General features: G+C 43.8%; 3 protein-coding genes across 3 annotated transcripts; 2 read left to right on the forward strand and 1 right to left on the reverse strand.

The window, feature by feature from the left end:
- Nucleotides 1-9945: 9945 nt before the first annotated feature.
- Nucleotides 9946-13406, forward strand: LOC115164473 (IGF-like family receptor 1). The gene is made up of 7 exons (XM_029717002.1): nt 9946-10695; nt 10809-11001; nt 11124-11163; nt 11434-11563; nt 11735-11830; nt 12036-12146; nt 12829-13406. Exons 1-7 carry the CDS (start codon nt 10587-10589, stop codon nt 13149-13151), a joined length of 1002 nt encoding a protein of 333 aa, XP_029572862.1. The 5' UTR covers nt 9946-10586; the 3' UTR covers nt 13152-13406.
- A 5252-nt stretch (nt 13407-18658) lies between these two features.
- LOC115165724 (histone-lysine N-methyltransferase 2B-like) lies at nt 18659-19929 on the reverse strand. The gene is made up of 3 exons (XM_029719039.1): nt 19893-19929; nt 19263-19413; nt 18659-19164 (listed from the first exon to the last, which is right to left on the reverse strand). The coding sequence occupies exons 1-3, from the start codon at nt 19927-19929 to the stop codon at nt 18936-18938; spliced, it is 417 nt and encodes a 138-aa protein (XP_029574899.1). The 3' UTR covers nt 18659-18935.
- Nucleotides 19930-37660: 17731 nt separating this feature from the next.
- LOC115165730 (IGF-like family receptor 1) lies at nt 37661-59918 on the forward strand. Its single transcript, XM_029719051.1, has 3 exons — nt 37661-37824; nt 39883-39959; nt 59525-59918. The coding sequence occupies exons 1-3, from the start codon at nt 37661-37663 to the stop codon at nt 59869-59871; spliced, it is 588 nt and encodes a 195-aa protein (XP_029574911.1). The 3' UTR covers nt 59872-59918.
- The last annotated feature ends 1030 nt before the right edge of the window (nt 59919-60948 follow it).

Consider the following 60948-nt stretch of genomic DNA (forward strand, 5'->3'; position numbering starts at 1 on the left):
CCTAATGTATGACAACATTAGAGAGACATATGTCCCTCAGAGTACACAGACCAACAAAGAATTCAAAAACAAATCCAATTTTGATAAACTCCCATATCTATTGGGTGAAATAACACAGTGTGCCATCACAGCAGCAAGATGTGTGACCTGTTGCCACAAGAAAGGGGAGAACAAGAACAAACACCATTGTAAATACAACCCATATTTATGTTGATTTATTTTCCCCTTTTCTACTTTAACTATTTTGCACATTGTTCTAACACTGTACATAGCCATAAGACATTTGAAATGTGTATATTCCTTTGAAACTTGTGAGTGTAATGTCAACTGTTCATTTTTGATTGATTATTTAACTTTTGTTTATTATCTATTTCACTTGCTTTGGCAATGTAAACATTAATTTCCCATGTCAATAAAGCCCTTTGAGTTGAGACACACAGAGAGCGAGAGAGCAAAGTTTGTCCTGAGAGGAACTCTAGCTTCTGGGAAAAGCACTAAGAACCACTGATTTAGATTCATAAACCACTTTCCCTAGATCCTGGCCAATTTTTTTTTTTTCTTGCTCACATTAAGTTTCCCTTTTTGTGCCTCATGCTGCTCTGCTGAACTTACATTTTAAAACTTTCCATGCCTTCTTCTCAGGAGATGCCTTTTTCATCTGGAAAACTGCACTATAGGCAATATAGAAAATGTTAAAAAAAGAACATCCCTGTTATCTCTTCTGTTTTCCTTTTTGAGCAAACAAATCTAACCATTGGCATTATTTTTTTCAGTGCTGCCCATTAAGAACAAACATAGTTATAAGAACATTATTCAATATTTAATAAATATCCACGTAAACATTTGATTCCTTCACGTTGATGAGGTGAGTCTGATAGTGAACGGTCTCCCCTGGAGCTCTGGTCTGGACCATCAAGGTAGCTTTGGGTTGGTTGGTGATGGATGTCTGCCGGCCCTGTGGACCCTCCTGTATGGTCCCTGTGGATCCTGTGGAACCCCTGGCCTCAGCACTAGGGGCCCCTGTGGCCCCTGTCAACATACTATAGCTGGTGAGGCTTCAGCTATGGGAACAATGTTCATGGCAGGGGAGTGTATCCCAGTCATTCAAGACCTAAAGAAACATAAGAGTATGTCAACAAACAGAACACAGAAACAGATGAGTACTTGGTCTTGAAATAACTAGCAGGTGATGAGATCCCAGGAATCCTTTTCATCTCCAGAGCAGCTGGTTATAGGTCACTGGGCACTGCCATTAATTCAACGTTCCATGTTGGTTTAACGTAATTTCATTAAAACAACATTGATTCAACCAGTATGCCCAGTGGGTGGTCATTTACCCAGGCAGTCTGAGCTCATTAAAAGCTGTTTACAGATGACTGGTTCACCCATGATGACCAGAGAGAGGAGATACAGTACACTTCCATAACTGTTTTGTGACTCAAGCAAACAAAACCTTGTTGGGAGAGTCAGGGGCATGGTCATAGGTATGGTTGACCAGCTCCCATTTCAGAACCCCAGACAGCTCAGGTGCCTCGTTTATAGCCATTGCGTACATGACACACTAAATATATTTATGCGGCATTTTTTTAAAGACTGGACCCGTACAAACTATTGTGATGTAACTTAGCGCACGCCATACATATGCATGTTTCCCGTTATAAATCAGACCTGTCCTGAAACTATGCGCGCGTGAACTAGCATTAAAACTCCACCTGAAAAACACCCATCATTCATCTTTTATGGTGACAATAATGCCCTTATTTGCTATATACTTTGGAAGTATTGGAATTAAGCCAAGAGTATCTAAAGGAAATAGCAATGGTGAACTTGATCAATGTCTTTGTAGGTGTTGGCAGAACGTTTCCTTTTGCAGTATCTGACCATTTCTGAAATATAAAAACAATTGCAAATAGTTGTGGACCTGTAAACAGATCGTTTGAATTCAATAATGTTGTGCATTTAATTTTCCCGAACCTAAATATGCAGCACTGCCCGCGAATTGTGAAAGATTGTCTAGCCTGATTATTTTTTGAACTACATTAGGCCTACTTGCAGTGGTAGCCAATACACTTCAATGCAAAATATCTACTGTTCACCTGTATGTTATAAACCGCGGTCCCCTTCTGATGCATAGAGCAAAAGCTGGAAATTATAATAGCCCATCTAATAGGCCAAATTAAATGAGATGCGCATGGTAATTTGTTGTATGGCTACTCCTGGAATATTAACTCATCATGGCCATTCCTCTCTGGGATAGGTGTCCCGCTAGCGCCCCCCATGACAACATCAGGTGAAATTGCAGAGCTCCAAATTCAAAATACAAACAAATCATAATATTAAACATTCATGAAAATACAAGTGCCATACATCATTTAAAAGCTTAACTTTTTGTTAATCCAGCCGCTTTGTCAGATTTCAAAAAGGCTTTATGGCGAAAGCATAGCATGCGATTATCTGAGGACAGTGCCCCGCATACACCAGCATAAAAAACATTTTCCAAACCAGCAGAGGCGTCACAAAAGTCAGAAATAGCGATAAAATAAATCACTTACCTTTGAAGATCTTCCTCTGTTTGCAGTCCTAAGGGTCCCAGCTACACAACAAATGGTTGTTTTGTTCAATAAAGTCCGAACATTTGATTCAGTAATCCACCCGTTCAATGTGCATACAAAGGAATCCCAAAAGTTACCAATAAACTTCGTCAAACAATGTTTCTAATCAATCCTCAGGTACCCTAATATGTAAATAAATGATCAAATTTAAGACGGAATGTAGTATGTTCAATACCGGAGATAAATAACGAAGTGCGCGCCCTCCTCCACACGCGCCACAAGACTACAGTCCAAAATGAGAGCCACCTTGAAAAACTACAATTACTAACTCATTTTTCAAAAAACAAGCCTGAAACCCTTTCGAAAGATTGTTGACATCTAGTGGAAGCCATGGGAACTGCAATCTGGGAGGTATTCCTTTGAATATCCCATAAACAAGCATTTGAATGGGCTGTGACCTGCCATATTAGTTCTGTTATACTCATAGACATTATTTTAAACGTTTTAGAAACTTCAGAGTGTTTTCTATCCAATGCTACCAATTATATGCATATCTTAGCTTCTGGGCCTGAGTAACAGGAAGTTTACTTTGGGCACGTCAGTCATCCGAACTTCCGAATACTGCCCCCTAGCCTTAAGAAATTTTAAAAGGTGAGGAATTTATTATGCAATGGTTATCATAACAATTGCAGAATAAATAATACACAATACATATCATAATATGATAAATGTATTGTTTAGAAATTAAATATTGTCTACTCGAGAAAAGGTGAACCTCTGCTCTACTGTTAAACTGTGCTTCGGGAATGGATCGCATAGAGCAAAATACTTCAACTAGCTTATCTATTTATTACTGTGATGAAATGAGAGATGGGACGAAAAGAAGTGTCACGTCCTGACCCTTGTAAGAGGTCATTTTCCATAGTAGAGTGGTCAGGGCGTGATAGGTAGGTATTTTGGGTGGTTTTGGTTTTCTGTTTCTATGTGGGGTTTTCTAGATTTCTATTTCTATGTTTTTGTTTTCTATGTTTTGGCCAGGTATGGTTTCCAATCAGAGGCAGCTGTCTATCGTTGTCTCTGATTGGAAGCCATACTTAGGCAGCCTGTTTTTCATGTGTGGGTGTGGGTAGTTGTTTTCCGTTTTGTCAAAGTGTACCTTACGGAACTGTTGTCGGTCGTTTTGTTGTTTTGTTCAAGTGTCTTCATTAAAAGTCAAATATGAGCACTATACACGCTGCGCCTTGGTCTCCTTTAGACGACCCATGTTACAAGAAGCCTATCCTTACTTGTTGTAGGCTTATAGGCTATTTCAGGAGTATTAAATAATAGGAAATAGATCCCAATTTCTAATTTTAGAATGCAAATATAGAATAAATAGATTTTCGCTGTTCTCACGAATGGCAGATGATTTCATATTGTTATTATAGCGTATTTAGCTACCTGTTTTTTAGGAATAAGAGTGTCATCATATTTTCCCCATTTCACAAGGCTAGGCTACTTTGCCTTCTTGCAATGCAATACTTCAAACACTAGAAACTGTGCTTACGCTGCATCTAAAGTTTGCAGGAAGATAAGCAAATTCTCAATCAAGTTCAGGTTTCATAAATGTCAACTTTTGTGTGAAAACTGGCGCGGGCATATTTTGTGCATATGCAATGTTTATAAATGAGGCCCCTGGTCACTACAACACTGTGTTAAGGACAACACTGCTTACTCCACACATCAGCCACAGTTTAATTATGGCATGTTTTGCCATATCTTAAAAGGGCAAGACACGCCATATCTCTGTTGCCTGCAGTTATGCCAAATGTCTCCATTTTATTTAGAGGTTGCATTGGGCATTTTCTGATCCAGAGACTATCTTTGGAAGGCTTCAGCCTAAAATAAAACCTGCCTGAATAATTTACAAATCTTGTTAGCTTGTTTAGCCACTTCTACATGTCAGGGACATCACATAAAGTACTTTCCTACAACCATGTTCCTAGCCACTCCCTAGTCTAACTGGCAGCAACCCACCAATCAAGAACCCTATGAAACCATGTGCAACAGAACCACTCCATTAGCATTTCCTCTACACACTGCTGAGATCAGATATACAGTCTGGAGTTGTCCTGGGAACAGTGTTTACAGCAATAGGGGGATTTAGTAGACAGATAAAGACAGAGGAGGGTGGGGGAGCGATTTAGGGTCTAAAGCTGTTGGCTCAAACAGGGCCTGTTCCTCTAAGCCCCTTCATTCTCAGTCTCAGCATCATTTTGATGGTATCCCAGCCTAGCACCACACTGGCCGGGACAATAATATTCTAAATATTTTTATCCAGAGAGCAACTTACAGTTTACACACACATGAGGTGAATGCAGGATTTGAACCCACAGCCATGCTGTCGTTGCTGCACCTTTGTGTATATGCTCCAGCTTATCTTCTCTAACCATTGCACAGAAAAACACATGGGAAAATAATTGAGGCCACCTGGAAAGCATCTTGTTTTCATGGGCTGGGAGGGGGGGGGGTAATAAGGTTGATCATTCAAGAAGAATTTAACTCCTTCAGCACAAGGAAACACAAACAACATTTGGGAACTAGTTTAACTATTAGTCTTTCAGAAAATATACTACAATATTAGAAAAAATATTTGTAAAATGTAGTCTTGAAAAATACATATTATATATGACTTGCCTAGGAAAATGTTAATATGCCGAACTCAAGGTAGCCAGGTGGGCCTACACTCCATCCCTACAGTCCAGGTGTTGACCATCGGTCAGTGAGTCTCTGTCGAGGCAGACATGCTTGCTTATATCATCCTTTAGTCTGGTTGGTCACATTATGAGCAGAACATCACACCTGAGATCCATGCAAACCCAATACACACATTTGCCTTTATATAACTTTTAAACAGTGGCGGTCGGTGCCGTGAAAACAATATGTTTTTTTTTTATGAACATGGCCTTTATATCTATTACAGCATCTCGGATGATGGTAATTCATATTCCATTCACCCAGTTCAATGTAACAGCAATAGGTTTAGCCTAGTGCATTATACTGAAATGTTCTCTATACCCATAATGAGGTTGCTACAACCTAGCCTATGAATGAAAGTTTACAATGTACAGTAGGTGCACAGGTCGACAGAAATGTGAGTAATCAAGGTTGACAGACATTGAACATGTAATACCGCTTTGCACACTATTGTCTGCATCTAGCTGGTCTAGGGTATAATCATTAGTCCAACAGTTGCAAACAAGAGTTTCTGTTGGACAAATTCAGGTATGTTTATCCCCATTTTGTTCTGTTTGCTTCCCTTTAAGAAACGTTTTTCAACAGAATCGGCAAAAGGAATAGACCCCTGATCACATGCAAATACAGTTCCCTTTCATAACAACCACATACAAACAGCATGATCCCTTTGATTGTTGTATAATTCCTTCTCATGTCAACGGCACTCCTCCTCTCACCTTTTCCCTTCGCTTGTGGACTTCAGTGCACAACACATCAGCGTTCTGTGACCATGGGAAAAAACCTTTCCAAGCCAAACCTTCATATCATAACCGCTACACACAGACTACATCATTGTCACCATATCAGTAAACATAGCTACTAGAACTAATGTGTTAGTAAACACGCTACAATCATGCAGTACAGTGTACAGTAAGCAGCAAGCAGTTTAGCAGTTACACCGGCAGGCCCCTGTGGCAATAAATTAATAAAACCAAAAGCTTACCTTGACTTGGAAGAGTTCCAGTGTTGGATAGCCATAGCCAGCTAGCTAACATAGCATCCCTCTGTATGAGCAGGCTAAACTAGCTAGCTGCATTTGCTAGCTAAGTCAAGGCGAACGTTAGAATTGGGCTGCCTGTGTAAATGCAGTCTAAGTTATTTGTTCATATTATTCATTAGTTAAAAGCAGTGGAGAGCAACATAGTTATGTTTCACAGTTTTTATTTTTATGAAATTCACTGAAAAGGATCGTCCTCTCCTTCCTCAGAGGATCCTCCACTGCTTTTAACTAATGAATAAGATGAATAAATAACTTAGACTGCATTTTCACAGGCAGCCCAATTCTGAACATTTTCATTAATTGGTCTTTTGACCAAATGGGCTCAGCTCTTTTGCCAATAATTGGGCAAGAGAACAGAATTGGGCTGTTTGTGTAAACGCAGGCCATGTGTCTCATATCCAATAAATAAACTGAGGCCATATGTAGCCGATCTACTGCCATGTAGCCACATCCCACAATCTGACCACATACCCTTTTCCAGGGCGGGCAGCAGAACGAATCAGTTGGACAGGCCTTTGATTTCCATAGGGGGGCACGTTTTCTCATGGGACCTCCTTGTTCAAAGGGGTTAACAGTAAAGACCATAGGCAGCTCGTGAGTTTCAAGTTTGGTGAAGCTTACAATTGATCATACCAGTTCTACCGATCTGTGTGCCAGTTAAGATTATTTTTATATGCGCATTTTCATGGAACAGTTTCATTTCAATAATAACGTTTTAATTTCTCTAAGTCATTGTCACGTTAATCATCATCTTCTAAGTACAATATATAGGCCTAAAGCCGACAAAACAGTAGGAAATATCCTGATGAAAATTCCATTTTTTTTCAATCACATTAATCTCTCTACTCCGTCTGTCTGCCTCCCTTAATATTTGTCTTTTACTTGAGCTATCGCCGGAAGCTGTCACTAGTGAACTTGCAACATTGTGTCAACTAGCATATTCCGGCCCTCAGCGTTTACTGCGCCAGAGAGCTCCGGACAGACAGCTGTTTTTTTATGATGTTTCCACTGGATATATGTATATATGGGATCATCAGATAATTCTATTTTGCTATTTTGCTCTTTCACACCGAGGCTTGTTGAATATCGAGGTGTTGGAAAGATTTTTTAAACAATGAAGAACTATTATTCGCAATGGATGTTAATTAAACAGACTTCATTGACTTGTGTGAAGAAAAAATGACTGAGATGCTCAGTTTACAGTGCATTTGGAAAGTGTTCAGACCCTTTGACTTTTTCCACATTTTGTTACATTACAGTCTTATTCTAAAATGGATTAAATACATTAAAAAGTATCACCAATCTACACACAAGACCTCATAATGACAAAGTGAAAACGGTTTAGAATTTTTTTGCAAATGTATTACAAATAAAAAACAAATACCTTATTTACGTAAGTATTCAGACCATTTTCTATGAGACTTGAAATTGAACTCAAGTGCATCCTGTTTCCATTGATAATCCTTGAGATGTTTCTACAACTTGATTGGAGTCCACCTGTGGTAAATTCAATTGATTGGCCATGATTTGGAAAGGCACACACCTGTCTATATAAGGTCCCACAGTTGATAGTGCATGTCAGAGCAAAAACCAAGCCATAAGGTCGAAGGAATTGTCGGTAGAGCTCTGAGACAGGATTGTGTCAAGGCACAGACCTGGGAAAGACAGTGGCCTCCATCCTTAAATGGAAGAAGTTTGGAACGACAAAAACTCTTCCTAGACATGGCTGCAAGGCCAAATTGAGCAATCTGGGGAGAAGGGCCTTGGTCAGGGAGGTGACCAAGAACCCAATGGTCACCCTGACAGAGCTCCAGAGTTCCTCTTTGGAGATAGGAGAACCTTCCAGAAGGACAACCGTTTCTGCAACACTCCACCAATCAGGCCTTTATGGTAGAGTGGCCAGATGGAAGCCATTCCTCAGTAAAAGGCACATGACAGCCCGCTTGGAGTTTGCCAAAAGGCACCTAAAGGACTCTCAGATCATGAGAAACAAGATTCTCTTGTCTGATGAAGCAATGATTGAACTCTTTGGCCTGAATGCCAAGCGTCACGCCTGGAGGAAACCTGGTGCCATCCCTACGGTGAAGCATGGTGGTGGCTGCATCATGCTGTGGGGATGTTTTTCAGCGGCAGGCAGTGGGAGACTAGTCAGGATTGAAGGAAAGATGAACGGAGCAAAGTACAGAGAGATCCTTGATGAAAACCTGCTCCAGAGCGCTCGGGACCTCAGACTGGGGTGAAGGTTCACCTTCCAACAGGACAACAACCCTAAGCACACAGCCAAGACAATGCAGGAGTGGCTTCGGGACTAGTCTCTGAATGTCCTTGAGTGGCCCAGCCAGAGCCCAGACTTGAACCCAATTGAACATCTCTGGAGAGACCTGAAAATAGCTGTGCCATCCAACCTGAGAGCTTGAGAGGATCTGCAGAGAAGAATGGGAGAAACTCTCCAAATACAGGTGTGCCCAAGAAGACTCAAGGCTGTAATTGCTGCCAAAGGTGCTACAACAAAGTACTGAGTACAGGGTCTGAATACTTATGTAAATGTTCTATTTCATTTTTAATACATTTGCTAAAATTTCTAAATCTGTTTTTGCTTTTTCATTATGGGCTATTGTGTGTAGGTTATTGAGGGGGGGGAAACTATTCAATCGATTTTAGAATAAGGCTGTAACGTAACAAATGTGGAAAAAGTCAAGGGGTCTGAATACTTTCCAAATCCACTGTATTAGTGGTGTACCTGTTGAGTTAAGACAATCAGAAATAACACATTGCCAAATGGGCACTTTCCTACATATGCGTGCATCCTGGAGAGACCACCAGGACCATATCTTCGCCACATACCCCTCCCCTTCTTCTTGATGCAACATTTTAAATTATACTCATTACACATTATGTTCACACGTTTTAGACGCTTTTCACTGACAGCTGTAACTCAATCAGCTAGACCTACTGCCACATGCACTACCCAAATCGGGGCTTCCTAAACACATTTCTGTTTTGAAACAATCCACAGCAACAAAAAAGAAGCTAATGATCCTCTGTGGCTATGTCATGCTCTCCGGTGAAGTATTTTAAATGATTTTATTTAGATAGTGTTGATGAACAGTTACTTGAGAAGGAGACCAAGTCAAGACGCTGGACCGGGTGGATTCAATTATCGTAAGGCAGCTTTATTAAGAGACAAATATATTTGGCAAAACGTGCACGGGCTCGTTCTTTCAGTTCTTAGGGAACTAGCGGAAGCAAGCCCCGTAAACATATTGTGCATCTGTTTTATACAACATGATTGTAATGTAATGACGTATGTTGAGTCTTGTAGATTCGTCCTCCTGACTGGTCGATGAGTGGAGTGACGATCTGGTCTCGGGTCGGGATCGACTCCCCATTGGTCCATGAGTGTGTTCTTTGTTCCGCTGACCCAGCCCTCTGGGATGGGTTTGTGTGTGTGTGTGTACTTTGTGCTGAGTCCTTGTCTGTGTATCTCTGTAGTCACAAGATATTATTGCGAGACTGGACGTTGACCCCTGTGATCAGGTCATTTCCTATTTTATCAGTGCTGTGTAAGGTCTAATTCGGCCAATCTGTTTCTAGGTGTGCGTGTATAGCTAGTATCAGTACAACACAGAATGTGTCTTTTGTATCAGCAGATAAGTGTTGCGCAATAGACCAGCTTATCAAATATATTTATAACAATAGGAGTAATTATATCATTTTGACGTAACATCAATTTACTTTAGGGCAATCCAGCATCATGTCAGTGCACTGTGCACCCACCAACTTTCATTTCCAATTTGCAAGAGGCTGAAACCAGAGTTCAGTATATAACGACGAGATGCTCATGTTTCCACCCTAACGTTGGGTGTCTTTGTTCCAAAGGCGGGAAGGCAGGCAACAAGCTTATGTCTGTATATTATTTGAATTGGGTTTATTCAAGACAGATTTTGGCGACAGTGAGCCCTCTCGCCTCTCCGCGCTGAAACTATACCACCGGAGAAAACAGCCGATCGAGCGAAGCACCTCCTATATAGGTAGCCCTATCTGATCCTGTCTGGCCAGAAATAGTATGACATTTCGTCCAGACAGTCTACAAATACTGAAACAAACAAACCAATTGTGCGCCGCCTTATGGGACTCCAATCACCGCCGATTGTGAACTAGGGTGTCTGTACGGACGCCTCCAGCACTGAGACGCAGTGCCTTAGACCGCTGCGACACTCGGGAGCCACAGGTTATTCTATACGTCTTCTCTTAACAAAATGAACCACTATTCTGATAATTGCTCTGGTGACTTGGATACATTTTGGGATGAGTTGAGAAATAAATGTGTGCCATGTCATCAACATCCACAGCATCCGATCCGACCAGGTGAGCTCGAAATGCTGCAAAGATCATCTTTATTTGATGTTGCTACGTTTTGATGTTTGTCTGTACACAGCGCACACTTGTAGTCTACAAACAAATATACCTTTTTTGACCAGGGTACGAGTTTAGTCCAAACTGTGGCAGGCATGATGATGGCGGGAAGTCGGAAGGACCGTATCGGCTATGTGCCGCCCAGACCTTCAATAATGGGAGATTCGTGAACTGCCAACCCTGTTCGAGCTGCCCCCCAAATCATCAAAAGCTGTCCGAATGCAACGCAACGACCGACACGCAATGCTGCGGATCGAGGTGAGCGCATATTCTGTCTGGGATAGCTTCAAATCTTGACAGGAAAAAAAAGGATGCCCATTTGTTTTTCATCTGGTTCTGGATGGTTGAGTAACATGTTTAACTGTAAACCCTATATCTAGGGACCAGACAGGCTGTTGGAAAGAAGACCTGGGTACTACGGTGAGTTTCATCTATGATGATGAAGCTGATGATTCTATTTAGTTAAGAGCTTTTGTGTGGTAGACTTTGAAGTCCACTCTCAAACTTATCATGGCAGCTATTCTTCTGTAGACTCAAACTACATCAACGGACAGTGACCCAGGGAGGCCATTTATTCACAAATGTTTTCAATTTCGGTCAAGGACTTCCCAATAGGGCAAAGAGAAAACAAAACAAACTTATTAAATTAGGAATGACATAGTTAATATGTTGACTTCACATCAATTTTAGACTCAACAGGTGCAACGGTCAACAACGTTAAGGGTCCAAATGTCAACGTCAAGTCCCACCACAGTCAAACACATTGATAAGACACTCCATGCGGATTCTGCAACTTCACATGTCAACCATCAGACTGCATGTAAGTTACAACCCAACCCCCAAATATGAGCCATTTTAGAAGTAATATTAGAAGTTACTGAGTTGGATAATACCAGTCCTTCACCATTCAAAAAGATGACTAAACTGCTTTGTTAGGATACTGCTGAACATGTCTAACTGCTCATTGCCACGGTCCTCTGTGTTCTTTCAGGGATAGTGCTTACTGTCATCTTGGTTCTCTCTGTACTTGCATTTCTCTTATTCATCTATATTAAGAAGAGAAGATCAAGAGCCTTTTGTTTCAGAGGTGAGCAGAATGAGGAGCATTAGGCGGAATTAAAAAATGTAAAACTGTCAATGGGTAACACAGACCAACTGGTTTCTAATGTTTGCTTAAAACCGCTTTAACTCTTCCACTTACCTTACTCTGTGTAAACCTGTCCTGGTTTTGAATGGGGGTGGTTTGACACAGATAAGGAGAATAAGCCATGCGTTTAACTGCCTCCCATCAGACAATATCCTGTATACCAACCAACAGTCACGGAGCAGTAGGAGAACAGCAGCTGTCAATGAAGAGGTTGCTCTGCTACAGTCAGAGACCAGGAGCCTAGAGGACATTTTGAGTGAGTTATCAAGTGCTATTACTGATGGTTCTATTACTAATAGAGCTACTACCAGTCTGTTATTCATTGGTAATACTAGTACCTCTACATCACTACTCTTCCATAAGTTGCCAAAAGGCTCTTGAGGTTTTAACACGTCACTCAAATTTCTGCATAAATCTCCCATGACATTTCGGTGGTTCCATGAAATTGGTCCCTTTTATGTTTCTTTAATATTTTAAGTAGAAATTGTGCACCAATATTTAATTTGAAATGCCTGCTATATTAAATGAAGTGCCCTTTAATATAGACAAAACCTGTTACCCAACAATTTACATTGTGAAGCTTGCATTCAATTGCCCCTCCCTGTTACACACAAACTTCCATTTCCCCTGTCAAAAGGGAATTTATGGCTGATTTAAGATGAAATCGTCAAACCTGTTACTTTATATGGCACTTAATATAGTCATTATTTTATTGAACCTCTTGAGATGGGAAATCATGTTTTTTATTAAGGTGACTGTGTGCTCATGACAGAATGTTAAAATGAGGTGAAATCAGGTTTTTCTACACTACCCAAAAGGGACTCATTTCGTGGAACGACCCATTAATTAATGATTTACACATTTGGCTCTGGATTGACACAAGTCAGCATTACAGACGCGTCACTCACCCTTAGTGATATTTCCCCTTGTCTCGCCAGGTCCTGACCTCCAGTCGGCGCCGCTGCAGACGGTTCTGGACAACCTGGATGTTCTAGAGGAGCTTGTGATCCTGCTGGACCCGGAGAGCCCTGGGGTGAAAAACACCAGCCACCTAGCATCTCGCTGCTCATTCCCCGCCACCTGGATTACCTACACCTACTCCCTGAGGGACAGCAAGAGCCCCCTGAGGGCCGTACTGGAGGGGGTCACCACCAAGCACCCAGACTGGACTGTAGGACAATTGGCCAGGCTGCTGAGAGAGATGGACCGGAACGACGCAGTGGTGGTGCTCACCAAGCTCACCTTGCTTAAGGTTGTCTAGTCTGGGTGTGTTCTGTGTTGGGTGCGGAGAAGATGGCTCCATCCAGATACAACCACGAGTCTCTACCACCTGCCAAGGCACTGAGATATAACAGGAGGGCCAGTAGGAGGCATGCTTTCCTTGGGGACCCCAAAGTCCCAAGGCAGTGAATGGAAACACTGCTCTTTTGCATTAGGGTTCAAATAAGATATTTAACTGTGATAACATGGCACTTATTACTTAAAGCAGGGATGTTAACCCCGGTGTCCTGAAAAAGGAGAGCCACACACTCCAGGAGCTCAGATGCAACAATGTAATAACCTAATATCCAACGTTTCGACAAACAAGGTGTCTTCATCAGGGTATAACGACAAACACTGCAGGTCACTAGTTTATATAGTGTCAAAGGCCACACACAGGTGTCTGTAATCATGACCGTGTGTGGCTTGATATCATTGGTTAATTTTCAGATATACACTGCTCAAAAAAATAAAGGGAACACTAAAATAACACATCCTAGATCTGAATGAATGAAATAATCTTATTAAATACTTTTTTCTTTACATAGTTGAATGTGCTGACAACAAAATCACACAAAAATAATCAATGGAAATCCAATTTATCAACCCATGGAGGTCTGGATTTGGAGTCACACTCAAAATTAAAGTGGAAAACCACACTACAGGCTGATCCAACTTTGATGTAATGTCCTTAAAACAAGTCAAAGTGAGGCTCAGTAGTGTGTGTGGCCTCCACGTGCCTGTATGACCTCCCTACAACGCCTGGGCATGCTCCTGATGAGGTGGCGGATGGTCTCCTGAGGGATCTCCTCCCAGACCTGGACTAAAGCATCCGCCAACTCCTGGACAGTCTGTGGTGCAACGTGGCGTTGGTGGATGGAGCGAGACATGATGTCCCAGATATGCTCAATTGGATTCAGGTCTGGGGAACGGGCGGGCCAATCCATAGCATCAATGCCTTCCTCTTGCAGGAACTGCTGACACACTCCAGCCACATGAGGTCTAGCATTGTCTTGCATTAGGAGGAACCCAGGGCCAACCGCACCAGCATATGGTCTCACAAGGGGTCTGAGGATCTCATCTCGGTACCTAATGGCAGTCAGGCTACCTCTGGCGAGCACATGGAGGGCTGTGCGGCCCCCCAAAGAAATGCCACCCCACACCATGACTGACCCACCGCCAAACCGGTCATGCTGGGGGATGTTGCAGGCAGCAGAACGTTCTCCACGGCGTCTCCAGACTCTGTCACGTCTGTCACATGTGCTCAGTGTGAACCTGCTTTCATCTGTGAAGAGCACAGGGCGCCAGTGGCGAATTTGCCAATCTTGGTGTTCTCTGGCAAATGCAAAACGTCCTGCACGGTGTTGGGCTGTAAGCACAACCCCCACCTGTGGACGTCGGGCCCTCATACCACCCTCATGGAGTCTGTTTCTGACCGTTTGAGCAGACACATGCACATTTGTGGCCTGCTGGAGGTCATTTTGCAGGGCTCTGGCAGTGCTCCTCCTGCTCCTCCTTGCACAAAGGCGGAGGTAGCGGTCCTGCTGCTGGGTTGTTGCCCTACTACGGCCTCCTCCACGTCTCCTGATGTACTGGCCTGTCTCCTGGTAGCGCCTCCATGCTCTGGACACTACGCTGACAGACACAGCAAACCTTCTTGCCACAGCTTGCATTGATGTGCCATCCTGGATGAGCTGCACTACCTGAGCCACTTGTGTGGGTTGTAGACTCCGTCTCATGCTACCACTAGAGTGAAAGCACCGTCAGCATTCAAAAGTGACCAAAACATCAGCCAGGAAGCATAGGAACTGAGAAGTGGTCTGTGGTCCCCACCTGTAGAACCACTCCTTTATTGGGGGTGTCTTGCTAATTGCCTATAATTTCCACCTGTTGTCTATTCCATTTGCACAACAGCATGTGAAATGTATTGTCAATCAGTGTTGCTTCCTAAGTGGACAGTTTGATTTCACAGAAGTGTGATTGACTTGGAGTTACATTGTGTTGTTTAAGTGTTCCCTTTATTTTTTGAGCAGTATATATAGAACATACAAAAATCATGAGTGGATAGCATGCAATCATAGATACAAATTTGCTACATAGGCCTACAAACATATATAATGAATAGCAAAATCACAATAATGGCTTCAAATCAGGCAGCCTCTCGTTTTAACAATAAATTGTCGAGGTCCCCCCCTCTCCTAGGGAGGGTGACGTGTTCGATGCCGATATAACGTAGGGACGAAATCGAGTGATTCGCTTCCAAAAAGTGGGCCGCAACTGAGTATGTCGAGTTTTTGCACCTAATGGTGCTACGATGCTCCGAGATCCGTACTTTTAATTTGCGCTTCATTTTACCATAAGGACAAGTTATAAGATAAATAACACCATTGATTGGTATCCGTTTCCCTGTTTGGTTTTTTTTAAAGGACCTACATTTGTCAGTGCCATTGCATTGAGCGCAGCCATTACACATGTAGTTTCCATCCGGCAGAGGCGCAAATAGACGTTGTGCAGCGGTATTTTTGGGTGGTAAATCAGTGTATACCAATTGATCGGAGATTTCTGCACCGCGAGAATACGACCAAGGGAGGGTCTGAAAACACATTACTGATACCGTCATCGGATCTTAGAATGTGCCAATGTTTGTGAACGATTCCCTTAATTTGTTCAGAGCACTTTGAATAGCGGGTAGTGAGGACGCAAGAATGCTTCGAGAGACTTTCTCAATGACAGTATTAATGACAATGTTTGTACCCCCTCTCCTTGAATTTTCTTTGCGTATCAGCCATATTTCAATCAATCTGATAGTTTTTTTTGCCAATTCTTGGGTTCGACAGAATTGGCTGCAGGGGAAACTGTTTAAGGGAAGTGGGTGACAGCTATCAGCCCTCAACAAACTGTTACGATCAGTAGGTGTCCTGTAAAGATCAGTGTATAGAACATTATCCTCACACAAAATCAGAAGATCAAGATAACTGATTTGACGTGTGTCAGATTGCATAGTAAATCTCAGGTGCTCAGAAGAAGAGTTAAGTTCCCAACCTGGCCCTCACACAATCATGGCTACCTGATCATTATAATTTTATGTCAAAATGTATTATCACCAACCAATGATTTTGCTATATTTAAACATTGCATGTTGTTATATAAATGTCATATCAGCATTTTTGTTTTTTTAAATTCAATTTTCAATTGACCAAGTCTGATTTGTTCAAACATCTTAACATCTTTATTAAGCAACTATTATTAATAAAAAGTGCATAGAAAAATTAAACGGGTTTAGAAATATGTATACAATTATTTACAAACTCAGGGTTTATTTGTACAAGGTAACAAAGACAAGTTCACACATTTTCTTATGTCTTTTACACTTTGTTATACTTAATAACCCTACCATATAGAACATACAGCTTTCTGAACCAGTCCTGGGAGAGATCGTCATGGTAACTTCAGGTTTCCAACTAGTGCTTTGTATGCTTCATCGAACACACAGGCCAGCTCTGCAGGACATTAAAACCAAGTTACTCTAATTATATTATCATCCTCCTCTTTTTTGCATTAGTATTCTTTAACATCTGTCAGAACAACTGAGGTAGAATCCTGGCAAGAGGTTGGGGAGTGGAGTGGGTATGGAGAATCTTTCTGCTCTGAGTGGTGTTCCCACATCCGGTTTAAAGCAGAAAAGGAAGCTAGGTTAAGGATAGCCGTATCCCTGAAAACCAGATGCATCCTGTTAATGGCAAACTCTGCTAAGGGTGTTAGATGATTGACACATGGGAATACAGGCTCCATCTCACTGATTGGTCGCGCAGGCAGGCGGACTTAAGCTCTTCCTTACTGTGTATTAAATTCCAAAAGGACAGTACTCATTTCCTTTAGATTATTATCTCTAGCTTGAAGGGTTCTCTGTAGCATGCAGATGGGAAGAACAGCATGGACTCGAATGCTTGCTATTCTCCTGTTATAAAGCCTGCCGATACTAAGGCCTGCTGTACTTTCTCCATGAAAATTAAACCAGAACAAAGAAATAAAATCGAAAACAATTCAAAAAGACCTGCTTTAGAACAATGTCTTGTGTAAAGACTGAAATGTAATACACAACTGTCCTCAAACATCAAGGTTCAAATAAAAGAAAGAGGAAACAAAGTAAACAAAAAGAGGAAACGAGGGGAGAAGATTTCCCACAAGACCACCACCATTTACACTAAGCAAAGCTAGTTTCACCAGTCCAAAATCTGAACAGAAACATGAATAAATACAACTATTCTAGAGCTCAAGCCATCTCTCATTGTAAAGATGTGAACAACAGTGTGTACATTTGATTTCCTAATATGTCTGACTGAACTGACAGCGTAGACTAAAGTTGTACGACAGCAAACGTTAAGGTGCTGAGTGCATTCTCTCCCCATCTAGGTTTTACACCAAGACATGATTCTCTCTTAAAGCTATCCTACGGAGCAACACAGTACAGTACTGGCCTAATGCCATGCTTGAGATCTCCAGTGCACACGGGTGCTGTCAGTCCACACAGTCGGGAATATATAGAGTTTATAACGCATCTCTTAGTGGTGTAACTTGGACAGTGTTCCACCCTTTGTGGATTGCGGAGAATGTCAGAGAGAGAAGTCAGTTCTTTGTTAACTCCACTGAACGTTGAGAAATATGAAGTCTGGATTTTGTTAGTTCACTAAAGACGCGCAACTGTAACGCAGCAAAGTCGTAGGCCTAATATTATTGCAAAAGGTAATCAGCATTTGCCATGATAGTAATAAAATATATTTGAAAATAAAAAAAGATGCACTGAGGTTTCCAGCTAAACTCGTCACTCTTGGATTGGGTAGTGTTTGCTACATACAAAAATGGTGAAGGGAAAGTTCTTAAAGATGTGATTTAGCTGCAGCAAACTCTATAAGGGTGACACTAACCATTATCTAACCGTTTAACTGAACATAATGGAGGTCCCTTCCCCGGTCTGTCTGAGAGGGGAGTGGAGAATGGATAGAAAAATAGGTATTATTGGCAGGGTCTCTGACGTAGGAGCCTCCAAGCCTATTGCCCATCATATTTAGCACCATGGTTCTCTGAACAGTCAACGGAAAGCAAATATGTACAACCTGACGCATGATGAGCACGTTGAAATATAATTTCAAATAAATAAAACTATGATTAAAGGATCAAGTAAAGATGGAGATATGGCTAAGGGATCAACCAGATAGAATGGAGCCAACATGATTATGGGTGTCAAAATTAAAAATGTACTCCCGCCCCCGACAAAAAAAGATAAGGAATATCTCCAAGTCTAGCTTTTCTGGTCCACCCTTATTTCAACAGAAAGGGCTTGACTTTATGGCGTCAAGGAAAATACCTTCATGCAACATAGAACCGGCATAACCACAACAGATGTCTGCAGGGTTCAGTATCCTGTTCTCAAGAAAAAACCCACACTATAATGGTAGCTAATTCCACCCTCTCCTGTGGTGAACTTGTCCAACCTCTGGCAGGTGCATATTGGTTAGATAGAAGTCAATGTGAGCTTATGGATGCATGTCCCTGTGTGGCGCTCCTCTTCCCTCTTGCTCCCCATATCCTGGCCCTGGTTCCTCTCCCAGTCTCTTCATAGTGGCTCATCCTTTCCTGTATTTTCTCCTCCCCTACCTCCCAACCCAGTAAAACCTTCATTTAAGGCTTTTAACCTCTGTCTTCCCCTGTTGCCTCTGCTCTCACCCCCTCCCCTAGTGCCTTGTTCCCCCTGCAGAGACTGGCAGTACCACGTCCTCCTCCTGCCCTAGTTGAGGAAGCGTCTGCATTTCCGGGCCCCGCAGTTGCAGTTGAGTTTGCTCGCTGGGTCTTCGATGGGGAACTTGTAGTCGTAGGTGAGCTCCTCGCCTCGGTAGATCTTGCGCAGAGCGAAGATGACGATGTGCTTCTGGCCCTCCTCGTTGATGACGCGCGAGTAGCAGTTGGGCTCACACGAGTGGTTGATGAAGCGTGCCGCATTGCCGCATTGCCGTGCTCTTTAGCCCAGAATCACGATCATAGTCACAGGCTCTGTCCATAGTATTGGCTTTGACCTCAGTGCCTGAGGGGGGACGAGGACTAGTTGTGTGCTGACCTGTACACGCCTACAGCCTCCTTAGATGTCCTCTCCAGATGTCTGAAGCGCATGGCCATGGGGAGCTCCAAGCTCGTGGCACGTCTAGGAGAAAAGGGATAAGCAGAGAAGATGACGATGACGATGTGCTTCTGACCTTTCACGTTGAACTCTGAGAAAAGAGTTACTAGAGACTCAGACACAAGAGGGTAGTATACATTTTTAACGTTGCATGTTAGGGGGAGGTAGTTGCAGAAATGACGGAATGGTTTAGTCCAACCACAAAGGTCACTTTAGGGGAGTTACAAATACAGGAATGGACAACATTTCAATAGTGAATTAGTCACAGCTATAAAAACGATTATGTAAACCTGTAGATGTACAGCTCCTTTGTTACTCATAAGTCTGAATGAGAACATTGGTATGTTATGTCTACCAACTTATAAATGGATCATTTGTTGATGTGAAAGTTGTTTTTAAAAGGGACAACACGTGCGACCATGTACAACAAGTTCTAAGAATGTTCCGCTAGACAAGATCTTTCATGGACTAGCTCCTGACGTATTTAAGCCAAAGTTTCCTTTTTTAAGATGACAGCATTTAGCTGGCTTCCTTTGCGATGGCCAGCATACAATAACTCTGTAATCTGACCTTGTGGATTTGAGTGGGACTTCATCCTCTTCCTCATCATAGGGGTTGATGTCAGGCAGCTGGCGGTGAAGGGAAGCCAGGAACTACATGTCGAAGGTGGACTTCCTGTAAGAGAAGACAGGAACAAGGTGTTACGTTAAATTTTACAGTATGCAGGCTTGACTTTTTTTATCATTGTTTTTTTTCCCTCAGCATTGGTGTAGAATTTGGGATGTGGACATCAACCACACACTATTCATATGTTAATGTAAACTGTAAACTCTCCTTCCAGACTCACATCAAACATCTCCAATCCAAAGTTAAATCTAGAATTGGCTTCCTATTTCGCAACAACGCATCTTTCACTCATGCTGCCAAACATACCCTCGTAAAACTGACCATCCTACCGATCCTCGACTTCGGTGATGTCATTTACAAAATAGCCTCCAATACCCTACTCAATAAATTGGATGCAGTCTATCACAGTGCCATCCGTTTTGTCACCAAAGCCCCATATATTTCCCACCACTGCGACCTGTACGCTCTCGTTGGCTGGCCCTCGCTTCATACTCGTCGCCAAACCCACTGGCTTCAGGTCATCTACAAGACCCTGCTAGGTAAAGTCCCCCCTTATCTCCGCTCACTGGTCACCATAGCAGCACCCACCTGTAGCATGCGCTCCAGCAGGTATATCTCTCTGGTCACCCCCAAAGCCAATTCCTCCTTCGGCCGCCTCTCCTTCCAGTTCTCTGCTGCCAATGACTGGAACGAACTACAAAAATCTCTGAAACTGGAAACACTTATCTCCCTCACTAGCTTTAAGCACCAACTGTCAGAGCAGGTCACAGATTACTGCACCTGTACATAGCCCATCTATAATTTAGCCCAAACAACTACCACTTCCCCTACTGTATTTATTTAGCTCCTTTGCACCCCATTATTTATTTTTCTACTTTGCACTTTCTTCCACTGCAAATCTACTATTCCAGTGTTTTACTTGCTGTATTGTATTTACTTCGCCACCATGGCCTTTTTTGCCTTTACCTCCCTTATATCACCTAATTTGCTCACTGTGTATATAGACTTATTCTTCTACTATATTATTGACTGTATGTTTGTTTTACTCCATGTGTAACTCTGTTGTATGTGTCAAACTGCTTTGCTTTATCTTGGCCAGGTGGCAATTGTAAATGAGAACTTGTTCTCAACTTGCCTACCTGGTTAAATAAAGGTGAATTAAAATAAAATAAATACATCTGTAGAATGTTAGTTTAGAAAGAATTACATTACCCAGTACTCAAGTCAATGATTTCTGCACAAATACCCACTATTTCTACATATGACTAAACATAACATGATGAAATATACTCCTTCTCGTACTTAGCTACAATGAAATTGTGTAACAAACCATCTATCACAAAATGTTGGCTATTTTCCATATGTATTACATTTGTGTGTTCTTCTGTGTTACACACGTTTTACTCTTCTGTCTCCATTCCTCTTCCCCTTCCTTTCCCTCCTCAGAGGCCTGGAGGGCAGTGATCGACTGTGTCCAGGAGGCGCGGGCGGGGGCCAGGCTTAGGCAGCTGTCGTTCTCTGGGATGACAGGTGCCCGTATGCTGGGCCTGCTCCACGACACAGTGGTCTTCCTGGTGGAGCAGCTCCAGGGGGCCCGCCGCTGCCATAGCCACGCCTTCCGCTTCTTTAAACAGATCAGCCAAGAGGAGGACCTGCCTGTCAACCCCTCTGGATGCGCCCGCTCTGAGGTTTACCTCAGGTCAGTGTCCCGGTGTTCTGTCTACTACAGGGGCCCTGGAAGATAAATATTGAAATGACAAGGAGATCATTATTTTGGAATGTAATTCGGAAATTGAGTCCGAGTTGTCTATCAGATTCATCTTACATATCTTGTAAACATTTTAACAAATACTTACTAGATATCATGAGTCGTAGCTTAGAAGAAGTTTAATAAATAAAAATGTTTTAATTTGGAAGTTTCAGAGAATTGGTACATCACCACAAGTGTAATGGTGGGAACCGGTATTACTGTGTCCTCACCTTGCAGTTGGTCAACCCCATAACACTGTCTAGAAAATGTCTGGAGAATCTGGGGTTTCCCCTCTGTAGGTTGTTTTCAATTTCAAAGTGGAAGCTAGTCTCTCTGTGTAGAGTATTGGTGAAATGTATGTTTTGAATGTAGACATCTGTCAGGTTTAGAGGGACAAAGGCTGTGGCTGTTGTGTTTCTATGTGAGCGTCATCTCCACCTCCACAGTCTGCGTAAATAAGACCTGTATGATGTCTATGCTGCTCCATTCATTTAAAAAAAAAAAAATTCACCTTTATTTAACCAGGTAGGCAACAAGTTCTCATTTACAATTGCGACCTGGCCAAGATAAAGCAAAGCAGTTCGACAACATACAACAACACAGAGTTACACATGGAGTAAAACAAACATACAGTCAATAATACAGTAGAAAAATAAGTCTATGTACAATGTGAACAAATGAGGTAAGATAAGGGAAGTAAAGGCAAAAAGGCCATGGTTGCAAAGTAAGTACAATTTAGCAAGTAAAACAATGGAATAGTAGATTTGTAGTAGAAGAAAGTGCAAAGTAGAAATAATGGGGTGCAAAGGAGCTAAATAAATAAATAAATACAGTAGGGGAAGTGGTAGTTGTTTGGGCTAAATTATAGATGGGCTATGTACAGGTGCAGTGATCTGTGAGCTGCTCTGACAGCTGGTGCTTAAAGCTAGTGAGGGAGATAAGTGTTTCCAGTTTCAGAGATTTTTGTAGTTCGTTCCAGTCATTGGCAGCAGAGAACTGGAAGGAGAGACGGCCAAAGGAGGAATTGGCTTTAGGGGTGACCAGAGAGATATACCTGCTGGAGCGCGTGCTACAGGTGGGTGCTGCTATGGTGACCAGTGAGCGGAGATAAGGGGGGACTTTACCTAGCAGGGTCTTGTAGATGACCTGGAGCTAGTGGGTTTGGCGACGAGTATGAAGCGAGGGCCAGCCAACGAGAGCGTACAGGTCGCAGTGGTGGGTTGTATATGGGGCTTTGGTGACAAAACGGATGGCACTGTGATAGACAGCCTCCAATACCCTACTCAACAAACTGGATGCAATGTTGTAAATGACATCGCCGAAGTTGAGGATCGGTAGAATGGTCAGTTTTACGAGGGCATGTTTGGCAGCATGAGTGAAGGATGCTTTGTTGCAAAATAGGAAGCCAATTCTAGATTTATCTTTGGATTGGAGATGTTTGATGTGAGTTTGGAAGGAGAGTTCACAGTCTAACCAGACACCTAGGTATTTGTAGTTGTCCACATATTCTAAGTCAGAACCGTCCAGAGTAGTGATGCTGGACAGGCGGGCAGGTGCAGGCAGCGATCGGTTGAAGAGCATGTGTAATACCCTTGTTTGAACCAGGTATTGAGTTTATTTGTTATAATTAATTGGTTATATATTTAAAAGATAATTGAATTACTCCTAACCTGTAATGTTGTTAATGCATTATGCTTTTGAAGAAATATTTATTTAATGTATAAGTGAATAGTTTGTTTTACTTTGAATTGTAAGTTTTGACCAATAAGGTTGCTCGTTAAGTTGTGGCCAATGGGTGTTGACCTGGTTAACGGGAGGCCTGGGGAAAGAAAGAGAGGGAAAAAGACGTTGATGAAAAGGATGGACGTTTTTACCTTAGGACGGTTGGTAAATTAATGATAAAAGAAGACGACAGAACTAGAACAAAACCCATACCTACTAGGATATGAAGGGAAATACATGTTTTATTTTATAAAAGAGTTGTTATAATTTTGTTAAAACTCAGTAAAGACTGAAGCTACCGTCTCGTCGTGGAGGTATTTGTCAGCATTGAGGTTAGCCTAGCATCGTGTGACACTGGGAGATAATTGCTTGGGAAGCTTAACGAGTTCGTGTTCCCATGGGATATCGGTTACGGCTAAGGAGTACGGTCTGCATGGGTAGCTGTGCTTGCCTTGGACTTTGTGAGGAAACCTACATGGAATTGCCATACTTCGCTGAGGGAATATCTACCAAGCAGTGAGTAACCACCACGTGAGGTGCTTCAAGATATTTTTGGGTGTCATCATTTTTTGAGCTCCAACGCGCGCCAACGGTTTATTTAAGCGAACTTGAAATAATTTGGACTCATTGGGGTTTATTATTTTCTATTTCTTTTGTTGTGTCTGAAAATGTATTTGTGTTTGACAATGTTCTAATACACATATGGAACGTTATGTATATTGAGTTGGTGGAGTCATTGATTGTCTCAATTTAATTTAATGCATGGGATGGTCTATCCTGATTCAATAACAAAAACCTATAATCATTTATTCTGAAGTTAATACCCTATTGTCATAACCCTAGATAGTTTACAATAGGAATTCTTATTGGAGATGTCCTTCTCACCTAACATCCCATGCTGCTGAGATACTCTGCATAAGTTAATATTGTGAGAGTCATATTCGAGCCTGGTGAGAGGGTTACATTTTTGGGGGCTCGTCCGGGATTTCTGTTATTGTTGATGGATATTTTCAGAAATGACTCTGGTGTAGATTTCTTTGTCCACTGTTTTCACTGCTGACATCTGCTAAGATTCTACATTGACTCACCATTTGAATGTTTTAATTGAAATTTTGAATATCTATCTAACATTGCTGTATAGGTATAAACTTACAACATGGATGCTGAAGAGATTGTTACCTGGTGTAGAGAGAAACAACTAGCTATTAATCGTGCATTTGTCCTTAGCAATGTGACAGAGGATGTGTCTGATGAGGTTCTGCTGGAAACACTGACTTATGTTAAGGCTTTTGGTAAAATTAGACTGCATGGTCGTTGTTCTTATTCAGCTGATAAAAAGCAGTATGTTTTGGTGGAGATATCAAACAACCTTAACGAAATAGCTGTGCCAAGTGTGGTTGGGATACCTGGAGAGTTGGGTCCCTGGCCTGTACATGTAGTTTCACAAGTCACATCTCCTGTTGAGAGAGAGGGTGAAGATTTTCAGGCGAAGCTATTATCCTTTCTAAGACATGAAGGGAAGACTGTAGCTGATGTTAAAGGCCTGGTAAGTCCCTCTGGTGCTGACCTCAACACTGAACTGGTTATTGCCATAAGTTCACTGGTAGAGAAATGCAACAATGTGCCATCTGAGACTCAGAGTTACCGTAAGCTGCGTATGTTCTCAGGTGTGAAACCCACTCCTAGTGGAGAGGAAGAGTATGATGCATGGGCTGAACAAACCACCCATTTTCTAGAGGAATGGCAGTGCGCCGACAATGTGAAAAAACAGAGAATAATAGAGAGTCTTAAAGGGCCTGCTGCTGACATTGTGAGGTTCTTCAAGACAGGAAACCCCCATGCTACAGCGATCGAATACATGAAGGCTCTAGAAACGGCATTCGGTACCACCGAAAGTGCACCTGATCTCATGGTAAGGTTCAGAAACACATTCCAAAATGAAGGAGAGAAGCTTTCAGCTTACCTGTTGAGACTTGACAAAGTGCTGCATGCTGTTTATCGAAAAGGAGGCATTGAGCTGTCAGAAATGAATCGCACACGCATTGGTCAAATAGTGAGAGGTGCCTCCTCACATGACATGGTTGCGCTTCGTATTCGCATGACCTATAAACTGCGTGAACCACCAACCTTTACTGAACTAATGCAAGAAGTAAGGGAGGAGGAGGACATGATTCAAGACAGGAACACAACAAAGAGTGTTGTGAAGTCATCAGCTGTTGCTCCTGTTGCCACAGTTTGCAAAGAAGCTAATTCTGAGATAGAAGTGCTGAGGAAAGAGCTGAATGGTTTAAAAACTGAAATGACACGTCTCATGTCTGCTAACGTCACAGCAGCTCAATCTGACATACAAAGGTCAGATGTGGCATTTAAAAGCAAAAAGAAGAGAATTAATCCATCACAAGAACAGACACAAGCCGACAGCAACCCAGGAGTGTTCTGTTATAGATGTGGAGAAGATGGCCATTTCAAGAGAAACTGTGAAGGTGAGGAGAACTTGAGGAAAGTCAACACACGCCTAATCAAACAAAAGCGGTCTATGGGAAACTACAGAGGGACCCAGTAAAGGAGCGGCCTGACGTCCCGGTGAAGATACGTTCCACCAAGTGCCACAAGTATGAAGACATGAAAGACATGCTACCTACAGGTTTAGTTGGTCCAAGTTCTGTCGTTCCTGTACAGATTGAAGGTATCTATGCTAAAGCTTTACTAGATAGTGGTTCTCAGATTACTCTACTGTACAGATCCTTTTATGACAAGTACTTGACGCATTTGCCATTGATTCCTATAGGAAACTTAGAGATATGGGGCCTTAGCTCTGATCAGTATCCATATGATGGCTATTTGTCACTCAAGCTTGAGTTCTCAGGATCGGTTGTGGGTGTAGCAGAGACCATGGAAGCACTTGTGTTGGTATGTCCAGATCCGGCCATGAAAGGTGACGTTTCTATTCTGGTCGGCACCAATACATCTGTAGTGAGGAGACTTATGACTGCTTGCAAAGAAAAGGAAGGTGAAGGTTTCCTTAGCACACTACAAGTTCATCCTGCTATCAAAGAGGCATATGAGAGGCTGATAGAAAGCTCAACTGATGATGAAGAGAAAAGAGGAACGGTCTGGTTCGCACAGACAAAACCTGTCACCCTGCCACCTGGTGGGCAGATGAGAGTTACTGGAATTCCAAAGTTTCCTGGGATACCTTCTACTCAAGCCATTCTGGTAGAGAGGCCTGAAGAACCCCGGTTCCCCGACGAACTTCTAGTGAGGCCTGAAATCCAGACGGTTGCAGTTGTGTCATCTAGAAGAATCACTCTTACTGTCAGGAATGTCTCGACAAAGGAGATCACCCTGAAACGAGGTACGCCTATTGCTCATCTGTTTCCTGTAGATGTTGCTCCGGGTGTCCCATTGAAAAGTAAGCAGGATTCATCTGAGAGACTGACGTCTTCTTCATTCAACTTTGGAGATTCTTCAGTGCCTGAAGGATGGAAGAAGAGGTTATGTGAAAAGATGATGGAACGGAAAGAAGTGTTCTCAACACATGAGTTTGATGTGGGTTGTTCAAAGAGTACTCACCACACCATCAGAGTTACTGAAGACAAACCGTTTAGGGAGAGATCTCGCCGCTTGGCCCCAGCTGACGTTGAAGATGTGAGGAAGCACCTTAATAACTTGAAAAGTTCTGGGATCATATCTGAGTCGAGAAGCCCCTATGCGTCTCCTATTGTGGTGGTGAGGAAAAAAAATGGCACCATACGTATGTGTGTTGATTATAGGACTCTCAACAAGCGCACTGTTCCAGATCAGTACACAGTCCCACGTGTGGAGGACGCTCTGACATGTTTGAGTGGAAGCAAATGGTTCAGTGTGTTAGATCTCAGAAGTGGATACTATCAGATTCCGATGGGCGATACAGATAAAGAGAAGACTGCATTTATCTGTCCAGTTGGATTTTACCAATTTGAGAGGATGCCACAGGGTGTGTCCGGAGCACCTGCAACATTTCAACGTGTCATGGAAAAGACAGTTGGAGACATGAACCTACTCGAAGTTCTTGTGTACCTCGATGACTTAATCGTGTTTGGAAGGACGCTAGAGGAACACGAGCAGAGGTTACTGAAGGTGTTAGACCGCTTGAAAAGTGAAGGTCTAAAACTGTCCCTTGACAAGTGTCAGTTTTGCCGCACATCTGTCAACTATGTTGGACATATCATATCCCAGAATGGAGTGGCTACAGACCCCTCAAAGATTGAAGCTGTCACCACGTGGCCAAAGCCTGAAACTGTGACTGCTCTGCGTTCTTTCCTAGGATTCTGTGGATATTACAGAAGATTTGTGAAAGACTATTCTAAAGTCAGTTACCCCCTGAATCAGCTCTTATGTGGATATCTTCCCTCTGCCAAGAAAGGAAGAAAGTCTAAGGAGGAGAAAGCCTACCTTAACCCCTCAGAACCATTTGGATCAAGGTGGGATGCGAAGTGTGAATTAGCATTCGAGACACTGAAGGAAAGCCTCACAAAAGCTCCTGTGTTGGGTTTTGCTGATCCTCAGTTACCATACGTTCTCCATGTAGATGCTAGCCGCGAAGGGTTAGGAGGAGTACTGTACCAAGATCAAGGTGAGGGTCCGCGTCCCGTGGCATTTGTGAGTCGAAGCCTAACCGCTTCTGAACGGAACTACCCAGCTCACAAGTTAGAGTTTCTTGCGTTGAAGTGGGCCGTGGTTGACAAACTACACGATTACCTGTATGGGGCCAAGTTTGAGGTTAGAACAGACAACAACCCATTGACATATGTCCTCACGTCCGCAAAATTGGATGCCACTGGTCATCGTTGGCTAGCTGCGTTGTCTACCTATGACTTTAGTCTCAAGTACAGGCCCGGCAGGCAGAACATAGATGCCGATGCTTTATCTCGCCGCTCTCATCAGCAATCTGCAGTGGAACAAGATTGGAGAGACATTCCTGCATCTGGTGTCCGAGCCATGTGCCAGATGTCTAATGTTGTTAGAGTAACTCCTGGATTATCTAGTAGAGTGATTGATCAGTTGGGAGCCTCTATGCATGCTTTGCCTCAAGCATACTGTAACCTGAGCATGTTGAAGTCTCAAATGCCCAGATTGAGCACTGTGGAACTTTCTGCATCGCAACAAGAAGACCCTTGTTTGGGAGAGATGTGGGTTGCTCTTAATAAACATGATGTTACCAGGGTGACAAAGACCAAACATCCATTAATCTCTTTGCTCCTGAGAGAGTGGGAGAAGCTAAAGATGGAAGATGGAGTTATGTACAGGATCACGCATCCGCCAAACGAAACTCGTCGTGCTCAGTTACTACTTCCAGAGAAGTTCAGAACTATTGTTCTCAAGTCGCTGCATGATGACTCAGGTCATTTAGGATTTGACAAGACTTATGGACTTGTCAGAGACCGGTTCTACTGGCCACGCATGAAGATGGAAGTAGAGGACTACTGTAAATCCTGTGCTCGCTGTGTACAGAGGAAAACACTTCCAAAGATTGTTGCTCCACTTGGTCATATGCAAAGTGAGGGACCTATGGACCTTGTGTGTATGGATTTCCTGTCCATTGAGCCTGACTCAAGTAACATAGAGAATGTCCTGGTCATTACGGATCATTACACGAGATACGCTCAAGCTTTTCCTACGAAGGATCAGAAAGCATCCACTGTCGCCAAAGTATTGTGGGAAAGGTTCTTCATCCATTATGGTCTTCCGAAGAGGATGCATAGCGATCAAGGTAGAGATTTTGAAAGTCGACTCATCCGTGAGCTACTGAATATGCTTGGAGTGGAGAAGTCAAGGACAACACCATATCACCCTCAAGGAGATCCACAACCCGAGAGATTCAACCGAACCTTGTTGAACATGCTTGGAACTCTTGATCCTACTCAAAAGAAAAAATGGAGTCAGTATGTTGGTCATCTAGTGCACTCGTATAACTGTACTCGGAATGAAGCGACTGGCTACTCGCCCTATTTTCTGATGTTTGGACGTGAAGCTAGATTGCCCGTTGATATCTGTTTTGGAGTCTCGAGTGATAGCTCATCAGAGAGAACATACCTCAAGTATGTATCTGATATGAAGAAACAGTTACAAGCTGCTTACAAAGTTGCTGAGAGCACTGCTGGAAAGCAAAACCATGAAAACAAACAGCGATATGATAAGAAGATTCGCTACACGCAACTTATGCCTGGAGACAGAGTTCTTATACGGAATCTAGGACTGCATGGAAAACATAAGCTGGCAGATCGCTGGGTTTCTACGCCATATGTGGTGGAGAGTCAGATGTCAAACGTACCTGTGTTTCGTTTGAAGCCTGAAAGTGGAGATGGACCCAATAAGATTCTTCATCGGAATCACCTGCTACCACTGGGGCAGAAAGTGCGCCTAGAACCTGTGGTTAACATAGAACTAACTCCTAGTAGAAGGACCCTGCAAAGAAGGAGGACGAGAAAGGGAAATGAAAAGTTGCCTGGGAAATGTACTCCTCAGAATAATGAGAAAGTTGAAGAGGTTAAGAATCCAAAAGATGAGAAGGATTTTGACTCAGAAGATGAGGACATCGGAGTATGGTATGACGTGCCTAATACAAATTGTATGAGCCGAGAAGTGGAAGAGATGTCTGAACCGTTTAGCTTGGACCTAGACATAGTCTGGAATCAAATGACAGGGGAATCTGAAAGAACAGAACAAGTTGGAGAAGCAATAGAGTCCAGTCAAGAAGCTAAGGTCGCAACTGGAGTTGAAGCAGATGATATTGAGACATCTAATTCAATGGAGGAGATTCAAGAAGAGGAACAAGAAGTTCAAGGAGAAGTAGAAATTTCAGAGGAAATAGGACCAGGGATACGAAGATCTCAGAGAATAAAGAAAGCTCCTGTACTACTTACCTATGATAAACCTGGAGTTTCAAGTCTAGCCCCAGTTGTCAGATATTGTTCCACACTATACAAGTGGATTGGATAAGGGAAATACAAATGTATCTCCTTTTCAATTATCTAACAAGATTTGTCTTAGTTGTAGGTTGTAGACAGTTAAGAGTTGACACGGTTACTTATTACTTTTCAACTGTGTGTTTACAAGTCATGAGGACATGCCTAATTTTGGTGGGGGGAGAGTGTAATACCCTTGTTTGAACCAGGTATTGAGTTTATTTGTTATAATTAATTGGTTATATATTTAAAAGATAATTGAATTACTCCTAACCTGTAATGTTGTTAATGCATTATGCTTTTGAAGAAATATTTATTTAATGTATAAGTGAATAGTTTGTTTTACTTTGAATTGTAAGTTTTGACCAATAAGGTTGCTCGTTAAGTTGTGGCCAATGGGTGTTGACCTGGTTAACGGGAGGCCTGGGGAAAGAAAGAGAGGGAAAAAGACGTTGATGAAAAGGATGGACGTTTTTACCTTAGGACGGTTGGTAAATTAATGATAAAAGAAGACGACAGAACTAGAACAAAACCCATACCTACTAGGATATGAAGGGAAATACATGTTTTATTTTATAAAAGAGTTGTTATAATTTTGTTAAAACTCAGTAAAGACTGAAGCTACCGTCTCGTCGTGGAGGTATTTGTCAGCATTGAGGTTAGCCTAGCATCGTGTGACACTGGGAGATAATTGCTTGGGAAGCTTAACGAGTTCGTGTTCCCATGGGATATCGGTTACGGCTAAGGAGTACGGTCTGCATGGGTAGCTGTGCTTGCCTTGGACTTTGTGAGGAAACCTACATGGAATTGCCATACTTCGCTGAGGGAATATCTACCAAGCAGTGAGTAACCACCACGTGAGGTGCTTCAAGATATTTTTGGGTGTCATCATTTTTTGAGCTCCAACGCGCGCCAACGGTTTATTTAAGCGAACTTGAAATAATTTGGACTCATTGGGGTTTATTATTTTCTATTTCTTTTGTTGTGTCTGAAAATGTATTTGTGTTTGACAATGTTCTAATACACATATGGAACGTTATGTATATTGAGTTGGTGGAGTCATTGATTGTCTCAATTTAATTTAATGCATGGGATGGTCTATCCTGATTCAATAACAAAAACCTATAATCATTTATTCTGAAGTTAATACCCTATTGTCATAACCCTAGATAGTTTACAATAGGAATTCTTATTGGAGATGTCCTTCTCACCTAACATCCCATGCTGCTGAGATACTCTGCATAAGTTAATATTGTGAGAGTCATATTCGAGCCTGGTGAGAGGGTTACACATGCATTTAGTTTTACTTGTATTTAAGAGCAGTTGGAGGCCACCGGTCAGGATGCTCTCGATGGTGCAGTTGTAGACCTTTTTGAGGATCTGGGGACCCATGCCAAATATTTTCAGTCTCCTGCGGGGGGAAAAGGTGTTGTCGTGCACTCTTCACGACAGCCCCACCTCCGTTTTGAGATCAAAAGCGATGACGGCTTCAGTGTGGAGGCAGACAGCGTAGAGGGTGAGGTTTCAGGGAGGAAAGGGCAAATGAATAGACTGCATGTGTGGGAGTAGTGGGTCGGGAATGTGCCACGTCAACCTCTTGGGCATCAGATTCTAGAGGTGAAGCAACAACAACAACAACTGTGTTTCCTATGCCCCGGCCAAGTCTTTCCAATATCCACTTTGCAGTGTAAGAAAGCCAACAGTTACACATTCACACTAATATTTTATTCTGAACAAAAATAGAAACTCAACATTCAACAATTTCAGAGATTTCATTGAGTGACAGTTCATAAGGAAATCAGTCAATTTAAATAAATTCATTAGTCCCCAATCTATGGATTTCACATGACTGGGAATACAGATAAGCATATTTTGGTCAGATATCTTTTAATAAAGGTAGGGTCGTGGATCAGAAAACTGGTGTGACCATTATTTTTGCCTCATGCAGCACAACACATCTCCTTTGCATAGAGTTGATCGCTAAGTTGCCGATGACACAACAGTGGTAGGCCTGATGACCGACAACAATGACCGACAACGATGAGACAGCCTATAGGGAGGAGGTCAGAGACCTGGCAGTGTGGTGCCAGGACAACAACCTCTCCCTCAATGTGAGCAAGACAAAGGAGCTGATCGTGTACTACAGGAAAAGGCGGGCCAAACAGGCCCCCATTAACGTCCACAGGGCTGTAGTGGAGCGGGTTGAGAGTTTCAAGTTCCTTGGTGTCCACATCACCAACAAACTATCATAGTCCAAACACACCAAGACAGTCGTGATGAGGGCACGACAACACCTTTTCCCCCCTCAGGAGACTGAAAATATTTGGCATGGGTCCCCAGATCCTCAAAAAGGTCTACAACTGCACCGTCAAAAGCATCCTGACTGGGTGCATCACCGCCTAGTTTGGCAACTGCTCGTTATCTGACCGTGAGGCGCTACAGAGGGTAGTGCGTATGGCCCAGTACATCACTGGGGCCAAGCTTTCTGCCATCCAAGACCTATATACCAGGCGGTGTCAGAGGAAAGCCCACATTTTTTTCCCAAAAGACTCCAGTCACCCAAGTCATAGACTATTCTCTCTGCTGCCGCACGGCAATAGGTTTTGAAGCCAAGTCTAGGACCAAAAGGCTCATGCTCATTGGGTGACTTGTCTGGTGAGTATGCAGTGCATGGAAGAACTGGGACATGTTCCGCTTCCAGGAATTGTGTACAGATCCGTGCGACATGGGGCCGTGCATTATCATTCTGAAACATGAAGTGATGGCGGCGGATGAATGGCATGACAATGGGCCTCAGGATCGCGTCATGGTATCTCTGTGCATTCAGATTTGCATTTTATTGATGGCATTGTGTTCCATGTCTGTAGCTTATGCCTGCCCATACCATAACTTCACGCCACGATGAGGCACTCTGTTCCCAACGTTGACATCAGCAAACCACTCGCCCACACGACGCCATACACATGGTCTGCAATTGTGAGGTCGGTTGGACGCACTGCCAAATTCTCTAAAACAACTTTGGAGGCAGCTTATGGAAGAGAAATTAACATTCAATTCACTGTCAACATGTCTGGTGGACATTCCTGCAGTCAGCATGCCAATTGCACGCTCCCTCAAAACTTGAGACATCTGTGGTATTGTGTTGTGTGATAAAACTGCAAATTGAAGAGTGGCCTTTTATTATCCCCAGCACAAGGTGCACCTGTGTAATGATTATACCGTTTAATCAGCTTCTTGATAATCCATTCACCTGACAGGTGTGGCATATCTTGGCAAAGGAGAAATGCTCACTAATAGGGATGTAAACAAACATTGCTATCATATTTACATGTTGCACTTATATTTTTGTTCAGTGTAGTAGTGAGGGTTTGATGCAGTGTTGTGTTACCAGGACTCTCACCTGACTGGGGGCAGGGGCTGTGTGCTATAGTGCTATTCTCTCCCTTATCAGGCATCTCTTCAGCAGGTTTCTCAGGGACAGGCGGTCGGACCTCATGGATCGTACACGTGTATTTGCATCGCCACAGTGGGTTCACCATGCTCCAGTACCAGGAAGAACACATGGGGAAAGGGGAGGAGTTGAAAGAAAGGAAGTCTTACAAAACCATGCATATTTCTGTTTCATTATCAATTATGAATTGCTGCTACTTACTGGAAACCCACGGGAAGAATTGTCCTTGCTTTGCAGACAGCTCAGTCAGAATACCTAGCTTTTCAAACTGCAAAGAGCCTGAATTCAGAAAATAACAATGATTAGATAAGCAAAATCCATGACCAGTCCTGTGTCCACTGTACTGTGATACCTGTACTCAAGTGAGCTAAAAATAACAATGTAATGTGTCAAGAAAACATCAAATTGATTTTCTCTGGCTCCAGTCCGGTCAAGAACTTCCTGCGAAGACTGACCCCATCAATGTCCACGTACATCCTCCGACTCACCTCAAACCCTTGGCCGGTGATGATCTGCAATGGAACAAGAACAATGTACACGTGAGGAAACTCATGAAAAAAACACAGTCTCACTACTGAGTAGTCCCAGGACTTTACCTTGCCACTGATGAGGTCTCTGTGTTTGTAGCAGTACACCTTCTTGTCGTCCTGGAATACACAGTTGCGGGAGCGGGTACACATGAAGTGGTAGATGCTCTGGCAGGTGGTCAGACAGCAGCCCACTGTGACACTTGTATGGTTACAGCGCTGAGAGAACAAGATACACAGACAGGTTAGATCAGTCCAGGAGGAGAGAATATGGGTGCATAATGAGTTTGAGAGAGATGGACGTTGGACAAAGATGCACAAACTACAGCTGCTGGGGGGAAAAAGCCTCACCGTGAAGCGCCCCCTAGCGACGGCACTGTGCACGTGCATCAGAGAGCCATTGTCCTCCTCGAACACCTCGGCAGACCACATGGAGCAGTTGATGTGAGCCCATTCGTTCTGGCCCAGGTAGAGCAGCCTGCCCGCCTCCTGAGGAACACACGGAGGAGGTTAGAAATACAGAACTGCTGGGTTACCTACTGTGTGGATTTGGTTGACTTCATTTCCTGTGAGTCAAGGGCTGTTATGTTGAACAAGGGTGTGAAGGCTTAGTGCTCTGAAGTCAGAGTGTGGTTTGTGTTTCTTTCCACCATGCTGTGATTCCTTAAGTAATTTTTGACAAGGGCTTCTCAGAAGTGTTCTGAAACCTAGTTTCAGTCTTACTCACTTAGCATGGCCATACGTTTGGCACAGTGAGCATTGCCTCCTGTCATCCTTGGACCACCCTGTGTCTAGGTCAGCCTTGGATAGCCGTCCCTCAGACTTGGATAGCCATCCCTCAGACTTGGATAGCCATCCCTCAGACTTGGATAGCCATCCCTCAGACTTGGATAGCCATCCGGCTCTTCCCCTTTTCCCTGAGGGACAAACGCCTGACATCACACCAAAACCAGAACAATCCCCTTAGGAAATTGGTCAATTCACAGTTTTTCCTTCCCTGGGTTGTGTAAATTACCTTTGAGTTTATTAAGCCTGAAAGCCCTGTTTTTTCTGAAGTGGAGGCCCCTGGTTGGCTCTGTGGTCAGTGGGGGGGTGGGGTGAGGCACCTCTTCTTGTTTCACCTCCAGGAGTGGTACATTCTCCATCTGCAGGGTCCCCAGAGGGGCCCTGGACCTTAGCTCCTCCCTCTCACGCCACTGGGCGTACACATGCTCAGTGGTGGGGGGCTGAACCGCATGGGACAGCATCCCACTGCAATGGGAAAGAGAATGGATGGAGAAATGGAGGGGTGAGGAGATGAAAAAAAGAGTTAGTCAAGTTGAGTCATGCTGTGCCAGATTCCAACTTGAGTTACCAGCACGTAACTCAAATTTGGATGGTTTAGGCAAACATCTGAGTTACATGCACACAGTTACACTCAAGTTACAATTTGACTTGAAGAGTACACAACTGAGACAGTGGCTCACATCTAGCTGATTATACTCATTTACATTAAGAAACAATTCATGTTTATTAATCAATCTATCCCCCCAGAAGATAAGGTGACAGGCAGGTCAGGTCCTGAGCTTACAACTCTACCTTTACCACTATGTGCATCACCCGACAATGAGCTAAATGAGCATCCTGTGGTAAGAAGCATTGTACGGCCTGGGGGGGGGGGGGGGGGTCATCTGTTCTGTCGGCCCATTTAACATTTTTTCACATATTTTTCCATAGACACACCCTATGCATTTGAATAAAATCAACTAAACTCGTCAAAAAAAAAAACGTCCCTTTTTCAGAACACTGTCTTTCAAAGATAATTTGTAAAAATCCAAATAACTTCACAGATCTTCATTGTAAAGGGTTTAAACACTGTTTCACATGCTTGTTCAATGAACCATGAACAATTAATGAACATGCACCTGTGGAACAGTCATTAAAACACTAACAGCTTACAGACGGTAGGCAATTAAGGTCACAGTTATGAAAACTTAGGACACTAAAGAGGCTTTTCTACGGACTCTGAAAAACACCAAAAGAAAGATGCCCAGGGTCCCTGCTCATCTGCGTGAACGTGCCTGCATGAACGGCATGAGGACTGCAGATGTGGCCAGGGCAATAAATTGCAATGTCCGTACTGTGGGACGCCTAAGACAGCGCTACAGGGAGACAGGATGGACAGCTGATCGTCCTCGCAGTGGCAGACCACATGTAACAATACCTGCACAGGATCGGTACATCCAAACATCACACCTGTGGGACAGGATGGCAACAACAACTGCCCGAGTTATACCAGGAACACACAATCCCTCCATCAGTTCTCAGACTGTCCGCAATAGGCTGGACTGTGGGCTTGTAGGCCTGTTGTAAGGCAGGTCCTCACCAGACATTACCGGCAACAACGTCGCCTACTGGCACAAACCCATCGTCACTAGACCAGACAGGACTGGCAAAAAGTGCTCTTCACTGACGAGTCGCAGTTTTGTCTCACCAACTAGATGGTGGAAAGAGGTATGTTAACAATGGATAACATTGAGAGTTGTTCACCTCTGAATCTACAGATCCCTTGTGTATGTATGTGTGTATTTTTTTGTATATACACTCACACGTTGGTTATAACTTCTTGATTGTAGATTTTAGCTTTATTATGATATAATTTTATAGAACCTCCTTTTGATAAAAGCTCAAATCTAAATGCAATTATTGTTAATCACACAAGTGATAGGATGGAATCTAGTGAAAGAAATTGACTTTGTGCATCTTATCTTTGGTGTCATAAACAATGATTGGTTCCTGCCTGTGTCTGGTCAAGAGAAGATGGGGAGGGCCCCCTCCGGGGGAACATCTGGCAGGACGCCCAGAATATGTTCTTTAAGTTAAGATGGAGACAGAGCCAGTCACGTGTGAACCGATCCAATAAATCATGTTCATGTTGGGTTAGATGGCAGTATAGAAGGCTCTATGTAAGGAATGCCCTTTTAGAGTTCCTTCAGCTCCCTTCAGGTACTTATGCATCTAAGTTTGACTGTGACCTCTCCAGCTTGCTGACAAAGAGTGATTCATTTAATATTGACTTTGAGTGTCCGGGTGTAAGAATTTCCACAACATATACTCAGCTCCTAACCACACTGTCCACGGGTCACTCCCCACCCAGCCCTCCCTTCGCCTCCCTCCCTAACTGAACACAGTGTGTGACCCACCAGTGGCCTCCACAATCACTCCAGGAGGACAATGATCTCAAACGGCTGCTTCCTCAACTGTTCATGGCCATGTGGCTCTCCCTCAGGTTACCCTGTCGGAACATCAGACACAGCTGGTCATCACGGTTGGCGATGACGCAAGTGCGGCTGAAGAGCAGCGTCTCTGCTCTCTTCTTGGGCCGGGAGATCTGGTCTCCTCAGGCAGTTGGGCAGACAGGTGGAGAGCTCCACCTGAAGAACCGGAGAAGAGGACCTATTCCCGGGCAGCACGCAGCCTCATTGTACTTCAGGAGGCCGTAACACAGCTTAGCCAAGCCATGGTCCAGCCGGACCGAATGACAGAACCAGGCACGGTCCTCACCAAGCTAACTGCTGGAGAGGACATTGAAGTGTATCTAGAGGTATTTGAGCACACCACAGAGAGAGTGATGGCCCAAGGAGGACTGGGCTGGCCCAGAGGACTGTAGAGACTTGGCACTGGCGGACATCAACAACTATGCAGCTCTGAAAACGTGCATCTTGGCCCATTATGGGCACAACCTACCAACCCGGGCCCAACGGTTTCCTTCCTGGGCCTATAATGGTGTCGTGACGTTGTATTAGTTAATGTGATGACTGTTGCTCATCGAATGATTAACTGTTTATAATTGCGTGATTAAATGAGTCAAGTAATTATTAACTCATTAACCTGGGGCACCATGGGAAAATTAGTTTGAGTTTCTATTTCCCAAATTAACTCAAAGAATATCAGAATATCAGTTTTACAACAGTCGCTAAATTAATCAATCTCCTCGTCTCATTTCTGAACGTCGCATAATCCGGGAATCTGCACGAACCCGGGCTACACCAATGAGTTTACCACACCAATCTTAGTTGATTATTTACTAGCAAGCTAAAATGATGAAAAGATACACATACACAAAACACAGTCTAGGCTATTGATTAGGACTTAGTATAAGGGGCCAACACACTATGGCGCGTTACCCAAAATGGGGATTTAAAAGAGAAAGAAACAAAGAAAGTACACGAGAGAAATATACATTTGGGTTCATTTGTCAGCTATGCTTATTTTAACCCTAGCCTTGCCCCGAACTGCCGCTCTTATGGGTCAGAATCTAATGATGTAATTACGTGTTGGAGGTCTCAGATGGGAAGCTCCGCGTGGGCCGTTTAGGCTTCTCAAGGACGCACTGCTCCGTCGCAACTCTCTGGTTGTCCTCACAATGTCAGTGTCCCTTTTGGCTTAGTGGTCTGATTCCTCGTCCTTGCTTTGAAAGGGGGCTCTGAGAACAGACAGCTCTGTAGCTCAGAGCTCACAGCGTAGGAATGAGACAGCGTAGATACCACGATTCGATGAAGAGTGGAGGCTAGGTGGTTCGGCTTGAATTCACCCGCTTAGACACAGCTACTCATCCGTAGCTTGGGTAGAAAAATATTTCTTTGTCTTCAAACTTTGTGTTGCGTTTTGGGGTTCGTTGACCATTCAGACCGTGGCTGCAGCCTGGGGTCAGTAGTCCGATGTTAATTCTCCATCTGTCTTATACCCTCGGGTCAGAAGTGGGCGTAACCGCCTTTAGGGCAGTTCTCTGGGCGTACCAAGTTAAGAGCAAGGCCTAGATTTTACTCAAATCCAATTTTAGACACCAACTTCACATTTCATCCTTACCAAAACATCTTTCATTTGGATATTTTCCACACAACGTACAATGTATAAACATCAGACATATACTGGGAAAACTTTTAAAGGTACAATGTTTTCATAATAACGTCATGTATTAACCTTTAATAACAACACAAAAATTAGATACATTTTCATATTCCATCTATCGTCATGAACACCATTGTGGCTGACGGAAACCATTGTTTCAAATTCCCTTTATTGGATGTTTAATGTTCTGAGGCCAGTTCTCCATAGTGAGGACAAAGGAATTTATCTGTGGCCTAAGACTATCATGGGCGTGAGGGGTCATAAAACCCCCACATCTTCAGACCCCTAGATCTCTCCTCCTCTGTTGGGGGTTGAGAGATACCCTGTAGGATTGTGGTCTCCTGTAACCTGACCTGATCAGGACAGTCATGACAATGGCCACGCCCCGGTGAGACCACACTGGGAGATACGATAAGTTTCCCCACCTGCCGCGTGGAAGTGCAAACCCCTCAAGGTAGTTTTGTGATTGTAGCTGGGGTAGTAGAGAAAGTGCCAGTAGATGTCCTACTGGGCCAGGAGTGCCCTATTTTCCAGAGATTCTGGAGCAGAGGTGCCACAGCCCCTAGGAGAAGAGCTTTGGGGAAGAGAACAGTTTGACAAAGAACCATCATACCAGTCTGTGCCGCCGCTTCCCCGCCCACCTCAGACTCTGTGGAGGCCCCAGCCAATCGCTCCTCGGCACCGACCGAGGTGAAGAGAACCCTGAGGAGGAGAACTCCCCAGGTGAAATGTTTTCAGAGTTTCACTTTGTGGAGGAAGGAAAGGGAACTTCACCGGGATAGTTCGGCACTGGGAGACAAAGTGGTAGAACAACTCTTAGTGCCCAAATATTACATCTCAAAAGTTCTATACCTAGCCCACTCACATTTGCTTGGAGCACACCTAGGAGTGGAGAAAACCAATGATCGGATCCGGGCTCGGTTCTTCTGGCCCGGAGTGAAGAGGGCAGTCCAGGATTACTGCCGGCAGTGCGAGAAATGCCAGAAAACAGCCCCAAAGGGTAACCTACAGTACAAAACTATTGAGATTTAATTTAGCGCACGCCATATACACGCATGTTTCCAGTTATAAATCAGACCCGTCCTGAAACTGTGGGCCTCAACTAGTATTAAAACTTGGCCTGAAAAACGACAATCATTCAACTTTTTGGTGACAATGCCCTTACTGCTGTAAACTTTGGAAGTTTTGGAATTAGGCACTTGATCAAATGTCTTCATAGGTGTTGGCAGAATGTTTAATTTTGCAGTATCTGACGTTTCTGAAATACAAATACAATTGCAAATTGTTGTGGACCTGTAAACAGATCGTTTGAATTCAATAATGTTTTGCATTTCATTTTTCCCGAACCTATTAGTTTGGTGAACGAGGATGCCTAGAAGTTTTTCTACAATATCCTTACCTCCACTGGAGCAGTTATTTCCTCACGCGGGCAAACCAACAATCCCATGGGACAGATGTAAGTTGTCATTTGAGGTGTACATGGTAACTACCGTTCTGGATGTGGTTATCCCTGAGAGGAAAAGGGCCATTCTTCTCCACTGTTTCGGTGCCGAGGGCCTGCGTTTGGAAGATGCGCTCGGGAAAGCACACACATATGATGCAGCTGTTGAACTTTGATGGACATTTCGCGAAGAGTGTGCTTCTGAAGAGACTGCATTTTCGGCACCGCACACAGCATGTGGGTGAGTCAGAGACACAAATACGTCAGTGATCTTAAAGGGCTAGGGCAATCATGTCAGTTGGTTTATTTCAGAGATTAAATGATCAGGCACCAGTTTATTGAAATAACCTCAAGCTCACTGTGTGGAGAGGCTTCTCCTTGAAGATGATCTGACTAACAAAAACTGTTTCCCAATTGAAATCAGCAGCTCACTGTGCAACTAAGATCACTGAGGCACAGACACATGCTTCCAGTACTGTTCAAGCTGTGCAGCAGTCTCAGTGCTCAGACTGTAGCCATCACTCAGACAGTGACGAGTGCCTCAGTGCAGTTGATGAGAACCAAGGGGTGTCAACGTTGTGCCAACTGTTGTTCCAACCAATCCTCCACCAAATTTCAGTGGGTGCGAGACACTGGCTTGTAGGCCTCTTCAGGTCTCGCACCCACTGTGAAATTTGGTGGAGGATCAGTGATGATCTGGGGGTGCTTCAACAAGGCTGGAAACGGGTATATTTGTCTTTGTGAGGACGCATGAATCAAGCCATGTACAAGGTTGTCCTGGAAGAAAACTTACTTCCTTCTGCTCTGACAATGTCCCCCAACTCTGAGGATTGTTTTTTCCAGCAGGACAATGCTCCATGCCACACAGTCAGACCACCAGATCAAGACCCTGTCATGGCCAGCCCAATCTCCAGACCTGAACCCCATTGAAAACCTCTGGAATGTGATCAAGAGGAAGATGGATGGTCACAAGCCAACAAACAAAGCCGAGCTGCTTGAAATTTTGCGCCAGGAGTGGCATAAAGTCACCCAACAGCAGTGTGTAAGACTGGTGGAGAGCAGTTTATAGAATAAAGCAAAAATGTTCATGTTACCCAAACACATACCTATAAAAAGTAAAACCAGAGAAACTAATAATTTTGCAGTGGTCTCTTAACGTGGTCATAAATACTTTGACAAGTTATAAGCATGAAAATAAAGATGCTTAAAACATTTGACATTTTGGAGAGATTTGTGGACACTATAGGGGCCTCCTAGGCCTTGTTAAAGACACATGTCTATAAAGAATGATTGGTATAAGATATCTGCTCCATTTTTGGGGCACATGTTAACAAGATGTTGGGGAATCACTCGAGGGGAATATTGACCAACTGAGCATCTCAGTGTACAGCTCAATAGGCATTTTGTTACATTTCAGTCTTCTGTGATGTATTTAAAGTGGAATATTGGGTTGCAAACTCAAAAATGTAAACATTTAAACTATATCTGACATGTTACTGGTGTTTTCTTTTTTAAGTCCATAACCATGTGTGTGAGGTGTACACTTTTGTTTCACTGTAGATTTGTTTAAGACTACCAAGAAACACTGTGTGCCCATGATTTAGTCCACTGAAGTAATAGGTTATTATTAAGGGGGGGGGGGATCTGTTTAAGTCATAAGTAAAGGGCCCATCTTTTTTTGTAACAGCATTTATTAGAATTTCCCCATTTTCACCCATATTAAGACATACAAAGACAAAGCAAAAAACAGCACTCACACGTTCCTGCATACAGTCTTCCTCTCCCCACTCGGCGCTTCTCTCACTTCATCCCCATCATTGCGTCTCTCAATACATACATTTTAAAACATACAAATTAAACACAAAAGCTCAGTTTAAACCAAGAAGTTAGGTTCAACACATGGAACATACAATGTCTGAAATAAATAGATCACCACCATTCTAAGAGAATCCTTGCAGCACAATATCTGATACCTCAGGTTCTAGATAATTTAGGTAAGGTTCCCATACTTTTTAGAATGCAATGTACATGTCAGATATTCCAGTGGCACCCATTCAAATAGTATCTTATGCCAATCTTTGATAAAAGGAATCATCACTAATCCACTGTAAGAGGATGTTTTTCCTTGCTGTGAAAGTAAGGATGTTGTAAAGCCTCCTCTTACCCACAGAAGTAACATGTCTGCTAGGGTGACCTAACAGTAAAGAAACTGGGTCCAATTCTAGATCGACCACTGGGATCTTTTCAAATTCTTGCAGAACACCAGAACAGCACCTTAGTATTTTGGTACATGACCATAAACAATGTGTTAGGGTGCCTGTATCAGTTTTACATTTAAGACACCGACGAGAAGAGGAAGTGGGGATGAAGGCATGTCTGCGATTTGGGGATATATGCAATCTGTGTATTATTCTTAATAGCTCTAGTACGATTACATATAGATATTGTTTTTGCATATCTCCAAATGTCCTCCCACATCTGTTCGTCAATAGTAAGACAATTCTTTCACCCTCTGTGTGTCAACAGCAGAAAAGGATCTTACAGCATCTTAAAACAAAACTTAGACATTTTCGTTTGTGGGGGAAAAAAAGCTTTCCTTCAATGACAGACACATCAGGGTTGCCAATTAAGGTGGTGCTCTTCAAAATATTTCTTACTTGTAGAAAGTGGAAAAAGTCCTGCTTTGGGAGTCAGTATTTCTCAACCATTTGCTCAAATGACTATAAATTCTTATCAGCAAATAAATAATTTAGTCTGCCTATGCCCTCATTAAGCCAAAGGTTAAAGCCAGCATCCAGCAATCCTGGACCAAAATCTGGGTTGTTAAGAATTGGGGTAAGAGCAGAGGTTAGTTTGGACCTTCCCAGGAAACGTTGAACTGACCTCCATACTTTGTGTGTTAAGTGTAATGGGATTATTGCAGTGATCTTTTACAGACTTGAAACTTCTGAAAAATAAAAGATCCTGTAAGGGGCATTTTGAAAAAGAAGTCTCAATGTCTAACCAAATAGAGGAGTCATCATTTGTGATCGAGTCAGAAATATAACATAGGTGGGCACACCATTGGTAGAACCTAATGTTAGGCAGATCCAAGCCACCCATAGAACTTGGCAGCTGCAATATTGCCATCTTAAGTCTTGGCTTGCATTTACTCCATATAAAAGGAACTATTATACCATCCATTTACATCCTTTATTACCTTATTGGAGAGTAATACTGGGATCATTTAGATTGGGTAAAGTAGTCTAGGTAAAATGTTCCTTGTCAAGAGGGATATTCTACCCAACCATGAAATTGGAAGAGAGTGTCAGCGCTCCAGATCCTGTCTTATTGTATCAAACAAGGGAACAAAATTGGCTTTGTACATTTGCAGGAATTTAGGAGTTACAAAAATACCCACATACATAAACCTGAGGGAGACAATTTAAAAGGAAAGGGGGGAAGTATTAGGTACAGAATGAAGGTTACCAAGTGGCATAGCCTCTGATTTAGTTAAGTTAATCTTGTAGCCTGAGAATTCGCTGAATAATTCAATAATATTAAAAAGAGATGTAATTGAAGTCTCGGGACTAGAGATGAATATCAGGACATCATCAGCGTAAAGCTTATTTTATGGTGAACATCACCAATGAGCAGCCCCTGTATAGCAGGCGTTACCCTGATGGCCTCGGCCAGTGGTTCCATAACAAGTGCAAATAGGAGGGGGGACAAAGGACATCCCCGTCTGGTACCTCTATGTATAGAGAAGCTATTTGACCTTAGCCTATTAGTAAGGACAGCAGCCTGAGGATCATCATATAAAACTTTCACCCATTTTATAAAGTTGTCTTCTAGGCCAAATTTAGTCAGAGCAAAGAATAGGTAAGACCACTCCACACAATCAAATGCTTACCCAGCATCTAGTGAGAGCACAAGGCCATCCATAGTACTTCATTGGTAGGCTTGAATTACATTAAGAACTCGCCTGACATTGTTACATGACTTACGGCCCTTAATGAAGCCAGTTGGGTCTCCTTTCACAATTTGTGGCAGTGAGTCCTCTAATCTTGTGGCTATAATTTTAGAAAGCAATTTTCTATCCACATTCAGAAGGGAAATGGGTCTGTACAAGGAACAAGACTCTGGGCATTGTTCCCTTTTTGAGAATAAGAGATATGTTGGCTTGTCTTAGAGTTTGAGGGAGGTGGTCTTTTGAAAATGAGTGGTTAAACATATAAAGCAATTGCTCAAGGACCAGGCCATGGAACTCACCACAAAACCAGTCAGGTCCTGGGGCCCTACCATTTTGCAGATTCTTAATTGCGAACATCATCTCTTCCTCAGTAATAGGGGCATTAAGGAGAGACCTCTGAGCTCCCTAATATCTCCGAAGAACAATCTTAGAAATAAGTCCTCCATTCATTTGGGTGCGTCATTTGTCAGTTCTGAGGCATAAAGATTTGCATAAAATTTCTTAAGAGTAATTTATCAATTTATTTTCATATAAATGATTGCCATCAGAATCAGTAATAGTAGCAATTGACTGCGAGTCTGCTCTCTTTTTAGCTAAGTAAGCCAAGTACTTTCCTGGTGTATCTACAGCAGAGTCTCACAACTCAATCGCTGGATGAAAACTGTTTTCTGCCCCTCCCAAAAGATAGAATTTGTAGATAACTGGCCCTCTTTCTGGGATTCACCCACAAACAGGACCAAGCCTGGCCTGCTGAGGAGTGACGGACTCCATCCTAGCTGGAGGGGTGCTCTCATCTTATCTACGAACATAGACAGGGCTCTAACTCCTCTAGCTCCACATTGAAATAGGGTGCAGGCCAGGCAACAGGCTGTTAGCCAGCCTGCCAGCTTAGTGGAGTCTGCCACTAGCACAGTTAGCGTAGTCAGCTCAGCTTTCCCCATTGAGACCGTGTCTGTGCCTCGATCTAGGTTGGGCAAAATTAAAAATGGCGGTGTTCGCTTCAGTAATCTTACTAGTATAAAGACCTCCTCCATTCCTGCCATTATTGAAAGAGATTGTGATACTTCACATCTCAAAATTGGGTTACTTAATGTTAGATCCCTCACTTCCAAGGCAGTTATAGTCAATGAACTAATCACTGATCATAATCTTGATGTGATTGGCCTGACTGAAACATGGCTTAAGCCTGATGAATTTACTGTGCTAAATGAGGCCTCACCCCCTGGTTACACTAGTGACCATACCCCCCGTGCATCCGGCAAAGGCGGAGGTGTTGCTAACATTTACGATAGCAAATTTCAATTTACAAAAAAAAAAACAATGACGTTTTCGTCTTTTGAGCTTCTAGTCATGAAATCTATGCAGCCTACTCAATCACTTTTTATAGCTACTGTTTACAGGCCTCCTGGGCCATATGCAGTGTTCCTTACTGAGTTCCCTGAATTCCTATCGGATCTTGTAGTCATAGCAGATAATATTCTAATTTTTGGTGACTTTAACATTCACATGGAAAAGTCCACAGACCCACTCCAAAAGGCTTTCGGAGCCATCATCGACTCAGTGGGTTTTGTCCAACATGTCTCTGGACCTACTCACTGCCACAGTCATACTCTGGACCTAGTTTTGTCCCATGGAATAAATGTTGTGGATCTTAATGTTTTTCCTCATAATCCTGGATTATCGGACCACCATTTTATTGCGTTTACAATTGCAACAAATAATCTGCTCAGACCCCAACCAAGGAAGATTAAAAGTCGTGCTATAAATTCTCAGACAACCCAAAGATTCCTTGATGCCCTTCCAGACTCCCTCTGCCTACCCAAGGACGTCAGAGGACAAGAATCAGTTAACCACCTAACCGAGGAACTCAATTTAACCTTGCGCAATACCCTAGATGCAGTTGCACCCCTAAAAATTAAAAACATCTGTCATAAGAAACTAGCTCCCTGGTATACAGAAAATACACGAGCTCTGAAGCAAGCTTCCAGAAAATTGGAACGGAAATGGCGCCACACTAAACTGGAAGTCTTCCGACTAGCTTGGAAAGACAGTACCGTGCAGTATCGAAGAGCCCTCACTGCTGCACGATCATCCTATTTTTTCCAACTTAATTGAGGAAAATAAGAACAATCCGAAATTTCTTTTTGACACTGTCGCAAAGCTAACTAAAAAGCAGCATTCGCAAATGGAGGATGGCTTTCACTTCAGCAGTAATAAATTAATGAACTTCTTTGAGGAAAAGATCATGATCATTAGAAAGCAAATTACGGACTCCTCTTTAAATCTGGGTATTCCTCCAGGGCTCCATTGTCCTGAGTCTGCACAACTCTGCCAGGACCTAGGATCAAGGGAGATACTAAAGTGTTTTAGTACTATATCTCTTGACATAATGATGAAAATAATCATGGCCTCCAAACCCTCAAGCTGCATACTGGACCCTATTCCAACTAAACTACTGAAAGAGCTGCTTCCTGTGCTTGGCCCTCCTATGTTGAACATAATAAACGGCTCTCTATCCACCGGATATGTACCAAGCTCACTAAAAGTGGCAGTAATAAAGCCTCTCTTGAAAAAGCCAAATCTTGACCCAGAAATTATAAAAAACTATCGGCCTATATCGAATCTTCCATTCCTCTCAAAAATTTTAGAAAAAGTTGTTGCGCAGCAACTCACTGCCTTCCTGAAGACAAACAATGTATACGAAACGCTTCAGTCTGGTTTTAGACCCCATCATAGCACTGAGACTGCACTTGTGAAGGTGGTAAATGACCTTTTAATGACGTCAGACCGAGGCTCTGCATCTGTCCTCATGCTCCTAGATCTTAGTGCCGCTTTTGATACCATCGATCACCACATTCTTTTGGAGAGATTGGAAACCCAAATTGGTCTACATGGACAAGTTCTGGCCTGGTTTAGATCTTATCTGTCGGAAAGATATCAGTTTGTCTCTGTGAATGGTTCATCCTCTGACAAATCAATTGTAAATTTCGGTGTTCCTCAAGGTTCCGTTCTAGGACCACTATTGTTTTCACTATATATTTTACCTCTTGGGGATGTCATTCGAAAACATCATGTTAAATTTCACTGCTATGCGGACGACACACAGCTGTACATTTCAATGAAACATGGTGAAGCCCCAAAATTGCCCTCGCTAGAAGCCTGTGTTTCAGACATAAGGAAGTGGATGGCTGCAAATTTTCTACTTTTAAACTCGGACAAAACAGAGATGCTTGTCCTAGGTCCCAAGAAACAAAGAGATCTTCTGTTGAATCTGACAATTAATCTGGATGGTTGTACAGTCGTCTCAAATAAAACTGTGAAGGACCTCGGCGTTACTCTGGACCCTGATCTCTCTTTTGAAGAACATATCAAGACTGCTTCAAGGACAGCTTTTTTCCACCTACGTAACATTGCAAAAATCAGAAACTTTCTGTCCAAAAATGACGCAGAAAAATTAATCCATGCTTTTGTTACTTCTAGGCTCGACTACTGCAATGCTCTACTTTCCGGCTACCCGGATAAAGCACTAAACAAACTTCAGTTAGTGCTAAATACGGCTGCTAGAATCCTGACTAGAACCAAAAAGTTTGATCATATTACTCCAGTGCTAGCCTCCCTACACTGGCTTCCTGTTAAGGCAAGGGCTGATTTCAAGGTTTTACTGCTAACCTACAAAGCATTACATGGGCTTGCTCCTACCTATCTTTCCGATTTGGTCCTGCCGTACATACCTACACGTACGCTACGGTCACAAGACGCAGGCCTCCTAATTGTCCCTAGAATTTCTAAGCAAACGGCTGGAGGTAGGGCTTTCTCCTATAGAGCTCCATTTTTATGGAATGGTCTGCCTACCCATGTGAGAGACGCAGACTCAGTCTCAACCTTTAAGTCTTTACTGAAGACTTATCTCTTCAGTAGGTCCTTTGATTAAGTATAGTCTGGCCCAGGAGTGTGAAGGTGAACGGAAAGGCTGGAGCAACGAACCACCCTTGCTGTCTCACCCTCTTCCCACTGGGATTCTCTGCCTCTAACCCTTTTACAGGGGCTGAGTCACTGACTTACTGGTGTTCTTCCATGCCATCCATGGGAGGGGTGCGTCACTTGAGTAGGTTGAGCCACTGACGTGGTCTTCCTGTCTGGGTTGGCGCCCCCCCCTTGGGTTGTGCCGTGGCGGAGTTCTTTGTGGGCTATACTCGGCCTTGTCTTCGGACAGTAAGTTGGTGGTTGTAGATATCCCTCTAGTGGTGTGGGGGCTGTGCTTTGGCATAGTGGGTGGGGTTATATCCTGCCTGTTTGGCCCTGTCCGGGGGTATCATCGGATGGGGCCACAGTGTCTTCTGATCCCTCCTGTCTCAGCCTCCAGTATTTATGCTGCAGTAGTTTATGTGTCGGGGGGCTAGGGTCAGTCTGTTACATCTGGAGTATTCTCTTGTCTTATCCGGTGTCCTGTGTGAATGTAAATATGCTCTCTCTAATTCTCTCTTTCTCTCTTTCTTTCTTTCTCTCGGAGGACCTGAGCCCTAGGACCATGCCTCAGGACTACCTGGCATGATGACTCCTTGCTGTCCCCTGTCCACCTGGCCGTGCTGCTGCTCCAGTTTCAACTGTTCTGCCTGCGGCTACGGAACCCTGACCTGTTCACCGGACGTGCTTGTTGCACCCTCGACAACTACTATGATTATTATTATTTGACCATGCTGGTCATTTACGAACATTTTAACATCTTGACCATGTTCTGTTATAATATCCACCCGGCACAGCCAGAAGAGGACTGGCCACCCCTCATAGCCTGGTTCCTCTCTAGGTTTCTTCCTAGGTTTTTGGCCTTTCTCAGGAGTTTTTCCTAGGGAGTTTTTCCCAGCCACCGTGCTTCTTTCACATGCATTGCTTGCTGTTTGGGGTTTTAGGCTGGGTTTCTGTACAGCACTTTGAGATTTCAGCTGATGTACGAAGGGCTATATGAATACATTTTATTTTATTTGATTTGATATCTCCATGTTCATAAAGCTTTTGCCTGACAAATCTAATTTTCTTTTCAGCGTCCTGTGTTAGGAGAGTCCAACGTTGATCTAAGGACTGATATTTCCTTTAATAGGGCAGGAGTTAATGTAGTCTTTCTCTTTAGTTCCTAATTCACCTTATAACATTTTTTGCTTTTCACTCTTTTTCCGCCTCTTCGTGTCTGTGCCTCTTCCTTTCCTGAGGATGGCTCACCTCTCACAGTTCTGGGTGACTTTAACCTCCCCACGTCTACCTTTGACTCATTCCTCTCTGCCTCCTTCTTTCCACTCCTCTCCTCTCCTCTTTTGACCTCACCCTCTCACCTTCCCCCCCTACTCACACTCATATTTTTTTCTTCACTTATCTTTTTACATTTTTTTATTCAAATACTCAACCTCAAAGCACTCTCCTGCAACCCGCCTCACCAATTTAAAAAAAACAAACAAAAAAAAGTATTATTTACCTCATCTGAATTCCACAACAGAAGCTAGCCAGAGGTTAGCCATTTTCACTGGCTAACGTTGAAGTTCAGCTAGCCACGGTTAGCCGTCCTCAGCTGTCCATTAGCTCGAAAAGCTATCGCCAGTTTTTCTACAGCGCGACTCAGACCAGAGCATATCGGACCTATTCTCTCTCCTTTCCCCGATTTCTACCGCAGGCTCTGGACATTTACACCTGGATCTTGCAGCTAACTAGCTGCTACCTGAGTGACTATTGGCAACGTCGGTCACGGAATTAACACACATTATTGCGGAGCTGGCCAGCTAGCCAGCTGAGGAGTTCCGTCAGCCACTCGTGGGCTGTTCCTGAGCTAGCCAGCTGAAGTGTCTCCTGGGCTACAACTCACCTATCCTGACCCGTTTTACTGCCGATGCGGAGCCCCATCGGGTCTTCACGACTGGACCACCGACGTTATCTGCCCGAGGGAGTTATCCAACTGGCCCCTCCGTCGCGACGTAACCTGATCGCCCATCTGCGGCCGGCTAATCGTTAGCTGTCTTTTCGGCTGCGATCTGAATAGGTCTATCGGACACTTTTCTTGGGCCACTATAACTAACTATTTTGCCAACTTGGACAGGTCCCCCCTTCCACACGGAACCCCACTAACCCACAGACGGAAATGCACGAGGTGGCTAAAAACAGACCTCCCTCCCATCTTCCACCAGCTTGCTACCTATGGCCCGGCTAGCTGTCTGAATCTCACTGGACCCTCTGATCACTCGGCTAAGCATGCCTCTCCTTAATGTCAATATGCCTTGTCCATTGCTGTTCTGGTTAGTGTTTATTGGCTTATTTCACTGTAGAGCCTCTAGCCCTGCTCATTATACCTTATCCAACCTCTCAGTTCCTCCACCCACACATGCTATGACATCTTCTGGTTTCAATGATGTTTCTAGAGACAATATCTCTCTCATAATCACTAAATGCCTAGGTTTACCTCCTCTGTACTCACATCCCACCATACCTTTGTCTGTACATTATACCTTGAAGCTATTTTATCGCCCCCAGAAACCTGCTCCTTTTTCTCTCTATTCTGGACGTCACAGATGACCAATTCTTATAGCTTTTAGCCGTACCCTCATACTTATTCTTCTCTGCTCCTCTGGGGATGTAGAGGTGAATCCAGGCCCTGCAGTGCCTGGCTCCACTCCTACTCCCCAGGCGCTCTCTTTTGATGACTTCTGTAACCGTAATAGCCTTGGTTTCATGCATGTTAACATTAGAAGCCTCCTCCCTAAGTTTGTTTTATTCACTGCTTTAGCACACTCTGCCAACCCGGATGTCCTAGCTGTGTCTGAATCTTGGCTTAGGAAGTCCACCAAAAACTGTGAAATCATCATCCCTAACTACAACGTTTTCAGACAAGATAGAACGACCAAAGGGGGCGGTGTTGCAATCTACTGCAGAGATAGCCTGCAGAGTTCTGTCCTGCTATCCAGGTCTGTACCCAAACAATTTGAACTTCTACTTCTAAAAATCCATCTCTCCAAAAACAAGTCTCTCACCGTTGCCGCCTGCTATAGATCCCCCTCGGCCCCTAGCTGTGCTCTGGACACCATATGTGAACTGATTGCCCCCCATCTATCTTCAGAGCTCGTGCTACTAGGCGACCTAAACTGGGACATGCTTAACACCCCAGCCATTCTACAATCCAAGCTTGATGCCCTCAATCTCACACAAATTATTAATGAACCCACCAGGTACAACCCCAAAGCCGCAAACTCTGGCACCCTTATAGATATCATCCTAACCAATGTGCCCTCTAATTACACCTCTGCTGTTTTCAACCAAGATCTCAGCGATCACTGCCTCATTGCCTGCACCCGTAATGGGTCAGCGGTCAAACGACCTCCACTCATCACTGTCAAATGCTCCCTGAAACATTTCAACGAGCAAGCCTTTCTAATCGACCTGGCCCTGGTATCCTGGAAGGATATTGACCTCATCCCGTCAGTAGAGGATGCCTGGTCATATTTTAAAAATGCCTTCCTCTCCATCTTAAATAAGCATGCCCCTTTCAAGAAATTTAGAACCAGGAACAGATATAGCCCTTGGTTCTCCCCAGACCTGACTGCCCTTAACCAACACAAAAATATCCTGTGGCGTTCTGCATTAGCATCGAACTGCCCCCGCGATATGCAACTTTTTAGGGAAGTTAGAAACCAATACACACAGGCAGTTAGAAACGCCAAGGCTAGCTTTTTCAAACAAAAATTTGCTTCGTGCAACTCCAACTCTAAAAAGTTCTGGGACATTGTAAAGTCCATGGAGAATAAGAACACCTCCTCCCAACTGCCCACTGCACTGAGGATAGGAAACTCTGTCACCACCGATAAGCCCACTATTATTGAGAATTTCAATAAGCATTTTTCTACGGCTGGCCATGCTTTCCACCTAACTACCCCTACTGCATTCAACAGCACTGCACCCCCCACAGCTGCTCGCCCAAACCTCCCCCATTTCTCCTTCTCCCAAATCCATTCAGCTGATGTTCTGAAAGAGCTGCAAATCTGGACCCCTACAAATCAGCTGGGCTTGACAATCTGGACCCTTTCTTTCTAAAATTATCTGCCGAAATTATTGCAACCCCTATTACTAGCCTGTTCAACCTCTCTTTCGTGTTGTCTGAGATTCCCATAGATTGGAAAGCAGCTGCTGTCATCCCCCTCTTCAAAGGAGGTGACACTCTTGACCCAAATTGCTACAGACCTATATCCATCCTACCCTGCCTTTCTAAGGTCTTCGAAAGCCAAGTCAACAAACAGATTACCGACTATTTCGAATCCCACCGCACCCTCTCCGCTATGCAATCTGGTTTCAGAGCTGGTCATGGGTGCACCTCAGCCACGCTCAAGGTCCTAAACGACATCGTAACCGCCATCGATAAGAAACAATACTGTGCTGCCGTATTCATTGACCTGGCCAAAGCTTTTGACTCTGTTAATCACCACATCCTCATCGGCAGACATAGTAGCCTTGGTTTCTCAAACGATTGCGTCGCCTGGTTCACCAACTACTTCTCTGACAGAGTTCAGTGTGTCAAATCGGAGGGCCTACTGTCTGGACCTCTGGCAGTCTCTATGGGGGTACCACAGGGTTCAATTCTTGGGCCAACTTTTTTCTCTGTATACATAAATGATGTCGCTCTTGCTGCTGGTGAATCTCTGATCCACCTCTACGCAGACGACACCATTCTGTATACTTCTGGCCCTTCTTTGGACACTGTGTTAACAACCCTCCAGACGAGCTTCAATGCCATTCAACTCTCCTTCCGTGGCCTCCAACTGCTCCTAAACACAAGTAAAACTAAATGCATGCTCTTCAACCGATCGCTGCCTGCACCTGCCCGCCCATCCAGCATAACTTCTCTGGACGGTTCTAACTTAGAATTTGTGGACAACTACAAATACCTAGGTGTCTGGTTAGACTGTAAACTCTCCTTCCAGACTCACATCAATCATCTCCAATCCAAAGTGAAATCTAGAATTGGCTTCCTATTTCGCAATAAAGCATCCTTCACTCATGCTGCCAAACATACCCTCGTAAAACTGACCATCCTACCAATCCTCGACTTCGGCGATGTCATTTACAAAATAGCCTCCAATACCCTACTCAACAAGCTGGATGCAGTCTATCACAGTGCCATCCGTTTTGTCACCAAAGCCCCATATACAACCCACCACTGCGATCTGTATGCTCTCGTTGGCTGGCCTTCACTTCATAATCGTCGCCAAACACATTGGCTCCAGGTCATCTACAAGACCCTGCTAGGTAAAGTCCCCCCTTATCTCCGCTCACTGGTCGCCATAGCAGCACCCACCTGTAGCACGCGCTCCAGCAGGTATATCTCTCTGGTCACCCCTAAAGCCACCTCCTCCTTTGGTCGTCTCTCCTTCCAGTTCTCTGCTGCCAACGACTGGAACGAACTACAAAAATCTCTGAAATTGGAAACACTTATCTCCCTCACTAGCTTTAAGCACCAGCTGTCAGAGCAGCTCACAGATCACTGCACCTGTACATAGCCCATCTATAATTTAGCCCAAACTACTACCTCTTCCCCTACTGTATTTATTTATTTTATTTATTTTGCTCCTTTGCACCATATTATTTATATTTGAACTTTGAACTTTCTTCAAACTACAAATCTACCATTCCAGTGTTTTTCTTGCTATACTTTATTTACTTTGCCACCATGGCATTTTTTTGCTTTTACCTCCCTTATCTCACATCATTTGCTCACATTGTATATAGTCTTATTTTTTTCTACTGTATTATTGACTGTATGTTGTTTACTCCATGTGTAACTCTGTGTTGTTGTATGTTGTCGAACTGCTTTGCTTTATCTTGGCCAGGTCGCAATTGTAAATGAGAACTTGTTCTCAACTTGCCTACCTGGTTAAATAAAGGTGAAATAAAATAAAAAATAAAAAAACAAGGCAGGCAATACGCTTGACCTCATCTTTACTAGATGCTGTTCTTCCACTAATCTCATTGCAACTCCCCTCCAAGTCTCCGACCACTACCTTGTATCCTTTTCCCTCTCGCTCTCATCCAACACTTCTCACTCTGCCCCTACTCGGATGGTATTGCGCCGTCCCAACCTTCGCTCTCTCTCTCCCCGCTACTCTCTCCTCTTCCATCCTATTATCTCTTCCCTCTGCTCAAACCTTCTCCAACCTATCTCCTGATTCTGCCTCCTCAACCCTCCTCTCCTCCCTTTCTGCATCCTTTGATTTTCTCTGTCCCCTATCCTCCAGGCCGGCTCGGTCCTCCCCTCCTGCTCCGTGGCTCGACGACTCACTGCGAGCTCACAGAACAGGGCTCCGGGCAGCCGAGCGGAAATGGAGGAAAACTCGCCTCCCTGCGGACCTGACATCCTTTCACTCCCTCCTCTCTACATTTTCCTCTTCTGTCTCTGCTGCTAAAGCCACTTTCTACCACTCTAAATTCCAAGCATCTGCCTCTAACCCTAGGAAGCTCTTTGCTACCTTCTCCTCCCTCCTGAATCCTCCTCCCCCTCCCCCCCCTCATCCCTCTCTGCGGATGACTTCGTCAACCATTTTGAAAAGAAGGTTGATGACATCCGATCCTCGTTTGCTAAGTCAAACAACACCGCTGGTCCTGCTCACACTGCCCTACCCTGTGCTTTGACCTCTTTCTCCCCTCTCTCTCCAGATGAAATCTCGCGTCTTGTGACGGCCGGCCGCCCAACAACCTGCCCACTTGACCCTATCCCCTCCTCTCTTCTCCAGACCATTTCCGGAGACCTTCTCCCCTACCTCACCTCGCTCATCAACTCATCCTTGACCGCTGGCTACGTCCCTTCCGCCTTCAAGAGAGCGAGAGTTGCACCCCTTCTGAAAAAACCTACATTCGATCCCGCCGATGTCAACAACTACAGACCAGTATCCCTTCTTTCTTTTCTCTCCAAAACTCTTGAACGTGCCGTCCTTGGCCAGCTCTCCTGCCATCTCTCTCAGAATGACCTTCTTGATCCTAATCAGTCAGGTTTCAAGACTGGGCATTCAACTGAGACTGCTCTTCTCTGTGTCACGGAGGCTCTCCGCACTGCTAAAGCTAACTCTCTCTCCTCTGCTCTCATCCTCCTAGACCTATCTGCTGCCTTTGATACTGTGAACCATCAGATCCTCCTCTCCACCCTCTCCGAGCTGGGCATCTCCGGCGCGGCCCACGCTTGGATTGCGTCCTACCTGACAGGTCGCTCCTACCAGGTGGCGTGGCGAGAATCTGTCTCCGCACCACGTGCTCTCACCACTGGTGTCCCCCAGGGCTCTGTTCTAGGCCCTCTCCTATTCTCACTATACACCAAGTCACTTGGCTCTGTCATATCCTCACATGGTCTCTCCTATCATTGCTATGCAGACGACACACAATTAATCTTCTCCTTTCCCCCTTCTGATAACCAGGTGGCGAATCGCATCTCTGCATGTCTGGCAGACATATAGTGTGGATGACGGATCACCACCTCAAGCTGAACCTCGGCAAGACGGAGCTGCTCTTCCTCCCGGGGAAGGACTGCCCGTTCCATGATCTCACCATCACGGTTGACAACTCCCTTGTGTCCTCCTCCCAGAGCGCTAAGAACCTTGGCGTGACCCTGGACAACACCCTGTCGTTCTCCACTAACATCAAGGCGGTGACCCGATCCTGTAGGTTCATGCTCTACAACATTCGCAGAGTATGACCCTGCCTCACACAGGAAGCGGCGCAGGTCCTAGTCCAGGCACTTGTCATCTCCCGTCTGGATTACTGCAACTCGCTGTTGGCTGGGCTCCCTGCCTGTGCCATTAAACCCCTACAACTCATCCAGAACGCCGCAGCCCGTCTGGTGTTCAACCTTCCCAAGTTCTCTCACGTCACCCCGCTCCTCCGCTCTCTCCACTGGCTTCCAGTTGAAGCTCGCATCCGCTACAAGTCCATGGTGCTTGCCTACGGAGCTATGAGGGGAACGGCACCTCCGTACCTTCAGGCTCTGATCAGGCCCTACACCCAAACAAGGGCACTGCGTTCATCCACCTCTGGCCTGCTCGCCTCCCTACCTCTGAGGAAGCACAGTTCCCGCTCAGCCCAGTCAAAACTGTTCGCTGCTCTGGCACCCCAATGGTGGAACAAGCTCCCTCACGACGCCAGGACAGCGGAGTCAATCACCACCTTCCGGAGACACCTGAAACCCCACCTCTTTAAGGAATACCTGGGATAGGATAAAGTAATCCTTCTACCCCCCCCCCCCTAAAAGATTTAGATGCACTATTGTAAAGTGGTTGTTCCACTGGATATCATAAGGTGAATGCACCAATTTGTAAGTCGCTCTGGATAAGAGCGTCTGCTAAATGACTTAAATGTAAATGTAAATGTCTGTGTATGACATAATCAGACCCCTGGCGTATGCTTCAAATTTCTCAAAGGAGCGAGGGGTTATCTGTTGATTGAGAGTTAGAGAAAAATGCTTTAAACTCTAATAAAATATGATGTAAATGTATGGTCTTTAAGAACGGTTGTATTCAACCTCCTATGTCTTGACAGATTGGATGCCCCGTTGAGTTTTATGTCCAGGATCACCTCCGGATGATCAGATATGACTATGCTTCCTATCCTAGCGGATAAAACAGACTGCAGCGACGTCCTGGGCATAAAAAGTACTCTATTCTAGTCTGACATCCATGAGGCACAGCGAAAAAAGGGAACTCTGTTAGAGGGATAAAAGGTTCTCCAAACATCAGCATACCCCAGATGATCACAAATAGCTTTAAGTGACCTAGCTTGAGGAGAGTGAAGCTATACCGCTGGGAAACTTGTCAATAAGGGGGTTCAACAAACAATTAAAATCTCCTCCAACCACTGCAGTGTCTGAATTTAATTCTGAAAAGTGTAGAAATACCTTAGTGAGGAAATCAGGGGGGTGGGCGGGGGGAGTAAATATTCATTATGGAAATGTTCTGCCCAAAAGAGCCCATCTTAAAGAGTACAATTACCCTTTCAAAAAGAGGATGGTGTGATTGACTGAGACAGCCACCCCCAGGACAACAACTGTTTTCAAACATTTGTTATGTGGTCTCCTGAGGTGTAAGGGTTGTAAACATTTGTTGACCCTTCATATAGATACGCTGAGAAATCTTTTGGAAGGTCAGAGTTTCGACAGGTTTAAAAAACGCTGGTACAAGCACACAGACACACACAACCACATGTATTTGTCTTAGAAAATAATGTTTTCAGTAAGTTTCTCTGCTTGTAACCTAACGCCCTGCCGCACGCGCACACACACAGAGCCTTATATTTCATTAAAGGTAAATTAAATTTTGAAACCCTTTATTTCTTAAAAAATGTTACTACCAACATTTAAACATATTACTAAAAGTTACTATGCAAAATTAAACTATACACCTCTGTTTTTTTACTCAACCTTTATATCATAAAGAACATATATTTAAAAAGTAGAATTATTTTGAATCGTTGGAAAGACAATGTCTTAGAGACATCTTTTCCGGACCCAACACAAAACACACCCAGACTAGACAACCTTAAGCAAGGTGAGCTTGGTGAGCACCACCACTGCGTCGTTCCGGTCCATCTCTCTCAGCAGCCTGGCCAATTGTCCTACAGTCCAGTCTGGGTGCTTGGTGGTGACCCTTTTCTAACGTCTTAGAAAAGAAAGCCTCACACACACACAAACAAATAGGACAAGTCTAACAGTTACTTATACTCAGGCAGACCTACCCGGAAAATACTTTTTCATTTCACAAGCTCCCTAAACAGCAGCTCCATAAGTTCACCACAAAAATTCCCAACTGTTTCACATGTTCAAACTCAGGCCTCCCCATTCACTACATAAATTCCCAAATTTCCCAGTTGTTTCACATCTTCTTTAAGTTCAACAAGGTCACTACACATCAATCCCCAGGACAACTTTACTGCAAACGCATGCTTTACCCAAAACAGCTGCTCTCTCAGGTTAAATAAGCACTCACTCGATAGCGTGAGAACATCCGGACAGGAAGTACATAAATAGGCATAACTACGTGACATAAAATAGGTCATCAATCACTTTCGGACACATGCGGTCAACTATAATTCTTCTATTAGTATTACTAGTACCTCTAAATCGCTACTCTTCCATAAGTTGCTAAAAGGCGCTTGAAGTTTTAGAGTGCAATTCGAATTTCAGCACAAATCTCCAATGACATTTGGGTGGTTTCACAAAATGGGTCCCTTATGTGTCTTTCATATTTTAAGTAGAAATTGGACCCTGTATTTAATGTTAAAAGCCTGTTATATTAAATGATGTGCCCTTTAATAGAGACCACATGGATAATTAAATAAATCAGGTCTTCCATATGAATGAAGACTGAAAAGACTAAACTATTCCTTTTAAAATGATTGTTTCAAAAGAAACAATGAACATCTAATAGTCAAATCAGTGTAAAAGCAGGTGAGCTGGTTCTACTCTTTTTGTACATTTTCTGGTGTTTTGAGGTTGAAAACTGAGTGGGTTGAGCATAACAAGTCCACCCTGTTATCCAACAATTTACATTGTGGAGCTTGCATTCAAATGCCCCTCCCTGTTACACATAAGCTTCCATTCCCCCTGACAAAGGGGATTCATAGCTGATTTAAGATGAAATCGTCAACCCTATTACTTTATTAGCCACTTAATATTGTAATTATTTTATTTAACCTCTTGAGATGGGAAATCATGTTTTTTATTAAGGTGACTGTGTGCTCATGACAGAATGTTAAAATGAGGTGAAATCAGGTTTTTCTCCACCAAGTTACACTACCCAAAAGGGACTCATTTCGTGGAATGACCCATTAATACATGATTTACACATTTGGCTCTGGATTGACACAAGTGACAGACGCGTCACTCACCCTTAGTGATATTTCCCCTTGTCTCGCCAGGTCCTGACCTCCAGTCGGCGCCGCTGCAGACGGTTCTGGACAACCTGGATGTTCTAGAGGAGCTTGTGATCCTGCTGGACCCGGAGAGCCCTGGGGTGAAAAACACCAGCCACCTAGCATCTCGCTGCTCATTCCCCGCCACCTGGATTACCTACACCTACTCCCTGAGGGACAGCAAGAGCCCCCTGAGGGCCGTGCTGGAGGGGGTCACCACCAAGCACCCAGACTGGACTGTAGGACAATTGGCCAGGCTGCTGAGAGAGATGGACCGGAACGACGCAGTGGTGGTGCTCACCAAGCTCACCTTGCTTAAGGTTGTCTAGTCTGGGTGTGTTTTGTGTTGGGTCCTGAAAAGATGGCTCCATCCAGATACAACCGCAAGTCTCTACCCCCCTGCCAAGGCACTGAGATATAACAGGAGGGCCAGTAGGAGGCATGCTTTCCTTGGGGACCCCAAAGTCCCAAGGCAGTGAATGGAAACACTGCTCTTTTGCATTAGGGTTCACATAAGATATTTAACTGTGATAACATGGCACTTATTACTTAAAGCAGGGATGTTAACCCCGGTGTCCTGAAAAAGGAGAGCCACACACTCCAGGAGCTCAGATGCAACAATGTAATAACCTAATATCCAACGTTTCGACAAACAAGCTGTCTTCATCAGGGTATAACGACAAACACTGCAGGTCACTAGTTTATATAGTGTCAAAGGCCACACACAGGTGTCTGTAATCATGACCGTGTGTGGCTTGATATCATTGGTTAATTTTCAGATATAAATAGAACATACAAAAAACATGAATGGATAGCATACAATCATAGATAACATTTTGCTACATAGGCCTACAAACATTTATAATGAATAGCAAAATCACAATAATCACAATAATGGCTTCAGATCAAGTATACGTTGAGCCCGAGGGGAGCAAGGGTCTTTAAATGAAAGATCCAGGCAGCCTCTCGTTTTAATAATAAGGGTGGGTGATGTGTTCGATGCCGATATAACGTAGGGATGAAATCGAGTGGTTCACTTCCAAAAAGTGGGCCGCAACCTGGTACGTCGAGTTTTTGCACCTAATGGTGCTACGATTGGCACTTTTAATTCACTCTTGGTTTTACCCACATCCTTTTACCACAAGGACAAGTTAAGATACATAACACCTTTGATTGGGATGTTTCCCTGTTTGGAGGTATTTAAAAGATCTACATTTGTAAGTGACATTGCATTGAGCACAGCCGTTACATTTGTAGTTTCCATCCGGTAGAGGTGCAAATAGACATTGTGCAGGGGTAAATCAGTTTACCAATTGAGATTTCTGTCCCGCAAGAATACGACCAAGGGAGGGTCTGAAAACACATTACTGATACCGTCATCGGATCTTAGAATGTGCCAATGTTTG

This window comes from Salmo trutta, chromosome 3, assembly GCF_901001165.1.
Source record: "Salmo trutta chromosome 3, fSalTru1.1, whole genome shotgun sequence".
In the NCBI taxonomy this organism is placed as follows: Eukaryota; Metazoa; Chordata; class Actinopteri; order Salmoniformes; family Salmonidae; genus Salmo; species Salmo trutta.

Coding starts and splice junctions, on each gene's coding strand:
- LOC115164473 (XM_029717002.1), top strand. CDS start 10,587: ATGAACCACTATTCTGATAATTGCTCTGGTGACTTGGATACATTTTGG. Junction 11,164..11,433: donor AAGAAGACCTGGGTACTACG/GTGAGTTTCATC, acceptor CATCAATTTTAG/ACTCAACAGGTGCAACGGTC. Junction 12,147..12,828: donor GAGCCTAGAGGACATTTTGA/GTGAGTTATCAA, acceptor TTGTCTCGCCAG/GTCCTGACCTCCAGTCGGCG.
- LOC115165724 (XM_029719039.1), bottom strand. CDS start 19,929: ATGAGGAAGAGGATGAAGTCCCACTCAAATCCACAAG. Junction 19,414..19,892: donor GTCCCACTCAAATCCACAAG/GTCAGATTACAG, acceptor CTCTTTTCTCAG/AGTTCAACGTGAAAGGTCAG. Junction 19,165..19,262: donor GAGGCTGTAGGCGTGTACAG/GTCAGCACACAA, acceptor TCTGGGCTAAAG/AGCACGGCAATGCGGCAATG.
- LOC115165730 (XM_029719051.1), top strand. CDS start 37,661: ATGACGCAAGTGCGGCTGAAGAGCAGCGTCTCTGCTCTCTTCTTGGGC. Junction 37,825..39,882: donor TCATTGTACTTCAGGAGGCC/GTAACACAGCTT, acceptor CGCCCACCTCAG/ACTCTGTGGAGGCCCCAGCC. Junction 39,960..59,524: donor TGAGGAGGAGAACTCCCCAG/GTGAAATGTTTT, acceptor ACTCACCCTTAG/TGATATTTCCCCTTGTCTCG.